The 70,992-nt window shown below is 49.3% G+C and overlaps 1 protein-coding gene across 1 annotated transcript; it reads left to right on the forward strand.

Annotated features, from left to right (window-relative positions):
* Positions 1-38,179: 38,179 nt before the first annotated feature.
* Positions 38,180-48,487, forward strand: DLX4 (distal-less homeobox 4). The gene is made up of 3 exons (XM_030541384.1): positions 38,180-38,608; positions 43,937-44,130; positions 47,383-48,487. The coding sequence occupies exons 1-3, from the start codon at positions 38,281-38,283 to the stop codon at positions 47,632-47,634; spliced, it is 774 nt and encodes a 257-aa protein (XP_030397244.1). The 5' UTR covers positions 38,180-38,280; the 3' UTR covers positions 47,635-48,487.
* Positions 48,488-70,992: the final 22,505 nt, after the last annotated feature.

Consider the following 70,992-nt stretch of genomic DNA (forward strand, 5'->3'; position numbering starts at 1 on the left):
TTTGAAAGGGGTGTGTTGTTTGTGTGACTGCCTCTGGTCCAGGCCTGGTGCCTGTGTGTAAATAAAATAAGTTCTATTACAGAAGCCATGTCACCGACTTCTCCTTCAACAGGAAAGTGACCTAAAATCTGACACCGCTGGCAGCAGGGTGACAATATCTACAAGGCGCTGGACTGCCGGCCCTAGAGACTGAAACCCTCTGTTTGTCCTGCGAACCTCGCAGCTCATCCCCACGTCCCTCATGCAAATGTGGCTTAACCCCAACCTTGAGGGATGCCCACAAGGGATCAGAGGACAATTTTGTCTCTGTAGCCCATGCAGTGCCTGGTCTGTCTGCAGAGATGGCTAACAAAAGGTGACCTGTCAGTGCCAGATGTGGTTTTAGTGACTCACTCTGCTATTTATTATGAACCGGCCTGAGACCAGAAACTCCTAAATAGGAGACTGAATGGCAGGCTGATGTCATGGACTGATGCGGGCTGGATTTGAACCAGAGGGCCTAGAAATAAAAAGGCTGCGTATCTCAGGAACACCATCCAGGCAAGCCGTAAAGAAAAGCAGGGCAGCTGTGACACCACCCGCCCAAGCGGGAGAACCCATGACTTACAGAATCCTCAGCCCTGATCCCTCTGTCTCTGATATTTCCTCTGATATTATGATTTTTCTTCCTATCCATGGCGATCCACCCCCTCCTCAGTATCCTCCCACGGACACACTGAATTTTAACACTGCGCATTTGGAAACCAGACGTTGGTTGCAAAATCACCTGCATTCCCCAAGCCACATAAACAAGATTTTTACACTGATGTCACACTCTTGTGACAGCAAGTGCTCTGCCCTCTTCCTCAAGCCTCACCCAGCCCTCCCCTCTGTTCATTTAAATAATCCTGGGTTCTGTGCTGTAACAGCCAAGGATGCACCCCACAGTGAGTGGCAAAGGCCGCTTGCACCACTGGGGCAGACCCCAGCAGCTGCCTTCACTTAGACCAGCTCCTCCACAGCTGCCTCAGGGCTGCTGTACCCAGAATGGCTGCAGCATTGAGTGCTCAGCCTTGGCACTCCCCCCATGCCAGGGCGCTGCAAGGACGGACAGCTCAGGGCTGCTTATGCTGGCCATACACCTCTGCACTGGGAGAATTCTCCCCCAGGCTATTGAGGTCCCTTATGCCACTAGGGTGCCTTATGAGGGTCAGAGTCTGACCTCTTCAATCCTTGGGGCTCCATATGGATATAGACCAGTTTGTATCACAGCACAGCAGCATCCCATCTGCACTGGGGGCTTATCTCGGTGCAGCACCTGGGCCTGGGTCACTTTTGCTGATGGGGAGCCAGTCTCCTTTCTCTGCCTCTTTTACTGCATGTGTCTCTTGCTGGGAAATCTGGGCAGCACAAATCCATTAGCGTAGGGAGCTGTGTTGACACTTCCCGGTTTTGTTCTCCAAGGCTCCTGTGGATCAGACTGGAGCTACATTCTCTGAAGTCAAAGGTCCATGTAGTATCTGCCGAGCTGCCTACTAGATTCACTCACACACATACACCCTTAGGCAAAGCCAAGAATTCCCCCTCCCCCAGGTCATAGCTTTGGTCCCATCCAAATGGGAAGGTTTCTGTCTGATGTTTTTTCGAGCTGCTTTCGCAATGGCACGGCTCTCCTCCAGCCCTACTTTCCGACTATATGATGGGGGCAGAGAGCAAATGGCGAGGAGGATGTTTTTGATTCCTGCTTCTCACCCTCCAAGAAAGGACGCATCTCAGAGTGCTAGTGGGAAAACCCAGGGTACCTGAGAGACTGGACAGAGTGTATGTCCATTGCCCACAGACTGGACTCTCTGTGTTGGAGGAAGGATGACTGTAAGCGTGCGGGACTCACCCCTGCAGCACCTCCTGCTGGTTTCCTGGGAATTAGCTCTTTTTCCAGCTCCAGAGCACCCTCTGCCGGCCAGTGTCCCACTTGCCATTGGCCCCTGTGTCCCTCCCAGACCCCAGTGCCTTTTACCCAGGGGTTCTGCCCACTGCAGCAACCCCCAGTCTGAGTTTCCCCGCTCAGGGGAACCCCCAACTCCCTATCCCCACCTCGCCTCAGTCTGGGCTACTGCCAGTCATCACCAAGTCCCCGCTCCCTGGGGCAGACTGCAGTATAAACCACTCATCATAGACAAGGGGGTTCAGACCTGCTGCTTTCCTCTACCTCCCAGTACCTCTATGAGCCTTGGACCAGGCCCTGCAGCCTCGGGAGTTGCTAGCCCGGAGCTCCCCTGCTCCTCTGGCCTTTCCCCAGCCCTGCTTCACTTCCAGTCCCCTTTCTGCAGGCAGCCAGGCCCTACTCTCTCCCAGCCTGGGGGGGGCCTTCTCCTGGGCTGTTGGCTCCCAGCCCTTTTAATACAAGCCCGCTGTGGCCTGATGGGGCGTGGCCCAGCTGCGGCCACTTTCCCAATCAGCCCAGCTTTTCCCCTACCCCAGCTCTCTGCCAGGGTTGTTTTAAGCCCTTCCAGGCAATAGTAAGGGACCACCCCACTACAACGATGTAGCGGTTAAAGGATAGGCCTGGGTGACAGGAGACAGGATTTCTCTGTTCCTGCCTCTGCCCCTACAGGCTCTATCTGCAAAGGAGGAGGAGGCAGCTTTTTAAGTTGCTAGTTCTTTGGGGCAGGGACTGTCTTTCTGCTCTGTTTTTGTACAGCACCTAGCACCGTGGGGACCTGGCCCAGGACTAGGAGCTACTACCCTGCAATAAATAATCAGAGGGCTGGAGAGGTTTACTGCCTGAAGGTAACATTGGCAGATCCCCTGCAGTGCTGTGTTTCTTTCACTCTCTTAAAAACACTAATGAGGGCCCACTTCCCGAGTAGTTCATTAGGAATAACAATCAAGCACATCAGACCCCAAGGAGCGAGAAAGGACTGGGAAAGCCAAGAGGTCCCTGCCCCCCTTGCTGCACTCCAGCTGCGCTCCCCCAGCAGACCCCGGTGCTGCAGTTTGCCCAGACAGACATTGCCCCTCCCGATTACTCATGGGGATGATGTGGGGGAGGGAGGGCGATGGAAAATTAGAGTTAGTGGAAACTGGGCACTCGCCTCCTGCCCTGTCTTCACTTCGTCACATTTGGAGCTGATCTTACGCAGATGGCCAAGATTGCCTACGCATGTCCAAGGCTCAGCAGTATGGGAAGTAACCCGAGCGTGTGTTCATGGGGGGCTGGGGGCAGAGCATGGCTTTGGGTGTGTACTCAGAGAGCGGCTGGCTTCGAATGCAAACACTAGATCTGTGGGCGGCTTGGACAGCACTCAGCCACATGCTGTGAAGCCACTTCCATAGAAGAGAATGTGTGTACATGCCCTGACATGTACCCAGGCACAGCCTTCGAGACTCATTTGGGGGCCCAGTACGTCGTATTCACTGGGTCCCAACTCCTTCCCATTTCGCTTACAGATGTTTTGGGGGAGCCCTGGAACAATTTTTCTCTTGCCCTCTCCTGTCCTCCAACCAGCACATGCACATGGCCATGCTCACTCAAACACACTCAGACGCAAGCACACACAAAGTGATGGACAAAGGCACTCTTACAAATGCACATCCCCGGGCACTCATGACGACAGCCATCCTATCTAAATGCACTTGTGCACACATGCCTGCCCTCACCCTGACACACCCAGACCTGCATCCACATGCGACACACATGGAGACGGTAGAGGATCAGGTGAAGGACAACGTGGAGGAAACATGCCAGCAGCTGTCCCTAAATGGGTCATTCCTGCTTGTATTCGTGAATGCCTTAAGGCCTTACAGGGTTCTCCTTTTTCTGAGGAATGGCCCTGCCACACAGACGCTCTCTGCTGGTCCAGCAGTCTTGCTGTCCCCAAGGATTCAAAAATCATGCTTGTTGGATTTTTTTAATGTAGGTTCTTTGCATTTCCCTTCTTATTTCTGAGCCACTAGGGGACACGTGGCCACATTTTCAAACTTTTCTCTGCCACCCCAAGGGCTATAAATTTACTAGCTTGTTTCTTTAAAGCAAAGCTGAGATTCTCAGGTAATCACATGACTCCAGGAGCTGGGGCTATTAAGAAAACAGTGACTTTTGCAAGACTCTCAATAAATGGCAAGCAGTGGCAACACTGCAGACAGGAGATGAGCTCTGCATTGGCTCCTGTTGCAGCCCCTGGCATAAAGGGCACGCTCGGGCTGGGGGGCTCATAGTGCTTTAAAGCAGCTTTGCCTGACAACACTAGGGATTTACCAGCAATGGCTGAAAGTGGTGCAAATTCCTGGTGTAGCCAAAGCCGGAATTAGTGTAACATCCCTGTTCAGAGTGAGTCTAATCCCATTTACGCTAGTTCAGATTTCCCTGCCTAGCCAATGAACTCTCCCTGGCTGGAGCTCTGAACTGGATGAGTCAGGGCCTCCCAGAGGATTCAGGGGGCCTGTGGTCTTCGGCGACGGGGGCCCCTCACCTCTGAATTGCCGCCGAAGACTCAGCACTTTGGCGGCCGGTCCCGGAGCGGAAGGACCCCCCCGCTGCTGAATTGCCGCCAAAGATCTGGAGCGGAAGAAGGTCCGGGGGCCTGGGCCCCACAAGAGTTTTCCAGGGCCTCCGAAGTGAATGAAGGACCCCGCTCCAGGGGCCCTGAAAAACTTTCATGGGGGCTCCTGCGGGGCCTGGGACAAATTGCCCCACTTGCCACCCTCTCTGGGCGGCCCTGGGATGAGTTTCCACTTTCATAGTGGGATCAGTAGCATTTGCGAACAAACGAAGCCTTGATTTTAGAGGCAGCGCTGTCTAGTGGTTAGGACACTGATTTTGAATTTGGGTGTTCCTTGTTCTACCATTGACTTCCTGCGTGACCTTTGCAAGCCGCTTAATCTCTCCATTCCTCATCTATTCTATACAACGGGGATAATAGCAGAGCCTCGCCTTACAGGTTCATGGTGAGCATATAAAACATTTTAAAGGATTGTGAGGCTCTCATATACAGTGGGGATTGGGCCATGTAAGTACCACAGAGAAAGAAATTTGCAGATATTTGTGATACTATTAATTCTGAGTAGAACTGGCCTGAACATAGGACTAGATTATTACAGTGTTTTGATTTCCCAGGGATCAAAATGAGTCCCCTTGTCCGTGTTTCTGCTATTTTTAATGGAAAATTTTGTTTATGACACTGGTTTTTAACCATGAACTACATTTTCTTATTGGTGGGGTTTTGACAAAGGAAGAACTTTTGACCAAAATGTTGACTGACAAATGCCTCAGAAAAGGGAAAGGGAAAATTTGGCGAATGTCAACAACTTTTGGCAAAAGGTTTCTTTTATTTTTTTTTAAGAGAGGCTGTTTTTTCAGTGAAAAAATGGGAAATTTCAGCCAGCTCCAATGCTGACTTCAGTTTGCACTGAGAAACCTCAGCCTTCTTGCAGGCAGCAGAGCATGTGGATGGATCTGAAAATCCAGATGGGAGCCCAGCTGTTTTACCTTTGACTCACTTTTTCACTCCATCCTCTGGGATTTTGGTCAACAAACTCTGCGAGGTGAGCTGGTTTCTCTCCTCGCTGAATGTCTTGCTCTTCTCCTCCCAGCAGGCCAGACGGGCTCAAGTGAGTGTCTGGTGCTTTTTGACACTCTGAGTTCATGGAAAGTATTTGGCAGCAGGGTAGGCAAACACAAGGAGATATAAAGCCTGCCAAGCTGTAAGAAAAAAGTAGCTGTAGCGTGGTGTTTTCCAGGAAGAATTGGATACAAAGTCAACCCCAGGAGCTGGGATGATATTTTGGTTGCTCCTGTTGTGATAATGAGGTCTACACATTTATCCTACTTGTGAACTCAACTGTGGAAAGTGAGTGATAATTCATGAAGTGTCACCATTTGCCTTTCCCAGCAAATGGTGGTGGGAAAAGATGCAAACAGGATCAGACTGAATTAGTCCAAAGAGAAATGCCTCCTGGCATAATACAAGGACAGTGCCTGGTAAATGAGAGAAGTGTGAGAGCGGAAATCAATGAACCAAAATCGGTATGTCAGAAATTAGGGCTGATTTGTGGACAAAATTATGAGGGGATGGGCTGCTCCGCCCAGCGCTCCCTTTTGAGGGGTCCTTTAAAAAACCTGGGCGGGAGGGGAGCCAGAGGGAGGAGGTTACCACAACGCTGGCTGACTGAAAGAGGAGGAAGGAGCCAGCTTCACCATCATGGCCGCCATCCCCATAATCTCCTAGGTCCCTGGATCTTCTTTGTCCTAATCCTGAGAGACGTTCTGACCAGACTGGGTGTGAGAGAGGGGCCCAGATGACATCAACATCATCACCTGGGATGTGAGACTCCATTCCCACCCCACCTCCAAATGGATCCTTTTCATTCCCTGCCTTTTTCCATCTCTAGCCTCCCCCTCTCCCTTGTCCTTCTGTTCAATAAGACTCCCTGGCTTAGCTGGCCAAGGCTACGTATTTTGCAACGCTGCCTTCGCCATGTGACCGGAAAGGCAGCTAAATGCAATGCTTTAAACAGCCCAATGTCGGTACAAGCTTGCCAGGTCTTGGAGCAGCTGATCAGACCGTTCGCTGGGCCTGTGTCTTTCCAGCAGCCAAGCTGCAAGTGAGAGTCAACACCAGAACCGGGAGCTGCATTTTCCATTTTTGTTGCTCTTTTCTTTCCCCTGCTGTGTGCGTTTGTCTTTCAGTTTTTAGAAGACAGGATTAGACTTTAACAACAACAGCAACGATGAGAATTCACAGGGGCTGGAGCTAAGTGCTCTGTCTCCCAAAAGGACAGTTATTACCATCTTTAATGCCATTGAAGAGGTGACAGCCAAGGGGTGAAGGGTGGGCTTCTAAAGACTCTCGCAGAAGGGAACAAGGGAGGTTGTTAAAATGAAACCGGTACTTAAAACCTTATCTTTCAAATGCTTTAACTGATATTGTTTCTTTCCTGTATTTTTAATAGAAAGCTAAAAGGATTTTTATTGGTGTGTTTGCCGTGGGACATAACGTAAGTATGGCCATACTGAGTAAGACCAAAGGTCCATTTAGCCCAGTGTCCTGTCTTCCAACAGTGGCCAATGCCAGGTGCCCTAGAGGGAATGAACAGAACAGGCAACCATTGAGTGATCCATCCCCTGTCGCTCATTCCCAGCTTCTGGCAAACACAGGCTAGGGACACCATCCCCGCCCACCCTGGCTAATAGCCATTGATGGACCTATCCTCCAGGAACTGATCTAGATCTTTTCTGAACCTTGTTACAGTCTTGGCCTTCACAACATCCTCTAAACATCCTTGACTAAGCCAGCTGAAGTCTCTGCCTGCCAAACCTGTTTAATTTTGGACAGTGAAAGGGTCATCTTAACACCTTGGGCTCCCCTTATTCATCTCAATTAATATAATAGCCCTCGCTTCCCCCAACACACATGCAGCTGCCTCTCCAGAGCCGCATCAGCCCCTCAGATGATACGCTCCTGTGCCTGCTTCTAATATTTACATCGTGCTCCATCTTTAAGCGGAGGGATAAGGAATAGATCCAGGCACGGGACCACATCCAGCATCGTTTAAAGACCTAATCCACTGCTTTGTCTCAGCACTAAGTGACTGCTCTGCACTCCACCTCCTCCCCGCTCTGTTCCATTAACCCTCAGTGGCTTAAAAGGTACTTTGCATGTTTTGGTAACTGATGATAAAGGCTGGAAAACACTGGAGATGGCCTTGCTCCTTTCATTGATGGGGCACTAAGGAGAAAATGGTGGGTGATTTCCCGGCCTCAGAAGGGTCCCAGACTCTACAGCTGAAGGAACTGTGGGGCAAACACACTTCTGTGAATGTATATTTCAATTCAAGGTGGGCTGTCTTTCTAAAAGACTTGCTCTATTTCAAACAAGAATTATTTGGGAGCAGGTCTCTGGCCAGTGTTCTGCAGGAAGTCAGACTAGATGATCACAATGGTCTCTTGTGGCCTTGGAATCGATGATTTCCAAAAGAAGCTTCTATTCTCTCTCGGTACCTCCATGCCACCCCCCATCTCCATTGTATGTGAGGATCTAGCATGCATGGAGGAATTTACCCACATCACAGCCTCTCCAAGCTGCACAGCAATGGCAAATGAGGCCCAAGAAATTGCATGTCCTTCGATTCATTCCTGTTGCTAATTAAAGGAATCCCATCCATCCTGAATGCCCCCATTCCGAAGAGAACAGTCGTGAAATGTCACTTTCAGCCTAATCTTGTGAGGTGTTGTTTTGGGCTGGTCGGAAGGGGGGAAGGTGGTGCGGAGAATTCTGACCAGAATGCCAATTTTTTTTTAACAAAAATGCCACAGAATCCCCCCCACACACCCAATTTTCTTTTTTTTCATATTTTTCATGGAAGAACAAAATACTTTTTGGCCCGGCTCTAGCACTGAGAGCCCTCCCATGTCATGGAGCCAGATTCTCAGCTGGTGCGAAGTGGGGAAGCTTAGATGAAGTCACTTGAGCTGTGATGCCTTCCCTCTGCTAGGGGATCTGGCACACTGACTCCAATGGAGCCATGCCAATCTGTGCTACCCGAGGCTCTGGCCCATTGACTCTAGTGGGAGTTGAGGTCACTCATCATGGTGCAGGATCAGACATTTCCATGGGGAAAGAAGAAGATGCTGAAGGTCTGTTCCTTGGAGCTGTGCTACTGTGGAGAAAACTTCAAGAGCACGACTCAGTCTTTCATGTTAACTCGAAGGCGTGTTTTCATTTGTCATGGAAACCAGAAGGCTGTATCTCATTGCAAGCAAGAAGTTTAACAATATTGTTTTCCTACTTATTTTCCTCCCCATCACTGTGTTTAGCATCCTCCCTTGGGGAGCACAGGCAGAGCTGCCCTGATGACCCCATAGGGCTGGAGGGGCATAGAAAGTCACCTGCAGTGACAGTTGCTTGCCATGGAAAGATGTCCATTTTCACTGCTGATATATCCTCACAATGACCTTCCATACTGCAGGTGAGGGGGGGGAGGGAAAGTAATGGCATAACTGTACCCACAACTCTTCCAACAGTCTGGGTTTCCTTTGTATGATTCCTCTTCAAATGCTCACACCTGCTTAACTTAAAGAAGCTGATCAGATCTCAGCTCATGATGGTCTGGCAGCTGGACTCAACAGGACTACCAGCTGGCTGCTAACACTGTGTTGCTAGCGGGAGGGACTCCTATGCAAACCAGCCAGACAAATAGTGCTTCACCACAAGTGGCTTGGAAAACACGCCAATTGACAAGCTGGGATTTTCCAAACAGAGGACGAGACAAAGGATCAGCGTTCACTTTAGAAAATCTGTTGTTGATATTGAAAGCAAAGTTACTCCCACTGCTTCCCCGCTTCCCAGACCTGTATGACCAGAAGGAGGTGAAACGTGAATGGATGGCTGATACGAGAGATGTCTTCCAGCCATTGTATTGAGTTGGATTGGGTTACATGGCTCAGGAGTTGAAAGTTCCTCTGCAGGTCACAGGTGGATTAAAGAATTCCAGTCCCCATTCAAGGCCTGGTGAACCAGAGCTAATGAGGAAGCCGTGGGCTGTTGTGGGGGTGGAGAGAAAGTGGCAGGAGAGATGGGTGTCTTCTGCAGGTGGCTTTTCCATTCAAATAGGTGGATCCTAACCAGCTGTTCCCCTGGGTTGCTGGCATCCAACAGGCAGTGAGAAAAAAGGGTGATTTGCTGTCGAGCCCAGCAATATTGTGTTTTTCTTAGCAGGAGTGGCTGGGGAAAGCCTTGGATGAAGATGGAACTTTTGAGCTACAGCCATATTGGCATCTGGTGGCAGAAATTGACGTCATCTTGACAGTTAGGACAATTTCAGTGGAAGGAAAAATATTGCCAGGTACCGCTGAATTTCTGAGCTAACTCTCAGGGAGGAGGTGTGTATGGTGGGGAATCACAGTGCAAAGGCACGTGGCGGGATCCGTCGCATGGAATGGGAGTGAACTTTTCTTCCTAGTGAGGAGGTCTGGGAAGCAGGGAAGGTGAGAAAATTGAGTTAAAGGGGGGAGAACGCAGAGACGCGGACCTAGTAGAGAGAAGGGACTAGCGCATGGAGAGAAAACCAGCAAGTGGCTGGGGAAGACCGACTTTGTAGGAGAGCGGGGTGGGATTTAGGGCTTGCTAAGAGGTGCCCATAAGATGTTAGGGTGATGGGCCTTGAGCCACGTCAATATGGACAGAGTCCCGGGGATGTACAACATGAAAGAGAAGCAGAACTCAGTAAAGAGGAAATGATCCAACTCTTCTCATACTCACAGCAGCTTCCACAGGTTCTTCCTGGTATCCGCCAGCAGACTGTATAATCTTGGTGGGCTTATGTTTCCCCCTCATGGGGGGTGGTTTGATTTTGGGAAGAGTGGGATAGGCAGAGGCTAAGAGAGTCTCTTTGGACTTTCTCCTCCTGAAGCGGGTGGGATTTGGAGGAGGGGAATTGATCCCTTTTGGGGTCCCCATGTGGATGGCTTGAGCTCGAGCAAGAAGAGTTTCTCTCAGCTGTCCCTCTGGGGTGGTTGGAGTTGGGGATCAGGCTGTGTTTCCCAGATCCCCCATGGATTGGCCCCTTCGGGGGTGGTTCCACAGCAGGGGGCAGGAGATGAGGGGGAGATGGTTACTTAAGGCCCTCCCAGAATGTCTTCTGCTAGGATGATAGGAGAGGTTTGCACCAGGCATCTAGGCTACCTCTTGTCCCTTCCAGATCCTCAAAAGTATTTAGGCACCTAATTCTCATTGATCTGGGCCTACAGTAATAAATTTGGTGTTCACCATGCTGAAAAATAACCCCAGGCATGACTGCAGCGATTTGACCTAGAATCAGCAGTTTGCTTAAAGCCTTTGAGGACCAGAGCCACTGTGCCCCAGAAGGCCAATCCTGTGGGAGGCTGAGGACTCCTATCCCCATCAGGATCTGACCCAGGAACAACAGCCCAGGAGAGATGGCTGCTGGAGCAATGACTTCATAGCTCCTGAGCCCTTTACGCTGTTGCCAGCATAAGGAGCAAAGTGCCACCTTCGCTTCAGCATGTGAGCTGTCGTCAACTCAACAGCCCTTCCAGCTGGGGCTGGAGACACCTAGGCTGTACAGAGCAGCTGATCGCTGTGCAGAGAGCTGGTTGGTAAAGCAGCAGATCTGAAATATGGCCATAGTCTGTCCGCCCTGCTTGCTAAGAGACTCCGAGGCGCCTCTTAATTGTACTTTAATTATACATCTACCATCACCTTTTTTCCCCCTCTGAAGCTCAGGCTTCCCCAGATATGTAAATATAGAGCTCAGGCTGCAGGGAGCCCAGCATCATCAGCGCCAGTTAATGACCTCCTACAAACATGCTGGCAGGCAGCTGGTTGTGGGGGGGAGAGGGAGAATTTTTAGTTGGGGTAAGGCCATGGCTGGATGAAACCGCCACTGGCTGATTTTGCGCCTGATTGAGAGAGATGTCTGTCACTTTGCCCTGGCAGCAGGGCATGACTTTGGTCACATTGGAAAGTGCAGCTGACTAGGAGGGACGGCTCTGAACTCCGAAGGGAATTCAGTCTCCATGCTCACAAAGGGTATGGCTACAAGATAACTTCATCAAGCCCTGGCACTACGTCTGAGTCCAGCTCTACAGACTCTGGCTCCCGGGGCACCCGCTTCGGTGCTTCAAGTAGCCGTGTAGACGTTCCTGTTCAACGCAGAGCTCAGGTTCTAAGACCCAGCGAGAGGGCTGGGTCTCAGAGCCAGAGGGGGAAAGTCTACTCTGCTCTTTTAAGCACTGCAGCACAAGCCTGGGTCTCTAGACACAGGTTCTAAGACCTGATGGCCTGTTCTTGCAGTGTAGATGTCCACTAAGTGCCCGGGGGCCCATGCTGCTGTTATCATAGCAGCTATGGGCCCGACTCGAGAGACTAGAGTGCCGTACGGCTAGAGCTGTGAATGCACATAGTCAGAGACCGTTCCTGCCACAAAGAGCTTGTGGTCTAAACAGACATGAGAAACAGACGCCTGGTGACTTGTCCCAGTGTGCACAGTCAAGCCAGGTCTAGGATCCCAGGCTAATGCCATGCCCATGGGAGTATATTTCTCTTAGGTTCTGCTAATGCACCTTCTTCCTTCCCCATGAGACCATCCTCTCTTGGGGAAATTCAGTCTCTGGGCTTGTTCTGTACGATGGTTGTGCATCAGAGCTACTAACTCCTGTTCATGGAAGCCAGGCATAGTGCTGGCCCCTTTGTTTCTTCAGCTCTCTTCACTAGGACTGCTGTGTGGGGTTCCCAGCTCCAAGAGGTAGGAACTGTGCCATAGGGATGGGGCTAGCCGCTACTTTCAGACGGTACTGCATCTGAGCCAGGGAAGGATGTGAAGGGCTGCAGATCAGCCTAGCAAGTGTCTCTTCTCTCGCCCTTTCCTGAAACCCATCTTGGTCTCTGTCCTATAACTTCCATGAAGCAATAGGGTCACTTTTTACAAACACCTTTATTGCTTTCAGTGCCTAGTAAGGCACTTAGCCAGGGCTGTGGGCAATTTTACAGTCTGTGAACTGTACAGGATTGAATTCAGATCATTGGCTTAATTTTGCACTTACACTACAACAGTCCCCACTGAGGGTGTAAACCAGTACACGTTTGGCTTGATCTGTTTTGAACCAGAGTCTACAATGGACCCCAATTCTGCTTTCGGATCCACTGCCCCATCTTCTACAGGGCAAGATGCCTTCATGCAGGCAAAAGTCACATTGATATCAACAAGAGTTTTGCTTGAGTCAGGACTGCAGGATTTGGTCCTAGAGGCTTAAGTAGGTTCATTTTAAAGAGGGATTGTGACATCAGCACGAACAGGGAGATGGGGGCGGAGGAGGAGAAGTGACACCAAAAAGCAACTTGCTTTTCCACTAATTGTTCGTCTGCTGCTGATAATTAGTGAAGATTTGGGCAGTCAATTGAAAGTTTTTATCCTTTCTATTTCCTAACCCCTATTTTCCTGCATGGAACATGGTAATGATGTAACAGTTCTGTATTTGTGACATTGCAGGGGTCACTGTGTGATGTCACATTTTCAACATTTATAATGTCACCAGAGGCAGAGGCCATAAGAGGAAATCTTAGCTTTAAAACACCAGTAGGACGTGTAGGGTAAAGGCCTCAAGCAGTAGTGTTAATTCCACACTGCTATTGCCTGTCTTGTGAGTAAATGGAAGATTGGGGGGGATTTTTCAAAAGTACTTGTCATTGGCCTAACTTTGCTTCCACTGAAATTTTCCAGGGACATCAACCAGGGCAGAATCAGACCAACATTAAGTACATTTGAAAGTATTGTCCTTTAACAACAACAAGAATGATTAAAGGTCTAGAGAACATGATCTATGAAGGAAGGCTGAAAGAATTGGGTTTGTTTTAATTTGGAGAAGAGAAGACTGAGAGGGGATATGATAGCAGTTTTCAGGTATCTAAAAGGGTGTCATAAGGAGGTGGGAGAAAACTTGTTAATCTTAGCCTCTAAGGATAGAACAAGAAGCAATGGGCTTAAACTGCAGCAAGGGAGGTTTAGGTTGGACACTAGGAAAAAGTTCCTAACTGTCAGGGTGGTTAAACATTGGAATAAACTGCCTAGGGAGGTTGTGGAATCTCCATCTCTGGAGATATTTAAGAGTAGGTTAGATAAATGACTATCAGGGATGGTCTAGACAGTATTTGGTCCTGCCGTGAGGGCAGGGGACTGGACTCGATGAGCTCTCGAGGTCCCTTCCAGTCCTAGAGTCTATGAATCTATGAATCTCCGGGGTTGTTAACACAGCACCTGAAATAAAATGGATCCGATCCAAAAAACCTTCCACCCGGCCCTCTAACACTTCTTTCTGGGCTGAAGGAAAGGAGTTAAGGTTCTCTCAGTCATTCCTGCTCATTCTCAGGCAATGCATCTTCTCCGGCATTATGTGCCTGTGAACTAATCACTAGGACTGGTCAAAAAATGCCCATTATTTTTCACAAGAAATTTCAATCTTTTTTTCTTTTTCTTCCCTCCCTGCCCCAAATAAAAATAATTCTTGCAATTTTTTTCCTGTTTTTCTCTCACATACATACACACAAAAAGACACTAAATTATTTTGAAAAACCATTTTGGGTCAAGATAGTTAGTTTGGGGTGAAATCTTTGGTTTGTGGATAAATATTGAAAAACATTGACCAAAATGAATTTTTTCTGCTGAAACTGATTGAAAAGATGTTTTTCATCCAAAAAAAAAAGAGCAAGTTTTGATGAGGAAATGTTGTGCTCTCCACCTACTGCTGTATCTTTATGACTAGCCACCGCTGGCTAAGCAGAAAGGCTCTCCCAAAGCCAGGAGCCGGTACTCAGCCTCAAGTCTATCTAACACATGGCTTTTGCTAAATGCACTTTCTGATGGAATATAGTTCAGGAGGGGGGATTAAATAGCTTGTCTATTTTCAGCAGAAAGGGTAGGGGTGTGTGTGTGAGTGTGAGGGGGAGGTTATTCCCCCCACCTTCCCAAGGATTCCACTTTGCCAATTAGTGTGAACTCTGCAGTTCTCCCGTCACTCATTCCTCCAGAGCCCAGGCAACAAAGCAATTTTCTGTCATCAGCAGGCAAAGTGTTCGCAAATGAGCCCTTCCTGTCGGCTCTTTAAATGCTCGGCAAATTCTTTCTCAAGCCTGCAAGCCCTGACACATCTAGCATGCTAGTCTGGGCAGTACAGATAAAAATGCGCTGAAGAGACCCAGCAGGAGTTCTGGGATGTGTTAAGCTAATTTATTCATATCCTCCCCCTACTTGGGTCCTCCTCACAACTCATCCCAGCAGTAGAGCCAGCTGTCAGGAGGCTTGGTACTGCAGATGTGCCCCTCCTGGTGCGCTGTTCGGAAATATGCTTGGAATGGGCCATTAGGCCTCAACTGGAGGCTTGCAACCACTCTTAAGTGGGAAGAGGGGTCCCAGTTAGAGAGGAGGAGGTTTCAGGGGGAAGAAGGCGGAAAAGGGTTTCCTGTTATGGAACCACTGAGGAAGGCCAAATCTAGTTGGACATCTACGCTTTGCTGCTCTCCGGTGAATGGCTAGATCCTGCTGTTGGTTTACCCCAGCATAAATCCGGATTGACACCAGTGTAAATGAGAGCAGACGCTCGCCCTTTCTCCTTTTTCTGGCACTGCTCTCCATAAGGCTGGATTCTCCGCTTTCCTGCACCAAGTGCCGTCGTTCACACCGATGCAAACTAGACCAAAACATTACCCAATCCCGCTGGCACCTAGTTCACATTCGCTGTGTGCTAGTGTAAATGAGTGTGCCAGGTGGCCGCCAACCATGAATTTAACCAGGAGTATCTAAGGGCCAGTTCATCCCTGCGCTGGTATCAGCCCAGCAATGGAGGGAAGGGCCAGTTCTATTGTGATTTGCAGGGATGCACCCCAAACCACCGATGCAGAGTAACACTAACCCCTAGGGCTCCTTTGGAGGTACTGATAGCTCTGCACTGGGGAAGGGTTTCAACACTGGGGTTATGCCAGTTCAGCAGCCCCTTTGTACCGATCTAGCTGAGACAAAGGCACCAATCAGAATCGTCAGTAAACGAGGATCAGTATTACCTGATACGATAGGCTGGGAAACTGACAGGCAAAGCCCAATGATCCTGGAACAGACTGGAACAGACCTTAGGCATATGTCTACACTGCCTCTAGGCACTTAAGCTTAGACCCACCCAACCTCCTAGTGGCTGCAACATCCACACCACTCTCTTTAGCATGCTAGCTGCAGTGTAGACATACCCATAAGAGCCTGCTGGCTAGTCCTGGGCCTCAACCACAAGCCAAAGCTCCCAGCTAGCCCCGGGGCTCTCTCTCAGGTACAACTGATACACTGCCCATTGTTCATGGTGAAAACAGAGAAGAGAAAAGTTCTCAGTAGGTTGTTCCTTCCAGTGGAGGTGACCTCAGCTGGATAGCACCTCATCCTCCTTTGATTCAGGTCTACACTTACAATTTAGGTCAGCGTAGCTACAGCATTCAGGGATGTGAGAAATCCACACCTGGGTAGATATGCTGACCTAACCCTCAGTGTGGACACAGCTAGGTCGATGGAAGAATGCAAACCAAAATTAAAAAAAAGAGAGAAAGAGAAACAATTATATTGGCTCAAACAAAACATTTCATTTCATTTTTGAGGGCTTTGTTCCTTTACTAAAATTAAAATTCAGAACAAAAAGTTTCAAATTGAAAAACTAAATGTGTAGTGAAAATGTCAATACAAAATGTTTCCTTTTTTCTATTTTTTTTTTTTTTGTGGTGGGTTGTTTTGGGAGGTGGGGTTTCTAACTGAAACAATTTAGCAAAATGGATATGGATTCATGACATGGTTTGGTCAACCCGAATGTGCATGTTTGGGCCAAAAAAATAAAAAAGGTATTGTCTGAAAAATTATGACCCGTGCTAATGCCGCAGTCTTTAGAAAATCTGATCTGTATTTAGGAGTCTAAAAGGAAGTTGAGCTCTCTGGAAAATCTGGCCCCAGTTGAGTGGGCTTAGCCTTTGAAAATCTGGCCCTGAGCTCCCTGGAAAATTTAGGCCCATGTGCTGAGCAGTGCTCTGGATCTAGATGGTCCTGTGATTATCATATACACAAATCTCCCTTTGTCCTCAGTGCCATCCTGTGCTAGGTTCTAGGTGATAATTAACCAGTAATCTGTGGGTGCCAGGGAAATATTACACGAATATCCACCTGTTCCTAACATTGGTTCATCTCCACCATTGTTAGCAACACTGGGAACCCTTTAATAGACAGCCCATCCGCTGCTGGCATTTGAAACACCCGTAGACCGACCCTAAATCATAGAAGTCAGTAGGAGCTTTGCAGCTTATTCCAATGGGACAGGATCAAGCCTGATGTCATGTAACCCTGCTCAGAGTGGGTCTGATCAATAAGGGGACAAGTTTTCAATTGTCCAGTTCAGCTTTTGGTTCTATAGGTAGTAGATCAGGGGTCGGCAGCCTTTCAGAAGTGTTGTGCCGAGTCTTCATTTATTCACTCTAATGTAAGGTTTCGCGTGCCAGTCATACATGTTAACGTTTTTAAATGGTCTCTTTCTATAAACCTATAATATAGAACTAAACTACTGTTGTATGTAAAGTAAATAAGGTTTTTAAAATGTTTAAGAAGCGTCATTTAAAATTGAATTAAAATGCAGAGCCCTCCAGATCAGTGGCCAGGACCTGGGCAGTGTGAGTGCCACTGAAAATCGGCTCGTGTGCCGCCTTCAGCATGTGGGCCATGGGTTGCCTACCCCTGTAGTAGATGATTTAAGGATTCACATGAAACTCATTGGTAAACTCTTGTTCACGACATCTTGGGACCTAGGTGAGCCCATGCTTACATGCTGTCCCGAATAGGGGCGGACTTAATTGTTGAAGTTTCCGATCCTCATAGGCATTTAGGTGCCTAACTCCCATTGATTCCAATGGATGTTAGGTACCTAAATACTTTTGAGGATCTGCGCCAAAGGGCTTTCCTGAACTAGGGCTGTAGAGAGCCCACGGAAAGAATCTCAGAGCATAGCCTAGCGCTAAATCCAGCATAGATCTCTAAAAATGTCATATTAAAATCCTGCCCAAACCACGACTGGCTACCAGGGAGAGCACATCATCCCATGAATTGTTGTTCTTAGCACAGGGGCACGTAAAACCAACTGTTGCCGATCTCCTCGTTCTTAAAGCAAGAAAACAGCTACATATACCTGTAGGAAATTATTCTGAAAGAAACTTATCAGTCATTTTTTGGATCAAACTCGCTGCTCAGAGGCCAGCATGCTCAATTATCATTAAAAAAAATTCTGCTTCTAGTTTTTACCAACTGCCTTGTTATGTTGTTAAAGTTACAATCCCCGAATGGATCCCACTGAAGGGGGAAACAATAGCTTCTCAAATGAAAAAGTCAGTCTGCTAGGAAGTAGAGCGAGGATACAATCCCTTGGAAATATAGCAAAAAAATTGGACTGGATATTAATTTAGCTTATTTTAAAGTTCACTCTAGGGGGATAAATCAGCATCTGTGCCCAGTGATCTATAAGAAGCTGAGACAGTATTTTTCACTATTTAAGGGCCCTGCGTACTACACAATAAATATGAGGTATTCTTTTCATTTGCTCCATCCAATGAGATTCATTGTGCTCCAGGAATGTAACTGAGGCAGGGACAGGAAAATAATGGCATAGCATCAAATTAGAAAGGAAGGGTGAGAGCTTGGCCTCTGAGAAGACAATGGCAAAATTCTTATTGGCTACAGCAGGGGTAGGCAACCTATGACACGCGTGCTGAAGGTGGCATCTGAGCTGATTTTCAGTGGCACTCACACACACTGCCCATGTCCGGGGGGCTCTGCATTTTAATTCAATTTTAAATGAAGCTTCTTAAACATTTTAAAAACCTTATTTACTTTCCAAACAACAATAGTTTAGTTCTATATTATAGACTTATAGAAAGAGACCTTCTAAAAATGTTAAAATGTATGACTGACACGTGAAACCTTAAATCAGAGTGAATAAATGAAGATTCTGCACACCGCTTCTGAAAGGTTGCCGATCCCTGGGCTACAGTGAGGTCAACCTGAGCCCAAGCCCATTGAAGTCAATGAAAAAGCTCCCATTGGTTTGGGACTGGACTTATTTTGCATAAATGTGCCTCTGTGTAAAAAGCAATCAATTATCCACTTGGGTAACAGGGTGATAAATATGGCCCTGAGCCAGGGGCTACTATCACCCATTCACCTGGAACCCCACCTGTGCAGTGGATCAGCCCATACTGATCCAGTTGCAGGACCCAGTCCTAACTCTTACAGCAGTGATAGGTTGCTTTGAAATGTCATGTAAGTGAAACTGACATGAAAAGATTCCCTCCCTCCAGCGCTGGAAATGGTTAGGTGATCTTAGAGTCTGATCCTGGAAAACTTTCCCCGTATGCTCATCTTTACTCACAAGAGGTAGTTTCTTCAGTGGTATTACACAATGTTAAACAGATGTCTAAGGAGTAGTGGGATCAGGGCCCTGAGCAGTCTTTAGGTCTGTCCTAGGGATGTTTTAAAAATTGAATGAGAAGGAGGTAAATTTAAACCAGCTTTGTTTCCTTAACATTTAAACAGGTGATTAATACAGGCAACTAACAGGGCTACCGCAGGTTTTTCCATTAGCAAATCAGGTGTTTGTTACACGTTCATTGAAGTTAGCTCTACATGTGCAAAGTTTTATTAGTAGCATTATTTAAATGTAAGGCAGGGACTTACTCCTCTGTTACCCTGAATTGTGTGTTGTTAATTACACCATGAGCAGAGTTCAAAAAAGCTGTAAAATGTGATCAACTTAGAGCTTCAGGTAATGTGTAAAAGAGAGAGAGACAGAGCTGAAAGAGAAAATAGATCTACACATTTTATACATACAGTGTAAGTTCAGTTTGGTGCTTTTTATCTCTCTCTGTCAATGGCACCATGAAATAAACCAAGGTTTAAAAGCCCCTTTAACTAGCTCTCTTGTCAAATTAATAGGGTAAGGCATTGAGGCTGGGGCTAATGAATGGAATAATTGATTAAATATGTCACATTTTTCACTAACAGGTTCACACCTTCCCCAAAGGTTTCCAGATGGGGCATAATTAGCTTCCAAACTGGCTTCACATGTCAGGGCAAAAGGGGAATAACAGTGACACTGAGAATTTAGCCAGCAGAAAATTGCTACCACAATTAGTTCCAGGCACTTAATAAAAGCGAGAAAGAACAGCAGGAAAAGAGGGAAAACCCTGCATGCATTCACAGTGGCCTGATTCAGCTCTCCTGCTCGCACCTGTAAATTGGGGGTAACTCCTTCAAAGCTGGCTGAGTTACACTTGTGTAAACCTGGTGTGAGTGAGAAAAGAATCAGGTCCTGTGTATTTTATAGCAGCCATTCTCAATCAGGAGTGCATGTACCCCGAGAAGTATGCAAAGGTCTTCCAGGGGGCACATCAACTCAGCTAGAAATTTGCTTCATTTTGCAACAAGCTATATAAAAAGCACTAGCAAAGTCAGTATTAACTAAAATTTCATACAATGACTTATTTATACAGCTCTGTACACTGAAATGTAAGGACAGTATTTATATTCTAACTGATATGATAATTATATAGTAAAAATGAGAAAGTTAGCAATTGTTCAGTAACTGTGTGCTGTGACACTTTTGTATTGTTGTGTCTGATTTTTGTAAGCAAGTAGTTTTTAAGTGAGATGAAACTTGGGGCATGCAAGACCAATCAGACTCCTGAAAGGGGGTCCGGTCGTCTGGGAAGGTTGAGAGCCCCGTGTTTATAGGACAGTAAAAGCTGGAGCAGTTAAAATAGAAAAGAGTGTTTCCCACTAAATGTAATATCTGAAGGTGGAACTGTTTTTCTGTTGTTCTTACCCTTAAATCCAGATCAGCGCATGGGCCTAGTGTAAATCAGTGGAGCTGCACTAAGTCACTGCTGATTTACACAAGCGGTGGATCTGGTCCATTGACTTCAGTTAACACTAGTGGAAAATCTAGCGCTTGTATTCTGATGATTTTCAGTTGACAGTCATCCCTGCGAAAAATGGAACTCACGCTGGATTGAGATTCTAGACAAGATTTTCAGTTAACAAATCAACGTTTGCTTGATTTTTTTAAGCACAAAAAAAGAAAAAAGATTAAATGATTTTTATTGAAAAAAATAGAAATTAATAACCACTGATGGATCCAGTAACGGGTAAACAAAATTAGGGGGCATCTTAGCCCCGTTGAAGTCAATTGACTTTACCTGAGAAACACAAAATAGCAACTGAAACGTGTATCTGTTCAGACAAACTGCAGGTGTATGGATGTAAGTACTGGGGTCAAAGGAGCTATTCTGCTTTACGCTATCTGGGGGATCTAGCCCATTAACTTCAATCGAGTTAAGTTGATTTATACCAGCTGGGGATCGGCACATGAAGAGAAGGAGTGATCTGACAAACAGGGAATTAGTGAAGCTTATGAAAGGTAAGTTATAGAAGTGACTTGGTAAAACCCCAAGTTGATGCCTTCTGCTAATGGAAATTGGTCTATTGTCAGAAAAGGCAGCTTTCATGAAAAATTGTAAAAATCTTTGGAGGTTTTGTGAAGCTTTTTCATTATTTCTTTTTTGCTTGAAATGGTTCTAGGCACTTTTTACCTGCTAAAAATGAATAATATTGATACTTCTTGTTAACATGGTTATCACAACAATTTTACAAAAAAAATACTTGAACCCTGAGAGTTTTCCCCCCAGAATTCATTTGCGATCTGCTATAGCAATCAATATCTCTAGATAAACTCTGCCATACATATTATATATGAAATCTCTGCATTTACATATACAGTCCGCATATCAGTATACCTATGGAATCTATGTGTGACCCCAGATCCTGTTCTGCAAGTGCTTACATTAACACAGATGAGTAATCTTCAGTAGGAAGACTTGAGGGGGGTAAAGTGAAGTATGGGTCTGCTCTTGCTCCTATTGAAGTGAATGGCTAAACTCACAATGGCTTCAGTGATGCACAATCAAGCCCTATATGCATAACTCTTCACAGGATCAGGACCTATATTTGTTTAGCTAGCTAGCTATTTTCTCTTGTATATGTATTGGGTAATGAACTGCATATATATGTATAAACTGTGTACATGTCATATATACTCAATCTGTGTAGCTAATTATAAAATCTAAGCCCCGTTTATATACCACTGTCTATTCAAAATGTTTCTAGACAGACATATTTATAAGTATGATGGGGCAGATCCACAGCTGATGTGAACTGTTAGAGCTGCAATGGCTTCCGTGGAGTGATGAGAGTTGACATCAGGTGAGCAGCTACCGCTCGGAATCTCTTGCCGACATTTCATACAACTTGAACACCTGTTATGGCTGATGGCAGAAACACATTGTTTAAACTCCTTCTGTGCTTTTGCCCTGTGTATATTTCCAAACTATATCCAGAAAATGGTTCTGCTCCCCCAACCTCACACTCCCCCTCCACTGAGGTCGGTTTTATAGCTACTCTCTTTCTCCTTTTGTGCAATACGAAAGCAACTTTAAAATAAATTTAAAAAAGGAACATGCTCCCTATTTGCAAATGCACCCTGGATTCTTCTCCCAGCCCCTATTTATTATTCATGTATCTCAGCACACGGTTGCTCGATAGTATTACTGTTCAGTTAACATGGCTGTGGTAGAGCGTGGGAGGGCAGACGCCAGGTTGTCTGCTAACAGTTCGCTAGTCTTGTTATTAACTTCTCCTTGAGCTTCCATTAATCCAGAGTTTCTGCACTTGGCTTCAGGCTTTCCCCAGGCTGTCCCACCTCTAATGCATAATTACAACTGTCGGGACCTTCCTTTATCTTAGAGGGGCTGTAGGTTTGTTACCTGGCACATGCTCCTTCTTTCCCTTCCCTTAACCCTTCCTACTTTCCTCTGACCTATAGGACCCCTCCTCCCGTTTGCACGGCTGTAACTCAAGAGTAACTCCATTGAATGCAGCTGAGTTACCCTGGGGTGAATGGAGAATCTGGCATATTGTCTGCTTACAGGCCCTAAACTTACAAGTAGGCTACCTGCTGCCTTCCTATTAAACAAAGCTCCTTCTACAAGATCATTCACCTGTTAATATTTGGATCTCAAACTGAATTAGCTTCTCCAAGGCTCAGCCCTTTACTTGGCTTCAGATATTTCTCCGTATTCTTTATCTCTTTTTTCATAAAGCCACCCAACCTTCTGCCTTGGGCTGGGAGCTTGTCCTCTTCCGATCTAAAAGGCCAGTGGGGTGCAGGAATATTGAGACGCGGTATTCTTTATTAAGCGCCAACGTGCCCTGCCATGTGTAAGATGCACAATTGAGATGGTCCTGGGCCAGAGGAGCATTTGACCTAGAAGGCAGAATGTACTAAAGATGGTGAAATTCTCCTCCGTGCAAAGGGCAAACAAAGGGCCAATGAACTACTTAAATTCCGCACAAGCCCTCAAAAGGGAAGTTAAGGAGGAGTGGAAAACAGAGGATGGATCACTTGACGATGACCTGTTCTGTTCATTCCCTCTGAAGCCCCTGGCATTGGCCACTGTCAGAAGACAAGACACAGGGCTAGACAGACCATTGGTCTGACTTAGTACAGCCGTTCTTATGGTCAGAATTTTTCCAAAGCTCTCTTCTCCCAGTTAGGGGCATGAATAAGTGGACAGATTTTTCCTGGGTGCTGAGCTCTTTTGGAGAATCCACCCATTGGTGACAGAAGGGGCGTGGTTGAGTGCTGAGCCCTTGAAAATCGGTTCCTGAGCAGTGCCTAGCCCTTGTGCTGGGTCAATGTCATCGTGAAAAGCACAGGATGATTTTATTCCCCTTTCAACAGTGCCAGGGACCAGTGGATGTGCCTACATGTACTACTTGGACCTGAATCCCTGCTGAAGTGTGTGGGCCATGCATCTTTATTCCCTGAAGGATTCACTGCCTCTTTTTTACTATGTGCCTGTATAACAACAAATACCCAGACAAACCCAGCCCCTGCAGGGCCCCTGCAGCTCCACGACTGATGAGCAACACAGAAGCTGCGTAGCAAGAGTCTTGTTCTGTGCCCCCCTACTCGTGTGTACATGGCATCTGTGAGTCACATGAGTGAAGGACGCAGAATGGGTCCCTAAATCTGTCATGTTGTCTCCACCAGTGGCCCATACCTGATGTTTTGGAAGGTGAACTCCTCCCTGCCCAGTGCCCAAACCTAGTAACTGGGCTGGGTGCCAGGCAGGATGGAGGGTTGAAAGTGCAGTAAGGAATCCTTCCCCTCCACTTCCAACCCTTGTCCAGCTCCCAAAGGCTCTAGTAGCCACCTCTGGCCTGATGGAATCCTTAGGCGGGTGGGGAGCTGGGTATCAGCTGATCCTGGCCCTCCTATGGCCTGCCCGCGCATGCTGTCATGCCAGGTGCCTTGCATGGGACTGGGCTCCAGCCCACTTGCGGGTGAATGTATTTTTCACCATCTTCATTTGCTCCCTACAATCTCCTGCTTAGGAATGCTCTGGGACCAAATCCTCAGCTGGTGTAAACCAGGATGGCTCTGTTGAACTGAACAGAATTGTGGCTATTTACACCAGAAGAGGATCCTCTCCAAAAGAGCCTTTCCACTAGAAAACTGACACTCCTAGCACTGGGACCCCCTCTGTCTCCAAACCCCAACACAGAGACCCCCCAGATCTAAACCCCAACACTCACACTCCCTCCTGTCTCCAAACCCCTACCAAAAAAAAGGAGAGGAAATTAACAAAATCTTAAGAACCCTCCTCCAAGTAGAGTTTTGACCCTGAAAAGGGAGAGGTAGCAGAGACACCATGAAGTCCACCAGGGATTTGACATAGAAGGTGTCTGGATATTAGAGTGATGAGCAGCAGGATAAAGCCCTAAGACAGGTAGATTTCTGGACAGGAAAATGATTGTGATCTATCTGTGCAAACTCTCTGCGTGAGAGAGTCCTGGTTCTGCCCAGTTCTCCACTGTAATCCAGAACAGCTCTGCTGTTGGTCCCAGTAACTGGAGAACAATGTACGAGTGAACGATAGCACCGACCTCTCAGATCCCTCAGGTAGAATGAAGCTCTCTGGGCTGGGCTATGTGCCACACTTGGGTTTTGGTATAAACTGAGCTGCCTGGGCTCATAATAAATTACAGGCACTTCCCCACAGTGTGCCCAGCCTAGCTAGCTATCTATGTATATGGCCTTAATTGCCCCAGTACGTGAAGATCTCCCAATTATTCATGGCCTGTATCCTAATAAGCCCTTGTAAAGTATTCTCCACAGTTTACAGATGGGGGCAGTAGGGGTTTGTCTCTGGAAAATTCCTCTGAATTAACTGTTAAAGTGGTTTAGCTAAACCCCTTAAATCCCAGTGTGGACACTCCTATGCAGAATTAAAGTGACCTTCATTCGATTTGGCTTGTGGTTTTTGTTTTGTTTTGGTAGTGAATTATTTCCAATGTGACATAAGCTAAATCAAATGAAACCACGTTCATTCAGAATAAGAATGTCCACACAGGGTTTTAATGTGGTTTAACCAGTCCATTTGAACAATTAATTTGGATGAATATGCCTGAGTATTCCAGTGTAAACAAGATGTTAGGTGACTTATCCAACTGGGTCACATAAGAAGCCTGCAGCTGAGTCAGGAGTTAAATTCCTGAGTCGTGGTGCAGTCCTCTAGCGAATCGTTCCTTCGTTATCTCCCACTTCCTTTCAGATACCAGTTAAAGGGCTTTGCCATTCTCAGCTGGATGGATTGTGTCTTGCCGCATTTCCCCCACCTGTGTCCTGGCTCTACCTTTCTGGAAAGACCCCTTCATAAGCAGGATGAGTTGGGATGCATTGGGGAACAGGCTCACTGGTGGCTGATTGTGGCATTCTGGGTCCTGTTCCCTAGGGCTAGAAACAGCTGAATCATGGAAGTACAGCAAGTGAAGAAGTGGGATAAATACGTGTCTGTTTAAGCTTTCTCTTAACAGTCAGAGCGACTGAGTTTTACATATGGTTGTAGACAAACTAGGGGGTTCTGAAGTGATCCAGTCGGGCCTGTAACTGTGTCTACACTAGAGGCTGGGTGTTCTGTTACCCAGTATCTTGCACAGGCATTTCCACTCATGCAAAGTGGACGTAAAACATCATGATGGTGACTTTTTACACCTACTTTGCACTGAGTATATAACTGCATAAGGTACAGGGCAACAGATAGCCCAGTGCCCTATCTGCCAGCCCCTGCCGTCTAGTGGGACAGGCTAAGGAACCTGGGTTCTATTCTTGAGGCAGCATGGTTTAGTGGGTAGAGCATTGGATGGGGACTCAGCGGATAGCGCTTCTGTTCCCTATTTATTCTGCCAGTGACCTGTTGGGTGACCTTGAGCAAGTCCCTTCATCTCTGTTTTCCCCCTCTCTGCCTTTTTCTGCTTTTAATGGTAAGCTCTTTTGGGGCAGGTGCTTCCTGGCTGTGTGTCTGGACAGTGCCTAGCCCAGTGGGAGGTGGGGTCCAAATCTCTAGACGCTATGGCTCGGAAGTGCTCAACACCCAGAGCTCCAGCTCAAGTCAATTGGAGCTGTGGGTGCTCAGCAGCTCTGAAAATCAGACTCTTAGGGATAAACAGAGGAAGAGTCTATTTTTGGAAAGTATTTGAAGAAAGCAAAAAAAGGATTGAAGTCATGTTTGTGTCCCGTCCCCCCCAAAGTACATTCAGAAAGGACTTTCATTAGCAGAACAGGGTGAATGGCTCTAAAAACATGGATTGAGAGAACTTGGGTAGGTCAGACATGAGAAACTTTCTAACTCTAAATATAGGTAAGCACAGGAATAGCTTACCAGAGGTGGGATGGGGGGGCGTATGGATTCCCTGTTGTCGAAGGTTTTTAAGATCAGGTTGGCCAAACACCTAGACCACCCCGGAGAGGGGTGCTTAATCCTGGGGGTGAAGGTGTGTGGGGGGGTGGACTAGATGACCTCACAAGGTCGCTTCCAGCCCTACAGTTCTATGGTCCTACTGTTGCAAAGACAAAACAAAAACAGTGAATTCGATGTGTTGTGATGTAGGGCGTTGTATTTATTTGCAAGCATCTGGACAATGGTGGAGTGTTTGCAAAATCATTTTCAAACCCCAAATGTCTCTTGGACCATAACAAAGATGATCAAATTCTGGCCGCGAGTGTATCACTCATTGCTCTCCTGTTCAGTGTTTTGCTCATCCAATCAGGGAGCAACTACAATACCACGTGACTTGGGCGGCCAACCACACAAATGACGTACAGTGAATGGTCAAAGAGAACAATCTGCAGACAACCCATAATCCGACAATTATTCAACTGAACCAATGATTCTTAACCAGAGCATTGTAAACTGGTGTTGGGAGATGAAGACCATCTGCCCTTCTCATATTATTGAGCCATGGGAGGGGTCCTTCAGTTAGATCCTGGGTAGATGGAAGTAGAATTCAATGGGGAAGCCTCCGGGTCATGGGAAGCAAGAGGAAAGTTGCCAAGATAGAAGAGTCAGAACAGACAGATCCAGGAAATTGAGGGATAGCAACAGTGGACTCCCCAGACACTAAGTTGAAACTCATGTTGCCAGGCATGTCCTTAGTAAAAGATAGCCAGGGTTGGTGGTATGTTACATTGGCATGCGGGCTTGTACCCAGAGTTCTGAGTGAGCCTGCCAGCCCATGTTTTGAGGGGGTAACGGTGCTTGTCAGGGAGCTTTGTGTGCGGACTGTAAGGGGGGATGTAGGTGGGTTTAAACATATGTCAGAGCTCACATATATTATGTAGTGTAGACACACCCTGTATTCAAAGCATGGAAAAAGCTGCGAACCATTGTTCCACACTGTCTGGCGAATACTTGGGAATCCGTTCAATGAATACCAGAGTGCTTCATGATTGACTTAGTAGTCAAAAAAAGGGACTCTTAAGGAATATTATTCATAGGGTGAAATTCACCCATATGCCGATGCCTAGTGCTGGGCCTTACATCCCACCTAACTGCTAGTTTAAGGGCATAAGTGGGATTTGGACCTTGTGTTGGGGTGAATTTTGCCCATAAAGAATAGTTCCACCAGCTCTGGAACATAAGAACGGCCATACAGGGTCTGATCAAAGGTCCTGTATCCTGTCTTCTGACAGTGGCCAATGCCAGATGCCTCAGAGGGAATGAACAGAACAGGTCATCACCAAATGATCCATCCCCTGTCACCCATTCCCAGCTTCTGGCAAACAGAGGCTAGGGACACTCTATGACTGGACATAACTACTTCTTGCTGAGCTCAGCTTGACCGGAAAGGGTATGTACTGTGGAGCACAGCTGTGCATGGCGCTGAGTGAAATAGTGTCTACGGTGAAGCATAATGTTGCTTTTGGAAAGTCTGTGAAGTCATAGGAAAAACCTCGAGCAGAGATGCTGATTTGTCGATCTTGCCATGTTGAAAATCCTCATTGGGCAGCTCCTTCTTGGCCAATGAAGATCTGCATCCAAATACGGTGGGGAGTGGATTTCGAAAGTACTTTTTACAAATCAACCCCAAATGGGTCAATATATACTGTGTAGAAGAAGGTTGGGTTTTTATTGTTTGTTTGTTAGTTGGATAGGAAAAATTACCCACTGTGGTCCAAGGCTGCAGGGTTAGCAGGATTTTCATTGCTATTTATATCAGGGCATTTAGTCCGTGTTCAGGAATGACTCAGACTCTTTCCAAGTGATGTCGAGATGGAAACATGTTTGGAAGATGTTCTAATCTGGGGGCGTACGTGCTTCCAGCCAACATCTTCTGCAGAATGTCCCTTTGCTGGTGACAGGATCGGCTCCTCCTGAACAAACACAACCCCAGGAGGTGAAAAATGAGACCTGACTGGCCCTTGGGGTGGAATTCAAGCCCCTGGGGTCAGCGAGTGCAGCTCCATTGACATCAATGGAATTCACACCCTTTTACACCTGGGCTGAATTTAGACTTGGCTTAGAAGTAGCTCACCAAGGTTTGGATTGTGCAGCCCTTCGGTTGGTGGACACTTCCACAAGTAGTTCCACAACTTTCAGCAGGGATACTGGTGCAAATAGGTGCCTTCCAATGGGATGAAATGTTGCAACAATCTACTCTTCCAGCTTCTGAACCATTCTGAGAAAACTGGGGAAGAAAAACAAGACCCACAGTTAGATCCTTCACTGGTGCAAAATGACAGCATCAGTGGAGCTATGCTGAGGTGCTCTAGCTGGTAGATTGGGCCCATTGACTTCAGTGGAGCAATGCTGACCCCAAGAACTCTCACTGAAGTCACTGGGAATGCACCTCCAAAAAACAGGCCCCAGTTTCTATTCTAGATATTGTCTTTGATGTTACTTCCTGTACAGAGCTCATTGTGGTAGTTTGAGTGCCTTCCAGCAGTGCATTAATCAACAGGACTAACCTCTATCTTGAGTTGGACACCAACAAACAGAGGCACCCCCAAAATCGGACACCACTTGGCCTTTCTGGTATTTCTGACTTGTCATGCAGGAGCCCCTGCAAGCCTCAATCTGGAAGCTCTTGGAGGCAGAGACTGAGTAGAACTGTCTGTGCCTCCATTTCCATTTCTGTAGAATAGGGGTAATAATTCTCCATCTCTCCTGAGTGCTCTGAGTTGGGAAGAGTATCGGATAGAAAATTACGTGCTAGAGAAATGCAAAGCAGGAGTCAGAGCAACGTGTTTGTTGCTAGATGTAAGTTGCAAAATCGCTTGGCTTGAAGTCTTCTGAGTTCTCCAGTGGAATGCATTTTGTCATGAACCATAAACCATGTATTTTGCTTCAAGGGCAGGTGCAGTTTCTTCTCCCAGGGAGGGCTGATGACAAGCCACTGCTTGGATTTTTCTTTGCAAGCTAGTTTTGGGAGCGATTATCACACATAGCTGTCACTCCCTGTTTACCTTTGGTGAACTGATGGCTGAGATTCCAGTGAAATATAATACCATCATATAGTTAATAGTTGTGGCAATTGCAGTCCCAACCAAACTTTTTTTTTTTCATGGAAAGTGTATCCTATTTGTATACTGTATGTTTAAGTTAATTGCCTGATTATGCAGTAGAGATGCAATAATCTAGCATACCTGTCTACATGCCCTCTGTAATCTTCCGAGCAATAAATGCACATCCAAATACGCAGAGCCAAATTTAAATAACTGTCCAAAGATTTAATCTCCACAGTCTCTTATGATCAAAACTTTTCATTAAACTCTGGGCTCTAGAATTAAGCCATCAGGTGTCCTGGTGGTCAGAGCAGGGTGGCAGGATGCCTGGGTTCTAGGCTCTCTGCTGCTGACCCCCTAACTTGAAATCATTCCAGACGAACTGGTGCTGAAGCCCAGGGCTCCACTTCAGCCTCTCATCAACTCAGATGTTAAAATGAAGGCCAGCTTCTCAGCAGGGTATAAATCAGCAGAGCAGTGAGGCTAAGCCAATGCATACTTAGCTGGCCCTTAACTTCTCCAGCAAGTGTCATGAACCTCCTCGTCCCTACCCTAGAAACGAAGGGCCCAACGCCTGACGTTGTTAGTCTGGTGAAGCGCCCAGTCAGTGGATATTTTGCCTGAGTAAAGACTAGGCCCAGCTCCACAAAGGGACCTAGATGTTGCAAAGCCGAGCATCACAGCGCCTGGGAAAATCACAGGAGCCACTGTGCCTGAGTCTGATGCTTAGGCACCTCTATAGTGAATGGGGAAAGATAGGGGGCCTTGCAATCCCGTCCACCAAACCCAGCAGGGGGGAGGGATAGCTCAGTGGTTTGAGCATTAGCCTGCTAAACCCAGGGTTGTGAGTTCAATCCTTGAGGGGGCCATTTAGAGATTTTGGGATTGGTCCTGCTTTGAGCAGGGGGTTGGACTGGCTGACCTCCTGAGGTCCCTTCCAACCATGACATTCTACAAGCAATGCTAAGCAGGGAGCTGCCTAAGCTAGCTAATGGGAGAAGCCAGCAGCAGGGGGCTATGTTAAGCCCCCTCCACCCCCCAGAGATAGGTACCTAGATCTGGGCATCAGGAAGACATCAGCTTTGCTAACCGATCCATGAATGGAAAAGGCCAGGCAGCTTAGGCATCCCACCTAACTGCACATGACTGGGGTGCCTACATGGCTCCCCAGCAGATGGGAGGAGGAGGTGGTGGTGGGGTTGTCACCTTGTAACTTTTATCCTAGTGGTTACAGCACTCAGCAGGGATGTGAGAAACCCAGGTTCAATCCCCCCCACCCCCGTTAGACGGGGAGACAGGATTTGAACAGTGCTCTCCAGCCGTTCCATGGAGTGCGCTAACCACTAGACTATGGGATAGTCTGATGTGGGGAGTCCCGCAGTCTCTCCTGCTCCAGCTGTGTGGATAAATAATGAAAGAGCGGCTGGAGCTGGGCGACTAGGCCCTGGGTCTCCCATCTGGTTGCCCCAACCACCAGACTACCGAGCCCAGTGACTACTGAAGTCATTTATTCTCAGTGGAACAGAGTCAGAGAGAGAGAACAAAGGGGGCGGGGATAGGGCTGGATATGCATCATCCCTCCGCCGGCTCTCTAGTGGCTGAGAAGGTCAAGGGGAATTCTCCATATGGTGGAATTTGCTTCCCCATCTGCCCTCCTGGGGCAGTGGGATTTCTTCCCAGGGGATGGCTGTTGGGCCAGGACACCAGAGTCAATGCAGGGGGCCTGATCTACCTTTGCCTGGCATCCTCCTCCATGCCTGGGCAAAGTGGGTGCAAAACACTCCCAAATGCAGACTCCCCATTCCCTGCCCCCCGCCTTGTGCTGGCACAAATGACCATGCAACGGTCAAAGGCAGCCTTGGGGAATCAGTCTCAGGACCTCAGCCCAGGTGGTTCTGATCCTCCTCCACTGGCATGGATCTCAGGGGATCTATGGGCTCTGAGGGCTGAGTTTCCCCTCCCCCAGCTCATCTGTGGCAAGAGGGGGGAAGGGCAGCTGTGAAGAAAATCATTAGGGGTGGGGGCAGGAAACTTCAATGTGTTTTCCATTGTCCGGGCTTTCCACTTCTGTTTTCCTTCCCCCCACAGGCCTGGACAGTTCAGGCCCCTGAGGAAGGACTTTAGGATCCGGTGGCTTGTTGTGGGAGGGCAAAATGAATTAGTCCCAATTAATTGGGGGGATGAACTGGGAGAAAACTCTGGGTGGGAGTTTTCCCCAAGTTTTCTCTTCTTCCTACTCCCAGGATGTCAGGAAGTATGTGTGAAATTACAGTTAGACTACAACCATCAGGGCATGTTCTGGGAAAACTTGGTTATGTCCCAAAGGCAGAAATCAAGATGAAGGCAAAAGGTCATCGTCCCGATTCAGAACCAAATGTGGTGCAATCATTGCCCGATTCCAAGACATTGCTGCACCTCAAAAGAAGCTCATCTTCTGCCAGCAGTAAATTACCACCCAGGCAATTTGGAGCATGTTCAACTTCCAGGCAAAGATTGCAACGGGCACTGGAGTCTTCCAGTCCTGAGATCATTCATCCAGGAGGCCAGCCCCACACAGTAACTGCAGGCCGGATCCTTGGCTGGTAATTTGGCATAGCCAGGGTGGAAAATAAATTTCTTTACCCTCTATGCAGGGGAAATGGCATCTCCGGGTTTGAACTGTAGCCTTTTGCGATTGCAAAGCACTGTCTATTTGCATTGCAAAAGGCCTTGCTTTCATAATGCTATCGCGTATTTTGGCAGATTTCGCTGCTTGTAGCTGAAATTGCCTGGAATCTACCGCAGAGCCCCAATTGTTTGATTCTGTCATCTCTTTATAAATAGGTTTGTCAGGTTGTGTTAAGTGTTTTATAAGCTACCTGCCGGTCATGGTATTCAGTATACAGGAGGCACAGCGTTCTCCGTGTAGAACTGCCAAACTCCTTTTGGGAAATTATATCTCGTCTAGGAAAGCAACAGTTTTGGCTTTATTAGAGTTTTATATTAATGCTGGAGGGGAAGAGGAATTGTCTATACAATAGTTGCCTTGTTTTTTCATATGTATAAGAAATGAAAAAAAAAAACACCAGATCATTTTCCCCTTAAAAAATGGGTTGGTCTGAAATACACACACTCCCTTTCACCAGTTGAATCAGTGGGACTTTGTCTTTGCTAATAATAGGCTAAATTGTGTTTTTTCCCATGAGCCCCCCAGCACTGTCTGTCTGTCAGAGTCTGGCTACTACCAGATAAAAAGGGTGTTCTTAACCCAGGTGAGCTAATTCAGGTTAAAATAGCAGTGAAAACTGCGAAGCAGCTTTTAGCTCATCTTGGCAACTCAAATTTAATCGCAGGCAGCCTGGTACAAAAATTGATTTCACGCCATATAGAGGAAGAATTTTTAGAATGTTTGTTTCTATTCCAGGATTCAGTTTGGTTACATGTGAAACTGCGATTTCATATCTGAGCAACATAACAAATACATAGGCCCTGATGCTGCAAAAATTAGCCCACATGCTTAACTTTATGCACCATGTCCCTTCAGCAGTCTGTCCCTGTTAGGCAAATCACTTGAACATAGGCCTAATTTTAGGCATGCGCTTAAGTCAATAGGACCTAAGCACATGCTTGGCTGCACTGCCCTGCTGGATGACCCTGGACAAGTGATGTCACTGGCCCATACCTCAGTTTTCCTGTCTGTAAAATGGGGTTAATGATGCTGATCTCTTTTATAAAGTGCTTGGAGATCTACTGATGGAAAACATAAGAGCTAGATACTATTATTAAGCGTATGCTTAAATGCTTTGCTGTATCTGAGGCCTGGGAGTAGTTCCACTGAAGTCTATGGGGCTACTTAGCTACTCTGTGCTAAAGATTAGCATGCAGCATGTGAATCTTTCCAGGTTTAAGGTCATCTTCTGAATTTTCACACTGAAAATGCTGCTTAGCACTGGCAGCAGATTTTTTTTCTTTATATTAAAATGGCCATTTTGGTTTTGTCTTTTCATGGGAATATGAAATGTAAGATAAACATTCCCTTGTTTGTTTGCCTGCTGCTAAAATGTCATCTTCCTCTTTAAAAAATTGTGTAGATTTTCTATTTCAATAAAAATACACTCCTCCTTAATGACCACATGTGCATATTAATTTATTCGGTCCCTCTCGGGGGTGAAAATGCCCATTCTTTGGGGGAGGGAGAGGGGAGATTAGGACAATAGATTTGATCACAAGATAGGGCCCAGCTATACAGCGAATCAGATCTTCCCGCTCTGTAAATGCAGCCCCCCTCACTTTGCCAACTCTCATCCTTTTTACTCCTTGTTATGCATCATTTCAGGCATCTGTCACCCATGTATCTATAGACAAAAAATAAAATTCTAGGATATTAAAAAAAAAAATTCAAATGACCTCCATCCCCTTCTCCTTTCACCAGTGTTATGGCATTGATTTCAGTACCTCAGATGCCCCCTAGAATGAAATTTTTGCCCTGTCCTAGCAAAGTATTGTTCCCCGCACTCCTCCCACCTTACTAATAATAGGTGACTCAACCACTACTGAATTAATGATATAAATCCAATTCAAATAGAACCCCGGGCATTCTCGCCACCCAGGGCCTGCTTTTTATGTTTGGGTGAGTAAAAGACCGGGGGTCAACAACAGAAATGAGGAGGAAGTGAGTGTGCGGGAGGAATTGTGGCAGGGCTTTTATTATTATTTGTGTCACCAGGGCAGCTATTAACCCCGGACATGGCAGGAGGTGCTGTGGGAACACAGAACTGACCCCAAAGAGCTGGGGCTGGTGGGATGGGCCAGACACTTTGCTTGGTTGTTGATATTTCTCTCCCTTTGCCAAGTGGAAGCTATTCCCCAGTGAAAGGAGGGGTGGGTGTATCTCTTGAAAGGAAAACAATGAAGCTGACCTGATGGGACAACAGGCCTGCAAATGAAATTAACCTAGTTCACAGACTACACAGGGCCCGATCCTGCCTGCACTGGGTGGGGGAGACAACCAGCCACGTGACTTTGATGGAAGCTGGATGGGGACCCTGAAAAGCACCTCTCTGTGCCTTAAATCTTTGTCCCTCCTGCAATGAGCAGAAGTGGAAGTAACTGTCCTAGATTACCACTGATCTCACAGGGAGGGAACAGGGAACACAGGCTCAAGACACCCCCCCTCCAGGGCCAAACTCCACTTCCCCTCCTCAGAAAAAAATGTACTTCCGTCCTCTTCATTTGGGGTTGAATTCCGCTGCGTGCCAGAGCCGGGATGGGACAGAGGAGAACCCGGTCCCTGGGTGAATGGGATTTTATGCTGCTAGCGCCCGGTGTCTTGTCCTATCGGCCAAGGTGGAAAGAGTCGGGGGGGTCTTTTTGTCCCTAGTTTAGACGGCGCGTAGCGACAGGACTGGGTTACTAGAAGGGGTCCTGTGTGTGTGTCTGTGCAGAAGTCTCGTGTATAAACAGCGCGTGAGTGTCTACATAGCCGTCTCTGCGCGTTTCCTATGAATCCCCCCCTCCTGGAGTTTCTGCCCCTTAGAGGTGCAAGGGGGGGGGGAATCTTTGTTTCAAACTGGGGGGGGGGCATTTGGAAAGGATGAAAACCTGTAATTTAAAACCCTGCTAAAAAAAGCGAAGGACTCGACATGCCTGGCAAACTGGGGGCCCGTCACCAAACAAACCACTCGTGCTCGTGGTTCATGGTAACAAGGGGCGCGGTTTTGCACCGACTTAAAGGGGTGGGGTGCAGAGAAATCCACATCGATGCCTGGTGGCAAGGGCCAGCGGGCATCTCAGGACTGAATTTGCGTGTCATTAGCCTGGAGAGAGGTGTCTCTACGTCACTAAACTCCGTATTTAAGACACCGCGGACGTTTCACTTCCGGGATGCCAAGAGGGAAGCGATCAAACAAAATAGACCTGGAGGGGGGTGTCAAGCACTAATAACCCAGTGCAGTCCAATTAATTAAATTAGGCAAAAGAATCCACAAAGCCGCTGCGGGGCACTGAATGCCACAGGAGAATTCTTAGAGAGGCAGCTTGGAAGCAATCCAGCTCGGGCGAATTCGGATGAGCTCCGTTTAGACAGGGGAGAGAGAAAAAAGGAAGACCGCTCGCTGCTGACTAGACCTTATCCCGCTCTTCTTGGGTGTCTGTTCTGGCCCGTGGCTTGTTCGGTCCAGGTGACCCAGGCCCGCAGCCTCTGACCTATGGGAGATTCGTCTGACTTGGAGGATACAGGTAAACCCTGCCAGGCACCGAAGTGAGGCTCCGGTCCTAGCAGGGCTCCAGAGGGGCCGCTTGTGTTTTCCTCTCGCCCCATAGATTGCAAAAGAGGAAGTATTTGAAGCTCAATGATCTAGCTCTCTGGGCCACATTCCCTTTCTCCCGCCTCAGCCTAAAGGCTGAAGCTTCCCTGACAGGAGACTCTGCGCTGCCCAAGAAGGAAATCCTGCGCGGGGCTTGGTCTGGGGGTAAGGACCACCCTGGAGGGTTATAATGCAGGCCCAGCTACCGCTGGGGAAGCGGAAGGGTTCAAAGAGGCCTGAGTCCCATCTCCATCCTTGGATGCCTGTCAAAGAGCTTGTCTCCCCCATGCAATGCAGGGTGCTGGTAGGGAAGCCTGGAGGACTTAAGGTTCCGCACAGAACCTGTCACAGCGGGGTCTGATCCCGGACTGGGTCGCCCAGTCCCCAGCGCCAGGCCAATAATCAAGAGGAGCGATGTAGCGCAGCCCTTAATAATGCCATTAATACACCTTCGTTAAGTCCCACCCAAGGGCCTTATACCCGAAAGGCGCAAGAGCTCCACTTTTCTCTGGTCGGTTTTGGAGACAATTTGCTGGGACGTGGTTTTGTTACATTGAAAGTGGACGGTTCGATACCCTCCCAAGGAAAAAGTCTCGCCATGTGTTTTCTTTGTATCTACACATGAAACCTACCAACGGAGCATCCCCAAAGCCTTCCTCGGGGGGTGATGGGCGTGTGCCAAGCGCTGCCCTGGATGGGTTGACAGGATGCAGAATCTCGCTTCAAACCAGCTTCAGCCGTGCCTGGAGTTGGAAGGTGCGGGCTCACCTGGGCCATGTAATCGTGGTAGGAGCAGCTCCCTCTACGTCTCGTCTGCCCTACAAATCCCCTCCTTAAACACTAGCGCAGGGGAGCTGGACATACTATGAGCGGGGAATCCTGTTTGCATCAACCTCCGTTCCTGCTTGCCAAGCGGAGTGTAAACCCGGAGAAAGAAAACCGAATCCTCTCTGGCTCTCCTGTAGCACCGCACGTGAGGGGAGGAGGGGTGTGTGTGTGGGGGGATTGTTCTTTTGAAGGAAACTTCTTCCAAAAACGAAAGCCCGAAAGAAAAGGGGGGGAAAGGCTTTTGCAAGAACCAGCTTGGAAGCTCCAGGATTAAACAGCTGATTCGCAATCCACGTTCATTTCAGCGGCGGATGGGGCGGCATCTCTGCCAGTTTCGCTGGGGCTTTTTGGCTCTGAAGGGAGGGAACGGGTCCCACTTTGCAGATGTCAGCAAACGCCCTTTGCGCCGGCCTGAGCCCCTGCAGAGACAGGGCCCGACTCCTCATTGCTGTACGCGCCGCCTGGGCACTCACACCTGTTGAGTGGTTTCTGCCAGAGTGAAGCCTGATTCTCAGAGCAGGTGTTCTCCGGTGATCACTAACCAACAGTGTCCCCTCCTTTCCTTGTACCCCGTAGTCATCTCTTGTCTTTGTGAGGCCGGCCTGTGCTTTGTACAGCTCCTAGCAGCTTGGGTCCTGCTCCATGATTGGGGCTCCTCCGTGCTATACGTAGGAACAGATTCACAATGTTTTATTAAAGCTAATGTTAAAATTCTCTAATGCGCAGATTAAGGAAGGAGTGTCTGTGCATCTACAGCTCCAGCCACTTTTTCTATAAAGGTTTGTTGGACAGTTCTGATGAACTGATCCATGCCAGGCATCTAGGGGCCCGGTCTCCTTCTTCTGCCTCGTTTGGGTCAAGGCGGTGCTGGGGGGAGGATGTCCTACCCCCGCCCCCTCCACCGCTCCCTTTTGATTTGCTGTTTTGGTTTTCGTGGGAGCTGGCTGAGATTTTTTTTTTCAAATATTTGGACTTTTTAAACCTCTTTTTTTAAAAAAAAAAATCTCAGCTGAACACCTGTTCACCAAAATTCTTGCTCCGCCAATGACCTCATGGGGCTCAGTCCGGCGTCACTTGCCCCGGTGTAAATCCGTGGGGGTTGGGGGGGGACAGGGGTGGAAAGCCAGCATGAGCTCCGGAGGGTGCCCCAGGGGATTCCCTGAGCCCTGCCCCCTGCGCGCTCTCCTACGGGGGATCACGGTTTCTTCACCCTGCCTTGCTCTCTCTGCCCCCCGGGGAGCTTTCTGTTCTCCTGTTGACAAACATTTATGCTAAACTCCCCCCATGGCCCAAACCTGTTGCTCCAGTGCCTCCCCTCCCCCCAGTCCCAGGGCCTGGCTGGCAGGAAGGCAGCTGCCATTAGCCCGCCTGCATGTTAATTACCCCCGTGATGAGGGGCTGCCCTCGGGCTCCGTGACGTCCCTGGCCGCCTGGGCCAATCGGGGAGGCCCGGGGCGGGGCGGGGAGGGAGCAGAGGGAACCCCCGGGGCGGGCTCTAGGCAGGAGGTTGGGCTGCGGGGGCGGGGGGTCTGCGCGGAGCGGTTCCCGGCAGCCTGGGCCGGGGCAGGAGAGGAGCAAAGCGCTAGGGACCGGCAGGCAGCAGCCTGGCCCCAGCCCCAGCCATGGCTCGCCCCAGCAGCCACCGCCACCCGTCTGGTTGCTAGCCCCGTCCCGGTCGGGTTGCGCGCCCGGGCCTGGGCTCTGCGCTCCATGATGACTATGAGCTCCCTGGCCGAGAGCCTGCTGGGGCCGGACCCCTCCAAATCCGCTTTCCTGGAGTTCGGGCACAACCACCCCCCCTCGCCCCAGGCGCCGCCGCCCTCCCCCAGCCTGGCTCCTGGCCACTACCCCCTCTCCGGCTTGCACGGCTCTGGCCACGACGGGGGCCCCTTTGCACCCTACGGACGGTCCGTGGCTTACCCTTACCCCGGCTCTGCTGGCGGCACCCACCACCCGCACCATCTCCACGGCAGCCCGTACCTGGCCTACCAGCAGCCGGCCAGCGTCCTGGGGCACCGGGGCAGACTGGAGGAGACAGGTAAGGGGGTGCCCGGCTGTGCCTGTGTGTCAGACATCCGCTATCCCAGCCCAGTCCCTCTTTGTGTCTGTGTGTCTGTGTGTGTGTGTGTGTGTGTGTGTGTGTGTGTGTGTGTGTGTGTGTGGAGGGGGGTCCTGCTAGCCTTCCGCGCCCAGCCACTAGCCACCTCTGCGTGCCCCTAGCCCCTTGCGAGTGCCCGCCCGCTGTCCACCCGCAGGCCCGAGCGCCGGTTCTCTCTGGCCCGGTCTAGAATCCAGCCCTTTGCCGGAAGAGGTCTGTTCCCACTATTGCAAACAACCCCCCCCCAAAGTCTCCGGCAAGTCCTCCGACCCAAGCATCGGACCGAGAGGCGAATCTCAGCTCAGAGTCTGGAGTTGAAAGTAGCCTTCCCCTGGCTTCTGACCTCCCTCTGGGCTTGGATCAGAGCTCCTAGATTAGTTCTCTCTTTAACTAGTGCTCCAGACCTACCATAGCTTCCTTTTGCGATTTTTAACCCCCCCCCAGTTAAGGGAATATTTTTAAGGGAACAAAATAATAATTTTAACAAAACCGAGATGCTTCCTCCCCCCTCAAAGAAACAAACAAAAAAATGACAAGCTCAGTGAAAAGCCTTTACTAGGAAACTGTCTCGTTTGGTTTCTTCATTTATGAAGGACGTCATGATGTGTTCACTTGATACATTTGCAATGCAAACAAGAAGTTTTAGGACAACTGTATGACCCCCCCCGCCCCCGAATGCATTTAGCAACGTGTCTCTCTGCAGCAAGGGAACACTGCTTTGCATTGCAAGGGGCTTTGGCATCTCTCCTGAGATTCTGGGTTGCCGAAGATTTGTGTATTTTGTTTTTGTTTGTTTACTTTGGGACATGCAAACATTTTCTTTAAAAAAAAATAAGCGCTGGCTAAAATATCCCCAAAACCTCTCTTCGCTGTTAGATTGGAAACACATGCAACTTTAACAGAAAACATCTCCTATTTGTTTCTGCATTTTATTCTAGATCTGCCATGGACGTGATTTTTTTTTTTTTTTTTTTTTTTGGAAAATAATATCCCTCACTTTTAGGAAGGAAGAACAGTCATCTCGGTTTTTCTGCGCTCCAGGGGTAAAATTCTGGCCCCATTGAACGTCAGTGGATGCCATTGACTTTAATGGGGCCGGGATTTCACTCCAGAACTTTACACACACCCAGACTAACCTGTCATTTACCCTGGTGTATCTGTCAGATTCATCTACAGTGGCCCAGAATTGGAGGCTGACGTACAGTACGAAGAAGAATGCAATTGTTTAGATTGTAACAATTAGCCTGCATGCCACCTTGTTAATATCTTTCATCGCCTGGCTGCAGAGGCGAGGCCTGCATCAGCCATAAAATACATGTAGCGATGTTTAATTTTCATACAACTCTCGCTGGGTGTTTGGAAAAGGCCTGCGCAACCGAGCATGTCCCATTTCATGTATTTATATGATTTAATTCCAATAGCCTTTAATTGGCACCTGTCAAGATTCCAGGGAAGATACACACCGTGTTAATGGCAGATCAACCACATTAGGAAGCTTGCCATAAAGAATCCACTTAAGCACGCCATTGTTCTTCGGTCACATCACTTTTAAAACCTAAGATGTTTACACAGCCTGGTTGGAGCTATTTTAGGCGAGCAGCGAAGTTCTGGGAACTTCAGGGAAGTCGTTTAAAAAACTAATTACATATTTATTACAGGAGGGTAAATGCCGAAATATTTAATCATGGGTAATAGGTTATAAGCAAAGGATTTAAGAGATGCAAAGAGTTGGCAATGGGATATTCCTAATTTTTTTTAAAGTCCTATTTGTAAAAATAAAACAAAAGATTTTAGAGGGACTGTCAGGACGGATTGTTTTTGTAAAGGAAAAACGTGGCGAATTGCATTAAGGATTTTTCCTGTCCCTGTAAGAACGTCTGTAACAAAAAGTTAGTCATGAAAATCATCCGTGCACCAGGAAAAAACCAACCCCAACCAGGAATAACATTCTCAAATGGACGGGCTTTCGCGCGCCTTGCAAAAAGGGGGCACCTCACGGTTCAGCTGCAGACTGTTCCTTCACAGCAGGATACGGTCCTAAGTGTCTGCAGCGCCTAGAGACAGAGCAGCACAAATTCTGCTCCCCCTTTCTGGAGTGACTCCGGATTTACACCAGTTTCACTCGGAGCAGAATTTGGGCCAATGTGTTCACGGTACATTCAGAACTGAGCTTTTGGCTACTCAGAGCCAGCCAGGACAGCAGAGAAGAATCTCCCTGTGGAACAGAACGATGGAGGTTTTTAATGATGAACAGCGTTGATTATTAATTAGTAGTAGTCGTGTTTTCCCGCGGTGGATTAAAATGAAAGCTCTCTTCTCCTGGAGCCTTCGGATCTAAAACTAAAGTGACTCTGACCCTTTCTACCTTCTTCGAAAACTCCCAGAAACCAAGGAAGGACCAAGGCGTGGGTTTGCGCTGCACAATAGAAGCAAATTTAGATGAATCAATTGCCCATAAATTTCGGGGAGAGGCATAAGACGCTAACTTTGATTCACAAAAACTTTTCCCCCTCTCTTTCTAACCGTGCCCGGGAGCGGGGGGAGTGGCGGCTTGTGGGCTGCTGACTGATGAGATATTTCATGATTCTCTCTGCAAAGAAGAGACGCTGGATTTGCCAGTGTTATGCTAAGTATCAGAGGGGCAGCCCTGTTATTCTGTACCCACAAAAACAAGGAGTCCGGCGGCACCTTAAAGACTAAAAATTATTTGGGCATAAACTTTCCTGGCTTAAAAAAAAAACCCACTTCGTCAAATACATATTATTTCTGATACACCTAATAAAGGAAATCTCAGGCTCTGCGCTATTCAAATTCTGCGTCTACTTGGATCCAAATTTCCTCGCATCTCCTGGGTTTCCACTTAAGTTTCTTTTAAATGTTCAGCTGATTTCCCAGAATCCTAGCTCGGTACTCAGAACGTGTCACAGGTCGATAACAGGTTAGGAACGTGTGTAGATATATATACACCCGCCCAGTTAATGTATTTAACGAGGGATTATTAAACGGACACCTATTAAAAATATTGAATCTATTTTAAAAGGTTAGGCTTCCTGTGGTGGGGAAACAAGAATCTGAACTTTACATTCAGATCCATTGGTCCAAAGAGAGTCAGAAGACAAATCGATTGGCTAAATGTCTTCTGGATCTACATTATTCTAGTGCAAATCCGGATTCACTCCATTGCAGCCTGGGTGACTCCACCTGAATTACTCCGGGTTTAGATCGGTATCATTTAGACCAGAATCTGGCACTTTCACAATAGCACGATTTTAAAGTCCTGCTCGCTTTTGATTTCTACCCTGCAAGCGATTTATTCACGGAAAGAAAAACTAGTAAACGAATTGTCCAAGCAACTCCCCGGCTTTAAAATTAATTTGTACAGGACATTAACAAAACCACTGGCTCAAGGGAAAACGGGCTAACAGGAATTTGCTAATTAGCGTTAAGATTTTGTTAGATTTTACGGCAAACTCTTTTGTTTTGAAATTAAATGATTCCTTAAGGGTGTTTTTTTAAATTGTACTTTACTCTTCTATCGACTCAACGCGCCTTTTCACTTTCCAGTTGCACGTACAGATCTCATCGATTGAAAAAAACAATTGCCAGCAAAATTAATGACAGCGTGTAGCAGCGTTTCGAAGCTCACCGGAGAATGAGAAGTAAATAAGTAGCTCGTTATGTTACAACAAAGTCTTACCCGGCTTTGATGTTCCCCACATACATTTAACAGAGCAAACGGCCCTGCTCTGAATTCTTTCTCTTCAAGCTTCCCAGGGGCTTCAATTTTGCGTGGATAAAAGCTGCCTTCACATTTTGCAAGTTTATATAATCTAACACCACCGCGCAGTTAAAAGCCCGACGTGACGTTTGCAGGGGTGTCTCCAGAACCTGATGATAAAGTAGAAACTGCCCAACCTGAGCGGTGAAACCGAATTAACAAAAGGAAGCGACACAGATCTAGACTGAGCTCCCTGGGGACCGCTCCCGGGATATGTAGCTGGTGCGAATGGTCAGACCGCGGCAGGGTGTAATTAACCGAGCAGATGCTGCTGATAAAGTTAAGCAGGGGCTTAAATCTGTGCAGGCTCGGGGCCTCCCTTGAAGACTCCAAATCGGAAAGAAACCCCAGTTGAAGCGCGATAGGGACTTGGGATATTCTCCGCCACGGCCCCACCCGCTCAACGGGGAATTGGGCGGATAAAGACACCTGAAAATGTCAAGGACGGAGTGGCCGCTCTAGTCTGTGCAGAACGGCTACTGCTTTCATCGTAGAAATCATAATCCGCAGATTGTGATAGGGGGCAGGGGCTTCTACTCTGCAGAAATCATAAATGTCTCCGCATCATTACTGCTAATGAACAGTGGAGGACGGCCTGCTCCGTTGCAGGGGAAAAAAATCGGTTTCTGACTAGGATGTAGGGCTAACAAGTGGCTCAGATTTAGCCTAGAATACTTGCTATCTTTATAGCTTTTGCCTGGGGGTGGGGGGCGTTTCCACGGTCCTGTTTTTTTCCCCTTCCGTTTCCCTGCCCTGCCCGATCGATTTGGATTTTTCACTACAAATTGTGGTGAGAATTTAACCGGTATTTTACATACCCCCTACCCCCAGAGGAGCAGCCTTTGGCTGGAGGATCTTCCTTGGGAACCTGTTCGCAGCCTTCGGCTGGGCTCTGCCCCCTTGGCCCCCCAGCCAGCCGCGGAGGTTCTCCAGGGGGAAGGGGCGCCTCGAACCGTTGAAAGTGAGAGACTTTGTCCAATGCGAGCAGGGGGGCAGCGCAACGCTCCCCCGGCTGAAACTCCCAGTAGCTGTAAAACAATAACAACCACCTTGGCTTCTCTTAGGCCCGATTCCGCTGCACTCCGCGGGCAAAGCGGAGTAAGGGCCGGTTCGGAGCTGTGTAGCAGACTTGGTCCAGTTCTCCGCTGCGTAACAAATAGACCAGAGAGAAACAGACACGAAACCTCTTTTCGTTGTTCTGAGGTCGTTTTGCTGTGTTTAGAAGGGTGATTAGAGGACCCGATCCTGGGCCCAGAGCGTCTTTTGGAGTCAACGAGGGAATCAACCTCTGGCATTTAAATAACGTCCCGTCCCTTATGGGGGTGGCTCATCCCTCGGGTGCTTCCCCTTGGATGGGGCGGGGGTGTTGGCTCTCCTTATCCCCCCCTTTCTCGCCTCTCTGCGCCAGCCTCCCCCCAGCCCCATTCCAGCCCCCCCCAGCCGCTCTCCCTTTATCGAGGCTTTTCATCCACCTGTGGATTTTTTTACAGAGCACGAGAAAACCACCGTGATCGAGAACGGGGAGATCCGCATCAACGGCAAAGGAAAGAAAATCCGCAAGCCCCGCACCATCTACTCCAGCCTGCAGCTCCAGGCGCTCAACCAGCGCTTCCAGCAGACCCAGTACCTCGCCCTCCCGGAACGAGCGGAACTGGCCGCGCAGCTGGGACTGACCCAGACGCAGGTACAGGCTGGGGGGAACCAGGGATGTCGGCTGAGATCCAATCCAACCCCCACTAAGCCCCTGGCAACAGCTGGACTTTCGCCACAGGGCCAGATTCTGCTCTACACCGGAGCGAATCCAGATTGACTTTGAATTTGCAGGGGTGTGACTGGAAGCAGGATCCGGGCCTGTCTCTCTAACATATAACAAAATAGTACGCAGAGTTGCGTTTGCTTTCATTAAGCCACATCTTGTTCTCTGTTCCAGCCATGAACATTCAGAGCGAATCCGGATTTAAGCCTGTGTAGAGCAGAATCTGGCTCCAACTCTCCAATGTATAAGAAATAACAACACACGCAGTTCCTTTCGTTCGCTTTCATTGGGCCACATCCTGCCTCTGTTCTATCCCTGTAAATCAACAGTTAATTCGGATTCATACTTGTTTAGACCAGAATCCGGCCCTGCCTTCTCTCACACATCTCCACATCTGTGTAAATAGATAATTCCAGTATACACAGCTTCACCTGCTTTAGCTAGGCCAAATTCTGCTCTAGACAGGAGTAAATCCGTATTTACTCCGCAGTTGTAGGCGCCTCTCTGAGAGCAGGATCTGGATCGAGGAAAGCCCTGGGAGCCCTGTGGTCTGTTTTGTTACACATCAGAGAACAAGGCCAAATCAGTGACAAGGGTCAGAATCGCTCCTTATTCCGGATTGAGAGCTGGGTGCAGCAGAATCGGGCTCCCCTTCGTCTTTATTGTTTTACAGCTACTGAAAGGAGGAAGTTTAAACCTGACCCGTGCAAATGTGCGTCTGGAGCACTGAGATTTCCCTGTAGGCATTATCTGGGCTCGGGCGCCGGGGGCGGCTCTGTAATCCGTCCAGCCCCGACACGAACGGGGCCGCATCTGTCTCCGTGGGGCTGCACCCTGTGGCACATGGCCGCTGATATCCAGGAGGGCAGGGGGCGAAGCCCCCTTGATCTGCTTTCCAGTTCGGATGGAAAGATCCCGGGATAGATCGAGCTCTGTTCTGCCCCGCTCTCCCTCTGGCTTCCCTGGGGTAAATCGGGGCTGGATTTGGTCTCTTTCTGTGTGTCTGTGTCGATTTGTCCCTAACTCCGGAGCCTTCCCCCCGGCCCCCTTCTGCCGCATGTGGTTCCCATTCGCCCTATTCCTCTGTCTTCAAAGCCCTGCGGAATTGCTCCCGAGCTGAGAGGCATTTCCTTTAATTGTTCTGTTATTTCTCAGCAAGGATGAGCCATGGGGGATGTTTGTCTATTTGAAGTTGACAAACTCTTCTGCGGGGTGGGCGGGGGAGACCCTGCCTGCGAGGGAGCAACAGCCCCCTGTGGAGTGTCTTCTCAGCTCTGTCCCCCAGGACACCCAGCGCTCGGTTGGTTTCGTTTCAAATTCATTTACGTGCGGAAGGAACAAATCAGAGTAGCGTGAAGCCTCGCTTGCCAAGCCCAGTGGTCCCCGGTGCACGTAAACAACAACAAAGAGAAACTAGCACCCCCCCCCATGAGATCGGACCGAATTCTGGCTCTCGGCTGCATGAATTCGGACTCACTCCTTTGCAGCGGAGTGATTCCGGATTTACAGGGATGGAATTTGAGAGCAGAATCTTGGCCGCCTGGCTTAAAAACTAGTTGAGTCGGAAACCGTGGGGAAATTAGCCAATAGGGGCTAGGGGGAGACAGTCGGAAGATTGGATACGGCCTGTCCCCGTCCCTGGGCCCGATCCTCCGCTGGTCCGTGGTTCTGCACGGATGGATGGGAGCGCGGGCAGCGCCTTGCGGGAGCAGAGAGAGACGGGTGACTGGCTTTGAAGAGATAGATGCAGACAGGCAGGCGCGAGGGATCACTCCACAGCCACAGGCAACGAGATTTAATACTACTAATAATAATTAAAAAAAGGAGACAAGTGAGGACCTGCAGAGCCGCGCCGTGTAAAAGGGCTCAGCCATCTGTGCGCTGAGCTGCGTTACGAAATGGGGCTCCCCCCCAGTCAGCTCCCTCTGCTACCGGCCCCCGTGTCTGGCCTAGGCGCAGTGCTCTCACAGTCAAAGCAGAAGCCCTCCCCCCGGGGGGGGGGAAATCCTGCCCCCCCGTGGAGTTTTGCCACTGACTTCAGTGGGGCCCGGATATTTGAAGGCACTTTCCCAAGCATCGCCCCCGACACAGAATCTGGCTCCGGGAGCAGAGCAGGCCGAGGCCCTGGGCAGAGACGCCGCCTAAGATGCGCCTGCAGCGCAGAGTCACCTGTTCATGACGATGGGCCCGATCCTGCTCCTATTTCCCTCCAAGGCCAGAGCCCCCCCCCCGGGGTTTCCGAGCCAGCTGGAGCAGAGTCTTCACCCCCCGGCAAAGGGGGCGTGAGCTTCCCTCACGTCGGGCGGGCTGCCTGGGGGCTGGGGAGCACCCCGAGGTGGGTCGCTCGGTAGCCCGGGTAGCTGGGAGCTCGGGAGAACAGTGTCCGAGGCAGACTCCACGCCGGGCTCCTGCTTTGTACGCCAGAAACCTCACAACCAGGGTGCGCCACGGGGCCCGATCCTCACCCGTCGCAAGTAGCCCCCGCCCCAGGCACTGCAATCAGCTAATACAGCCCCCCCCCCCCAGTCTTTATCTCTCTCTAGCTACTGGGAACCTGCGCTTTAAAATAAAGCGGCGAACTCCCTGGGGCGCGCAGGTACCCTCCTTTTGGAAGCGGAAATCGATTACAAAGCGATAGCGGGGGTGATCTCTCTTCAGACCAGTCTGACCCTGGTCCCCCCCCCACTCCAGTCCCCCCCCGGAGGGTCCAGCTGGAGATCAGAATGTTGAAACCTGGGAGCCTGGGCGCGTTCTACGTGAACACGATGGTGCCGGGGCGCTGGGGGGAGGTCGAAGGGGCTGACTGGGTGGGGAGGGGGTCATTCCCCACAGTGCATTCAGCAGCACGCCTGCAGGCAGAGGCAGGCCGGCAAATGGGCTGCCAACCCATCTCCCCACCCAAGGTAGGCCCCAACTCAGGCGACTCAGGGCTTTGGGGCTCGGTTGTAAGACCAGACGGGGGCAGGGTGTATTTATTTTGGCCTTACAATGGGTGTATATTTCTCTCTCGTATTTGGGGGGTGAGGGGAGACAAGCCGGAGAGATATTGGCAGGGAATCCACACACCTCAGCTCCCCTCCCATTCCAGCTGCTAAATGAGTATACAACGCCCCCCCCACAATACCCTACACTGCCCCCACCCCTTTGTAGATCGGTGACTCTTTCCTCTCCCTTTCGTAGGTCAAGATCTGGTTTCAGAACAAACGCTCCAAGTACAAGAAGATCATGAAACAGGGCTCCAGCGTTCAGGAAGGGGAGCACCTCCACAACCCTGCATCCTTGTCCCCCTGCTCACCCAACTTACCCCCTCTCTGGGACGTTTCCATGGCTGGCAAAGGAGCCCCGATCCCTCCCAGCAGCTACATCAACAGCTTTGGACCTTGGTATCAACCACACCAGCAAGACGCCATGCCGAGACCACAGATGATGTGACAGTGGGGGCTGCCTTGAGCTCTCCTCCCCTCCCACCCCCAGAACAAGGAACGCGAGCCCTCAGCTCCCTGAGGAATTTATGAACCCATCAAGTCTCCGGGAGTTCCGCCGGCCACATGGGAAAATTCTCTAGGCCTTCTCCTGGCAACATGGAACCGCTGTGAGGAGTTGATTCTGACATTTGCATAGAGCAGAGGAGAGCAAAGGAAATGAGGTTATCCCCGCCAGTAAGAAAGAAAACCTACAACTGAAATTGTTCGTGAGTCTGGGGCCATGTTCAGAGACTGACTTTTTTCCCTCCTCTGCTCCTCAGAAATGTAAAGACGGAGGAGGTGATCCTCAATGGGCGTGAATTGGTGGCAAGTCAATGGAACTAGGACAATTTCCATCATCTGACAATCTACCCCCCTCCCCAAATCTCTCCCTCTCTTGGATAAAGACTTTATCGACTGTCCAGTTTTACCCTCCTCCCTTCTGTGTGATGTAGGTAGCTCATTTTATACACCTCGACAGATTTCTATTTGGAAAAGTATATATATATATATATATATGTGTGTGTGTGTGTGTATAAATATCTATATAAACTCTTCCATTCTGCAAAGCCAATGTTCCCTCCATAGTTGAGTGTCTCGCTGTTAATATTTTTCAAGTGCTTTAATACCAGGATTATGTTTACAGACAGTGATTCAGAAGAGTTTGAGGAATGTCACTTCCCTCCAGGCCTTTTATAAAGCATTAATGTTTTTCTTCTTTTCTCATTGAAAGGCAGAAAGAGAACTGGTTCCTGTGCAGTTTCAACCCCCAAACAGGGGGGATTTCTTTCTGGAAGAATTTGTGATTTTGTTTGATACACGTTCTCCACAGTCATGTCATCCTTAATCCCCTCTCGTCGCCCGCGTAAAGCCATATGTTCTCCCCTCCTGGTCTGCAAAGATTTATTTATAAATAACATTTTGTTAAGATGTTGTTTCTCTTTATCGATAGGATGTAGAACTGCAGAGAAATTCCTTTCCTCAAAATTTCTTGTGTATCCCCCCCCCACCTATTTGATAATAGCCATTTCTAATGCCATTTTTTCAACTCTGGTCTAATGAGGGAACAAAATCGGTTTTCGTCTTGTCCCAGTAGGAAAACGGTGAGTAGAAATGTTTTTTTATAACAAAAATTGCTTACAAAAGCCATTGGCAAAGTGGTGCTTAAGGTTGAGAATGTGCTTTAAAGAACAATCGATTGGATTTTTGGTCCGGTCGCTTGGAACAAGGGCCTGCGCGCTGAGAACCTTTGCGCGGGTGCTTAACTTTACTACTGGTCGTTAAATGTAGGCAGGAAGGGGCCGAGATCTGCACAGCCGAACTGGGACGCTCCGAGGCCCATGCTGAAGAACCGGAGGCGCAGATTTAGCGTTTTAATTCCCTTAGGGGGCGGACCCAAAACTTTTTGAGGGACCCCGGGCAGGGTTCGAACTTCCCACGCAAACAATGAAAGAAAATTGCATTTGCCTTTCATGCCATTAGAAAACCGGCTAGTGGAGGATTTCTGGGGTTATTATTTAGCTCGTCACCTGGAGCCGAGGGGTTCAAGGCAACGTAAAACCTTTATCCCAGGGCAGCTTTCCCCTGCAAACTCCTCCTACCCATCAAACAGGCAACCTGGATCCCAGGCCCCGAGCTTGCTCCCAGGCTAGGCTAGTCAATGGCAAAAACTCCCTTTGGTGTCGAGGGGACAGGAGCGGCGGTTAAAAAATAATCTGTTAAGGGAAGTGGATCCCTTTCAGAGAGAGGCCAACCCTAATGACATTGATTCATACTAAGACGGATCGCACCTACCGCTAGCGGCTCTTCAGAACGCCAGGAGCCGGATCCTGCCGCGTTATTAGGCGGGACCAGATTTCGCTCTGAGGTGTTAATCCGGAGTAACCACACCGCACTGGCTCCGGATTTACCGCGGTGGCACTCGGAGCAGCTGCGGCCCCCGGGCGCCCTTTCCGCTGGGAGAAGAGCCGGGGGAGGGAGTTTGTCTCCGCGCCGAGGGTCCTGGCGTGGAAAGGGGAGCGGTGGCGGCTGAAGCTGTCGGCGCGACCCCGCATCCCCTAGGAGGGAACCTTCCAGCAGAATAAGGGAGCAGAGGTGGAGCTGGGGGGAAGGGCGCGAATTTACCAGCTGTCCTTTAAGGGGGAGGCTGACCTAGGTCTCTGCTCCCTTCCCCATTCAGGGGTCGGTGTAAACACGCCCAAATTATCGCCCGGGTGTAATTAGCGCCCATTAAATCGCGCCCTGGTCATTAGGACCCCCCCCCCCTCTTTGTTATAGTCTCCGGGAATAAAAAGAACCTTTCTCCACCCGGCTCGGTTTGGATTTCCCTTTCATTCCCCTCGCCCTCTGCAATTACCAAGCCGGTCCCATTAACAAGGGCTCCAAGGATTTATATTAAAGGAGCAGCTTTGACTCGAGCAGCTCATGGACACACACAAAGACACTGTCCATTTTATACATACTTTGAAGCTATTATCTGTACTTTAGATAGATATGAGAGAGAGTGAGTGGATGTATGGGGGTGGATACATCGATAGATAGATAGAGGGATGTTTTTGGAGATGGATAGATAGAGGGGTGTGTATGGGGACAGATAGATACAGGGGGGTGGCTGGAGATAGATAGGCAGGCAGGCAGGGCTGTATGGGGATAGATAGATAGATAGATTAGATAGTGGGGTGTGTATGGAGATGGATAGATAGAGTGGGTGTATGGGGATAGATGTATCGATAGATAGATGTGTAAGGGATGGTTAGATAGATGTGTAAGGGGATGGATAGATAATGCCTTCACGACGCAGACAGATGCCAGGGAAAGGGGAGCTTCGGGGACCCCTCTTTTTTACTTTCACATGCTCATGGAAAACTTCCTTGTTTTCAAACAGCCCAGACCACCGACTCGTTGTCAGCCCCCTGTACAGCCCTTGGAGACAAGCTGAGAACCAAAAGCGCAGGTTAGAAATAGCGATGTCTCTACCTGTGTTGCTGAGACCTTCTTAGGGAAAAGGAGAACCCGGTAAAAGGCCGGGGGCCTGGTTCTCGTTGGTTCTGCACCTGGCGGGGTCGCGGATACAGTTTCACCAGAGGAGATCATTGAATCTGGCCTCTCGCACGTGTACACTCCAGTTCAAAACGGAGGTAAAATGCGACCCACGCCCACTAGGTAGCTTTTAAACAGCTCTGCAGAGGTGTAAATAACGGAGAATCCGACCCCTGTAGAACCGGTCGCTATTATGTATTATTATTACCATAGCGACTAGAAGCCCGGGTCGTGGACCAGGGCCCCATGGTGCTCGGTGCTGTACCAACCCGCACAGATTTTCATTCCTCACAGCGCGAACAGACGAGTCAATTTCACTGGACTCGGGAGTCATTCCTGGTCAGTTTCACCCTGTAGTGCCCAGGCGCAGTTCGGGATGCAAAGAGGGCAGGTGCGAGCTGGTTTTAACGCTGAAGTCACTGACCTTTTTAATTGACCCATTTTATTGATTCTAAAATTTGCAAAATGCCTGGCCCTCTCCTCACCCCGCTACATTTTGAGGGTCTACTTAGAAGAATCCCTCTTAAACCAACGGAAGGAATTTGATTGTCACCTGAATTCTAGCTTCTGTCAAGGCCCGGTAGTTTAGACAACTTCAACGTCCGGATAGGTGCCAGCGGAGACAGGCTAGCGCTGGATTGTCCATTGGGTCCCTGGGGGCAGGGGGGATGAAACACTGTAGTAAAAGCAGCCCTCCTCCCCCAGTGGCACTGATTTCTTTGTTCCTGTGCTGGGGAAGCCGCACAAGGATCCTGGAAGCCTCCGGCGACCGGTGGGTCCTCAGATTTGACTGCAAATGATCATGCAAAAATAGAAAGAGGGAATGCATTCATGAGTCGGGGTGCTAAGCGGTTAGAGCAAGAATTAGCTGCGTGGGGCGGGGCAGGAGAGATTTCACTGGTTCTTCCACCCCGAAAAATAAAAACTAAGTTCCCTAAACTCGCGCCCAGCGCAGCGCCCGCAACAAAGAAGAGTCGCACAGATGTAATATTGGAAGCCTGGGCCGATCTGCAGCGGGGTGCTTGGCAAAGCTAGCCGGTGGGGAAAGGCTGCCTGGAGGAAATGCGTGACAGGAACAATGCTCCATCCCCCAGACCCTGTAGAGACCGGGGCAAATAGGGTCCAGCATATAGATACATTTTATTAACAGCCAAAAATCTACCTATCCCAGCCCAGCGTCCTTGACAGGCCCACCTGCGTGTACTTCCAGTGATTCCCCCTTTTCTCACATGTCAAAGCCTTTGCACCAGAACATCATTTACTCTTGGGAGAAAAAAAAACCCGCAGGTAAAGACAGAGCTGTGCACATGGGGAGATGCAATCTAGGCTCGGAACGGCTCCGGAGCGGAGATTAATCAGACGTCGGAGCGCTAGTCAGTTCATTTAAACAACAGAGCGAGTTGTAAAGTTAAATAGAAAGTCGATTGCAACTTCTCGGGTCGGGCTGGGTGTTTTTTTTTTCCCCATGTGGCGAAGTGGGTTTGTTAGGACAAGTTGATGGGTTTTTAGGATTTGATTCAAGAGATCTTCTTGCCCGCGTTCGCTTAATGGGAAAGCCGAGAGATTAGCCAATGTTGTTTGTTTAAAGCGGTGTCTGCTTCTGTAGAAACTTTGATCCGTATCCCCTAGCCCCGGAAAAATCGGGTTCTGAAGCCACTTTCTGTCTTTCGCATTAGGAAGGGCGAGGACGTGAAAACAGGTTCGTTTGGTCGCACATTGTTTGAGAAGCAGCAAAATCTAGACGCGACTTCCTCGCGATCCAACGATCGGCTGCAGGGAGAGGGAAATACACCGCGGCGCATTGCAACCTTGCGTAACTAAAGAGCAGCAAAATACTCCGCGGCGCATTACATCCTTGCGTAACTAAAGAGCAGCAAAATACTCCGCGGCGCATTACATCCTTGCATAACCAAAGAGCATCAAAATACACCGCTGCGCATTCGCACCTTTGCGTAACTAAAGAGCAGCAAAATACACCGCAAAATACACCGCGGCGCATTCGCACCCTCGGGTAACTAAAGAGCAATAAAATAAACCGCTGCGCATTTGCACTCTTGCGTAACTAAAGAGCAGCAAAAACAGCGTGTTACCAGGACCCAACAACGTGAACACCCAGATTTTATTTGTAGTTTGTTTTTTTTTGGTTCAGGAGAAACGTGGGGAGAAGGGGTTTAAATGTCCCAACCCCCTTAACATCTGCACAAACAAACCTCGCGGCTGTTTTAAGATACTCGACTGTTCGTATGAAATGGAGGAGCAATTATAGTAATTTTGGACAGAGGCTGCTAAATTAAGGCTCCCCCCCCCACCTTCAATTGGAGTAATTGCGAGCAATTTGCAGCCGTTGAAAATGTCTCGGTTAATAAGCGAAGAAAAAAGGGGGGTGGGGGTTAAAGAGGAGGGAGACGGAGGAGGGGAAAATCCAGCGGAGGGGCAGATGTTTCCACTGGAGAACTGGAGCTGTAACCCGCCTGGCCATTTCGGTAAATGATTCGCAGGTAGCAGAAGAGTCCTCCAGTGGGGAAAGCCAACGGCTGGGCTCAGAGATCGCGGAAATTGGGTGAGGGGGATGACATAAAAATACCACCCCGTCCCGGGGGGCTCTGCTCCCAAGGCAGGGGAGAAACTCTCGGAGCCCAGCGAGGCGCCGGTAGAGGAGGCAGATTGTCTAAAGCGCTCAGCGCCCGTTGAGACAAGCAACCCGCGCAGTTCTTTGGCAAATCCGGCTTCCTTTCGGTGCCTCCGTGGGAACTGAGCTCCCGTGTAAACCGAATCCCGAGGCCAGGTGCCGAGGATTTGAAATCCGGCCCCTGGAAAGGGAGGGAACTGGCTCTTTCTAAGCAGTGATCTTTAAGAAGGGTTCAGCGCTTAGATCGGTTCCCTTCTCCCCCAGCTTCATGCGGGTAGCAGCTCAACACATGAAAACAGTTTAAAAGCTTTTTTTATTTTTATGTTATTTTTTGCACTGACAAGGGCGCTTTAAAACCCCGGGGGTCTTTGTCACGATTTTGCTGTGATGTCTAATAGCGTCTCCGCTCCTTCTTCTGACCTGCTCCGCACTAAAGAGACGAATCGAGGGCCTGGACTGGATGTCTCCAAATAGACATCGCTTCGGAATCTCTCATTTAAAAAACGGATCGTACGCCCCCACTTCTCAAGCCGGGGAGTTACTGGGGAACAAAGAGGATACGGCGTAGAAGAAAGACTTCTTGGCTCGAGTGGCTGCAAAGGACCCGTTTAAAATAGTGGCCGCAGACTCAAAATTAGGAGAGGGGCATTTGGTTGAGCCCGAGGGATAGAACTTACAGCGCAGAGCTAAAGCGGGTTCCTCCTGCCCTCCCCCCCCCAGGAGTTCAAACCAGGCCAACTTAATCGGCTTTTCTTTTGAAGATGACGTGGGACTTTTTAAATATTACAGCGGCTTGGCTCGGATCACCAGATCCGAGACGGCGGCTGGCGAGTATAAACGCGAATCGATCCTTTCCAACCAGACATCACAGCCCTCGCCCGCGCCCCGGCCCGTGGCGGTGTCCTGCGCCAGAGGGACCTTCCCCAGAGCTCGTCCTAAGAGCGTAGAAATGGAGCAACGCGTCGCTTTAGGTCGGCGCTCTGCTCTCAAGCGGACAAAGTTTAACCCTCAAACTCCCGGCCCTTGCGCAAAGCGGTTCCACTCTCCGTTTACATGCTAAAAGCCCGAGCCAGCTGGCAGAAGAACCTGACATGCCCCCCCACCGCCCCTTCAAGGAAGCAGCTCGCCTGTAAACATCCACACTCTCCCCAAAAGGGGCAAAGGTTCCCCCTTCCCTGCCCCCAGGCTGGCAGATCGCCTCCTGCCATCTTGCAAGAGATATTTTAAAACCCAGCGCAGGGCAAATAATCAGTTTATAAAATGGGCTCCGGTCCTCCGGATTAGTAGCTACTAAGCATCAGGAGGCGGCCCTGTTAGTCTGTATCCACAACAACAACAACCAGGAGGCGGTATCACCTTAAAGACTAACAGATTTATTTGGGCATAAGCCTTCGTGGGTAAAAAACCTCATTTCTTCTGCATCTGAAGAAGTGAGGTTTTTTTTTACCCATGAAAGCTTAAGGCCGAATAAATCTGTTCATCTTCAAGGTGCCATCGGACTCCTTGTTGTTTTTATCTCTCTCTCTAACACACGCACACGACACGACACGCCTGGCTTTTTAGAGTGTCTCCTTCTGTCCGGCGACCGAAGGGTTAACAGGCCCAGGCGGCCCTGCCCAGCTAGGAAAGGGTTAAGGGAGAGGTTCTGCCTTCACTTACCTCCGGCAGCTTGGAGGCGTCGGAAGAGAGAGAGAGCAGGGGAAGGGGAACCTGCTTGAGCTGGCGGCGTGTTTAGGTAGGGCCGCAGGAAAACAGAAGCGTGGCTGCGGGGCCGGCGCGTCTCCCACGAGGCGGCCCCAGCTCCGTGCCGCCGCCCGGGTTCACACGCGGCGTTTGGCTAGAGAATGAGCTTGTCCTTAAGTAAACGGCGCGTAGTTTCGCAGCGCGGAGAAAGCTGCTAATACTAATAGCCACCCAATCTGGGCAGGCGACGTCCCTGTCGCCTAACGGCGTAATTACTTGCGGGGGGGGGGCATTTTAAAATCGTGGGATCAGTTCCAAGCGGGGCTGTTTGTTCTAAGGCGCCCGCCCCAATCTCCGAGTAGGAATCCCTCCTTCTTCCCCCCCCCCCATGTCTGTCTCTCCCTCCTCAGCGGGGGCGAGATGTGGGGGGGTGGAAATCCGACCCAGAGACAAGAGGTCCCTGCGCTGGTCCCTTCCGCTCCTTTGTTCGGGTATTAAGCGACATCTCAAGGGGGTGGGGGGTGAAGGTGACGCTGGGCAGAGCAGGGCGCGGGAGCTCCCCGGAAAACGCCCCCGCAGCGTTAAGTTTCCTCGCCTCTGCCAAGCTTTAGGCAGGTGCCGAATTCTCCCTGGGAGCGACTGATCCGACTGACGTTTAAAAACGTGTCAGTTCTCACGTGCCAGGTGAGAAACTTGCCTCGTGGCCCTAGTCTGGACAGGGTCGGCTGGAAAACAGAAAAACGTGCTTCTGGCTAAACGGGTACATCGGTCTTTGCCGGATCAGCGACTCCCTGAGAAAATCCACGTGTGTCTTTTGGAATCATTCCTCAGGGGTTTTTCCTTATTTCCCCTTGGAAATGCCCAGAGCTTTGATCTCTCGGGGACTGGCCAACAGAGCTGCTAAGAATAAAATAAAATACAAACGGTTAAAACAAAGTCTATTTAAAATATTGCTTAACCTTTGGAATTGCCAAAAACTATTTCAACGTGAACAGTGCTCGCTAGTTTTCCCTTAAGAGCAGGAGCCACTGGCTCGCTTTACAAACCATTAACCTGGGTTCCTCCCCTCCCCCTTTGACTCAGCATGTTATCTGCTGACTATTTGTCTGAGAGGTTTAGAGGAGGGAGGGGAAATTTCTCAGTTAATTAATTTGATATCTCTTTCCCCTCCTCCCACCTTGCTTGCTGGAAATTAATTTTCTCCCTGAGAAGGGGTTGGGGGAATTGTTTACTGGGCCCCATCCTGAGATTAATTGGAAGTAAATCCCCAGGGTTTCTCTTTAACGTGGCAATTAAAAAGCCAACTTCAAGCACAACCCCGGGTTTTTACTGTGAGGAGAAAAGTGAGACCCTACATTTTCCTTCCCTTGGATTCCCCCACCCCCCTTTTTAAACCTTTCAAACTACCCTGATCCCAGGACATGTTGATCTGCCAGTGGTTTTCTCAACCCGTCAAACCATCTCTCTATTTTGCCTTCTACATCCAGAAATCCCTGCAGTGGTCCCTGGCTGGAGTTCTTTGCCAGTCAGAGGCTCCCCCTGCATAGATCCCAACAACAATGTGGGAGCCTAAAACCGGGATCAAATTTCTTTTTTCATGATCCCCCAGATTCTTTCATAGCCCCTTGTACATTTCCCACAAACACTTCCCTAAGGCCTGGCCTGTACCCAGTTTCTGTACTGGTATAACCACTTCAATTAGGGGTGTGAGGTTTTTAAAGTGAAAATAGCTGTACCCACATAATCTCAATTGGGGATGCACTTAACCCTGTATAAAGGTGCTTTAAGGCTTATTTACTTTTGAAAGTTAAGTTGGATTAAGGGAAGGGGTGAATGTAAAGTGCAGCACTAGTCCTGAAAAACTCCATGCGTAGATCCTCTTACTACAGGAAGACAAATACCTTGTTCCAGATTGCATTAAGGCCTGGTTTACTGGCATTGCTGAATCAACCAGGGGGTTGAAACCCCCCCCCCCCAGTGGCATAGTTAGTCTGAAAGAAAACCCAGTGTAGACACAGCTATGTGGATGGAAGAGTGCTTCTGTCATTCCCAGGGGTTGAATCCTTACACCAACAAACACGTGCGTTGCTGCAGGGTATGTCTATACTAGCAGACAATGCCAGCTTAGGCCCTGTAGGCCTGCTCTATACTTATACAATGGCTACGTTGCAGAGGGCAGTGAAAACAATCACATCCTGGGCAATGGAGTTAGATGGACCTAAACAGAAGAATTCTTCCATCATAAGAACCTAAGAACGGCTATACGGGGTCAGATCAAAGGTCTATCTAGCCCAGTATCCTGTCTTCTGACAGCAGGCAATGCCAGGTGCCCCAGAGGGAATGAACAGAACAGGTAACCATCAAGTGATCATTGACCTAAGCACCACCTTTCTGAGAGGTGGATTAACTATCTTGATGAAAAAGCCCCGTGTGTCCATGGAGGAAGTGTCTGTGCTACGGACTACACTGGCGCAGCTGTGCGGCTGTCATGTAGACATAGCTAAACTGGAACAAGGCACTCTTCTGGAATAAAAGTGTCCACACATGGCGTGGTTCAGGAACAGCGCAGTGCTGTAAATTGGGGCCAGATCCTGAAATCATAATCCTCCTCTGAGTAAGATTAATCGCTAGTCTAAATGTCTGTAAAATACAGGCCTCTGTTTCTGTGGGTCTTTCACCGGGCAACAGGGGAGAGGCAAACGGGAGCTTTTAAAACAGGAAAATGTAAAACCATAAATACTGGCAGAGGCACCGGGGGCAGCTGTCAAAACAAGAAACTACATTTAACTTAAATTTAAAAACAAAAACCAACCTGACTAAATAGTTGTTCCTAGAATGCTCCTAGTGTTAAGGGGATCCAGCAGATTCCTAGGGGTGAAAAAAAATAAGGATCTCCTCTCTCAGGTTCACCCCTCGCATTGTGTTTTCACAGCCAGAACCCTTCTGCAATTTGGCATCAGATTTTTCTTCTGTCTACAGGAGATACGGATCCGGCTCTAGATGTGTGTTACTGAGGCACATTCTCTCGCACACAAAGATGGATCTAATCATGGAATTGAATATGATCTTATTTAAATGATGAGATAGTGTTGTAAATGTCCAGCACAAGATTTAGGCCCATGCCTTCAGTAGGACCCGTGGCAAATGTAAGCAGATATCTCAGCCTGAATCTTTGTGGGATCAGAGTCATGGAGGAAGACTCATTTCCTGCCCCTGCTAAAAGCCTGGCTGAGGAAGAAAGCCAAAATCTGCCCTCTTACACCTAGGTATATCCAGAATATTTCTGCTAAGGGCAATGGCGTTACTGCAGATTTACACTGGTGCAAATAAGAATTGTTCTACAGAGTCTCTAGCATAGAGCTTGGTAAGAATTTCTCCTCATCCCTGTGCAGAGGGCTTTTGAGGTTGTAAGTAGGGCTTCCCATCATGCCAACTCTCCACATTATTTGGTGTTTGTCTTAAAGCCCCAGCTCCTGGAGTCCTGGGATTACATTGTTCATTTAAAAAATAAAGTCAGTTTCTCACCCTCGTGGGTTCAGAGAAAAGCTTGAAAAGGTGACTTGAGTGCACCCTAAAGGATCAAGAATCCAGAAGACAAAGAAAAAGACCCTACAGTGTATTTTTAAAAACCTCATTCTTTTTAAGATAATCTCATGTTTTTTTGGATGGGGTGGGAGGAATGGGGTCATAATTTTTGAACACTCGGCAACCCTCACTTCAGTACTGCATAGACCTCACACTGCCTCTGTGTGCACAGAGGTGAATTTTCTCCTCCTCGCTGTAAGGCTGCTAGTTTTCCTCCAGTTTCTGCTCTTCAGGAACATCATGCCTGAAAGCAGAGAAAAAGGACATGGCCCAGGAAGCATCTGTCTTGGCTTTAGGGATGAATCTGACGCTAGGCGCCAGGGATCTGGTGCCAAGGTGCTAGCTGCCCGGTTGAAGGTCCCATCTTGCAGCCAGAGGAAGAAGTTATTTGTCCAAGGAGCTTGGATTCTGCACCGGCGGAAGTTCAATGTAAGAAATCCTTCAATCTGGGGTGGGGCAAGGCGGGTTGGCTATTGAATTATATTTATGCAAAACACTTCCTGTCTTCGTCTTCCTGTCTCTTCCTCTGGCTTTGCAGAGTTTGGCAAATGGCTTTTGCGCACAGAAATCCTCAAATAAATTTCTGTTTAAATAGAGACCGGACCAAACTGAAACCCATTTGGATTCCAGTTTCGGGCACCCCAATATTCAGATCTGTCTAGATCCAGGGTTCTGGTTTGGTCCCTATCTAGGATACACATTAATGGGTGTCTTGTATTTATAAGAGATTCTAAAACCCTGTCTAGGGCCCTGATCCCAAACCCACTGAATGCAGTCTGAGGCCGCCCATTGAACTCAATGGGCTTGAGAATCAGGCCCCAGAGCCCATAACCTCAATGGCAGGGCTTAATTTGTGCCAGAGTTTGCCAGTGCTGAGTCCAGGCACCTCTGGGCTTGGCAATTCATAGCCCCAGCACCTCTGGGTTTGCTGCCTCAGTTTTTAATGTAAAAAAAAAAAATTGCTTGAGTCCTGGCACCTTTTTCATTCCAAATTAAGCCCTGCTCAGAGATGCCTAAATACCTGTGAGGATTTGGGCCCAAGTCTCTAAACTCCTCTTGGAAAATAACCCCACGCAGCGCCCCAGGAAGCTGTTTTGATTAGTGGTCTAATATCTTTGCTATCCACCCTCCCCGAGTGCCCTTGGGTGTATGAATTTAGTACATGCAGAAGATGATGCCTGGATGCCTATAGAGACTCTCAGACCAGACCCAGCATGGTCAGTGATTGGGCCAGCTTATGCCTGGAAAATGCCGCTTCTCATGCTGGGGATGGACCATCTCAGAGTGTCCATCTCTATGTCCCAGTTAGCCTTTGAGCTCTGTTGTGATTACCAGTAAGCTGTGCCGTTGGTTAGCTGCATTCATATGAGTAGATGCCAAGTGCTGATTCGTATTATGGTAGCGCCCGAAGGCTGCAGTCAGGGTTGGGGCTTCTGTACAAAAGTGCAGCCAGACACAGAAATCTCACCCCCGCCCGCACGCCCCGCCTCACGGGGGTGCTTCAACTCTGGCGCCGATGGCGCATAAGTAGGGCTGTCTGGAAAACGCTACATTTTGTTTTGCAAAAACCAGTGTTGGAGTTTGGTTTTTGTTCCTTCTTGGAACAGAATAGCCTTGTGGAAGTAAAGAAAGAACTGACAGGAATTTGTAGCTCCTCCAAGGGATTTAGGCACCTACCTACATGTATCAAATCTAAATGATTTCAGTGGGTTAAGCCAAGGAATTTAGGTGCCTAAGTGATTCACCCAGGGCCTCTGTGGCATTGCAGGGACTTGAAATGAGGCCTCCCAGTTTAGCCCCAGAACCACTGCCACAGCCTCCCTCTCCGGTGCAGTCGGGATTCCAAATGTCACTTGCTGCTCACTGAGGTTGAACTTTCCCACCCCACAAGGGGATTTAAACCCATCACTCCCCCACACTGTAATGGGAACTGTCTGTCTCAATCCCCCTCCACGGCTTTGGGAAAGCTCTGCCTTCAAGCCACAGCTTCGCTTTAACTTGCTAAACCCATGAATCTTCCCCCTAGCGACTTGCCTACACGTTGTTCCCATTTCAATGAAATGCTGTGGTTTGAGGCCTGTAATGTTGTCCCCGGCTCTGAACTCTGTAAGGCATGAAGTGCTGCTCCAGACGAGGCTGGCGCTCCGGGCCGGCTGCGATGCTCTGCAGGTTCAGGTCGCTCCGGAGGATTTGAGACGCTCCATTGCTTGTTCAGTTTGGTTGAACCCTGATGCTCCTCGGCCTGGAGCTGCCTGGGGCGCCTTACGGGATCCCTTCCAGGGGCTGGGCTACGGGTGCCTTGCAGAATCTTTGGTTCCTTGGTGCAACACAGATGAGTTTTCCCTGAAGGCGTGGGATCTATCTGCAGGGTTCCCCTTTATCTTCTGAAAACCTATCCAGCCGTACGGAGCATGTTCCAAAGGGTTCGGCCTTGATGCTCCCCTCTGACTGGAAGAACCCAGGGGAGGGGGAAACCAAGTTGGAGGAAGGCTGAAGATCGCCTTCTGGGGTTCTTGACTCATGTCTCCTCTCCCTTCTCCCCCCACGGCAGAAGGGTCTGTGGCCACAGTGAAGGGGCCACGGCCTGGTAAATCTGCAGAGGCCAAGGAGTTACAGATGTATTGGTTTGCAGCTTAAAGGATCACAGGGGGCCCATCCATAATGCCTTCCCATCCAGCCCTCTCAGCATGCCTCCCTCTGGGACTGGGGTATCTGTCTGTCTGTCTCTCTCTCCATCTCAGTGCCAGGGGATCACTGCGGTCCATGCAGAGCAGATAGGATCTTGGGGGCGTGAGCTCATCTGCCAGAGGTGCAGAGAGCTGAATGGCCCCGGTGTTCTGTTAGTTGCCTTGAAAAGATGCACCGGGGTGCTGACCCGAGCTGGGATCTGAATCGGGGGTGGGTGGGAGGCTGAGAGCTCTGGGATCGTTTAGGATACATGTCCTCAGCCCGTTTGATCTTGCCGGGAGCATGTCTTTGTGGACACTGGTTCCACATTCATCCCATTACTCTTAGCTGTCTCCACTCAGCCCTGTGCGATTCCTTTCATGCTGCAAACCCCCCTGGGGTGGGGTAACTTCCATGCTCCGAAGCTGTCCCTGGATTTCCAGCATGGCGAGCAGCTGGGTCCCCGACAACCGTAGTAAACAGCTTGTTAGGCTGATTGAGACATTGCAATTAACTAGGAAAACACAGGGGAAGGGCAGGGGATGGGTAGCCCACACACATTGCCCCTGGCAGCATGACACAAGCAGCTGGCTTTGGCGTGATCCAATGGTGCAGGAAATGCACGGTCTCCTAGCAAAGTCACTCCTCAGAGGAATGTCGTCTGATGTGACACACACGGGGCAACTGCTTCACTCCTCAGCTCCAAACAAACTGGAGCTTCTCCGCTTCTGTGGCTTTGGCCAGGCGTCACCTGCCTCCTGGTAACAGCAGGACCTCTGTCAATGGTAGGAGAGGGGCTCAGCTTCTCCCCTCTCTGGGTATGGGGGCATTGACCCAGCTCGTGTCCAACCAGGGCTCTGTGATGTATTGGAAGCAGCACAGGGAGCCGGAAGACCCAGGTTCTAGTCCTGGTCCTACCACTGAGCTCGGGCAAGTCACTTCCCCTCTGTGCCTCTTTTCCCTCCCTGGGTCTGTCTGGACAATATGCTCTGTGGGGGCTGGGCTGTCTCCAGCAGCGAGCACAATAGGGCTCTGAGCCCGGCAAGAGCGCCCAGCAGCTATTCGAACACAAATTGGAATGAACACCTATCTCGTCTAATGAAAAGCGACCGAGTCGCTCTCAAAGGACTTTACAAGGAGATCCCTATTGCCCTTGTACAGATGGGGAAACTGAGGCATGGGATGTGCTGTGACTTGTCCAAAGTCACCCAGCAGAGCAGGAAATTGAACTCAGGTCTCCTGAGTCCCAGCTCAGTGCCCCACCCACTAGACCATGCTGCCTACAAGAAAGAACAGGCAAGAGACCAAAGGCTACCTTTAACCGGTATGACCTAGCGATCTTTATTTCTGAGCTGGGGTCCCTTGAGACAGCAGGGTAAGCAGCCCCAAAATACGGGGCTCCAATAGGCTGGTGGCGATTGCTGATGGAATAGTTATGGGGCAGTGCATGTCTTGCTGGCTGGAAGTGGGGTGAAGCGAGGGACACAGAAAAGCCCCATCTCCTCCCAATACCACAAAGAGTCTGTTCTGCTATCAATGGGTTAGAAGAGGTGGAATCCAGGGTGGGCCCTATCTTGTCCCTGGTGCTAGAGATAACGAGTATCTCTCGCTGATGAATAGCTTGGCTCAGATAAGGGGGGAGTGGTTTGTCCTGTCTTCTAAGTGTCTCTCTTGGGTTAAGAATGAAATAGCCTGGTGGCTGCAGGGCAGGTGTGAGGGGCCTGGGCAGAGCGGTGGTGGGGAGCCCAGGGCTGGAATAGCAGGGGGCTGCAGGGCAGGCATGATGGGCTGGGCAGAGATGTGGTGGCGAGTCCAGGACTAGAACCGGATCCATTGTGGATCAGGATTGCAGTGGATCATCTGGTTGGGAAATCTCATGCAGGCCCTGTCCGTACAGTCCGGTTTCTAGCCTTGCTGCTTTGCGTGGCTCCTTGCACAATAGCTGACGCTCGCCTGGTCTGTTCATATCTGTCACCATCCCTGGGATGTGCCCAAACTGCAATCATGATGCCCTAGGAAGAGCTGAGAACTCAGCCCTCCCGGTCAGCGGAGGTGCAGGCTGTGTCCATCCGTCCTCCGCTCTCCCGCTTGTGTTAGGGGCCATGTTGCCATGCATGGCACCTGGGTTTTTCTCCTCCTCTTCTGGCTTCTGTGTGGGGAGCCCTCAGAGCCTTAGACACTCCCCGCCCCTCGTTGTGGCCCACCTGCGAAGGGGGGTGAACACAGAGCAGGGGTGGGGAAAGTAAGAAGCCAGGGGTGAGAGGCTGGAGGATCTGGAGGGAGAAGGCATTGGGTTGTGGTAGCAGATGGATGGGCTCCCACTTCTAGGCTTGAGGGAGCAGATCAGGCATTGGCAAGCTGGGCCTTGGAGAGGCCTGAGATGAGAGCAGGGCAGGGCTGAGTAGGGGGCGGCGCTGACAGACCCTGGGGGACGTGGCTGGCGGCAGAGGCGAATGTGAGCTGGAGAAGGTGATGGCCGTGTAGGCCGAATGGGCTTTCCAACCAATTCAAGGGCTTGTCAGATGACATCGTGTCCACACGGGGATAGGGGGCGGGGAGAGAAAGGGGTGCAGCAGGTCTGAGAAGGGAGGAACCGTCCTGAAGAGCTGCTGGCCCCACCCTCTGGCTTGGGGACTCCAGGATCGCAGCCACCACCCTCTGCGGGACAGGCCCTGTGTCTGTCCTAGGCAGTGGAACCAGTTGGGGAGCTTTTCTTGACACGTGGCTGAGCTGAGCAACCAGCCAGGTTAGCTGGGGCTCATTAGTGGCCCAGATACCCCGGAACAATCCCCAGCCCTGGGCTTGGCCAGAGCAGCAGGGGGTTGTGCACTAACCAAGTGGGCGGGTGGGTGGCAGGAGTAGCTTCGGACCCATTCCGTTCAGGTTCTTATCCCGTGCCCATCCCCGTGTCGTCTGGGCCTGTGGGCTAAGGCAGGAGGAGTGCGCCAAGAAGGGAAGCTGCAGAACCCCGGCTGCTCTGCAGAACTGTCAGCTAAGCAGGTCTGTGGCAGGAGCAGCCCTGCCCTTTCCACACGCAGCCCTGCACCCAGGGTTGTGGGGTTTTGCTGCTGTTGTGCACTTACGACATGCTTTTCACTTCAGGCAATGCTGCCTGGGCTCTCTCCTCGCTCACCCCTCCCTCCCTGCCTCTCTCTCTCTCTCTCTTTCGCTGGCAGCCGAGCCCTAATAAAACGCAGTGTCTCCACTCTGTCTGCCCGCCTGCCAGTGCACAGTTCCCATTTGCACGCAGCCCTCAAACCATGCTACTCCAGAGAACCCAAGGGGCTAGCGTCTCGGCTTAACTCTTTGTAGCCTGCACCTTTCTGGGCCAGGGCAGGTGCTGGGCCTCTGCAGAAAGGCGGGATGTTTGTTGGTTTTGGCACTGGAAAGACAGATCTAAGCTCATGTGGCTCTGCCATGAGAGGGCCAGGGATTTTTTTTTGTGTTTTTTAAAGAAGTGGCTATTGTAGTGTCTGCATGTCCCATGTGCTTCTGATTTTCTTACTCCTAGAATAGGCACCTTCTCTAGGTCAGATTGGCCTCTTTGCAGTAATGAAAGACGGCCTGGGAAATAGATGCGAGGCAGACACAACATCTGAATGTCCCATCTCTCTGATCAGCCACTAGTGGGTGTGGTTTTGAGTGGGGGTTGGCCCCTTTATTAAGGAAGTGGTGAGGCTTGTCCCAAATGCTGGGGAAATCCCCTTCTTTATAATTCCAACATTCACCAGGTTACTCATCGTCGTCTTCGCCATAATTTTGGATGGCAAATCTGGGTAAGGCAGCTGATGATATCACGTGCGCAAACAGTACGAGCTTGAGTGAGCCCTAAACCCCATTAGAGGGACTTGGTGAGGGGCTACAGGCCGCGGACTTGGGCAGACAAGTGTGTGTCAAAGCTGTGCGACTGCATGTATTGCAAACAGATCCTTGCTTATAAAGTCTGCAGCACTCCAGTGGGGCTTGTCCACCTGGCAGGGGTTCCCTCCTGGTTGTGTTTCCAGCTCCGGTGCAAGTCAGAGTCAGCAATGCAGCGGCTGCAAGAGACACCCAGCTTGCTGGGGAGAGATGGAGCAGTCCTGGACGCAGCACTCACCAGCAGAGGAGAGGTGCTCTGACTCAGACAGGTTCTCGGCAGATGCAGGTGGCTTGGGGGATGCACGAGGATCTTCAGAAGAGCTGAGAATTTCCAGAAATGCCAAGGAAATGGGGAACTGGCCTAAAACAAATGTGCCAGGGAGCAGTAATGCAGCAAAGCAAATGGTGCACTTATTCAAGCAAAGCAACGTGTCAGTCAGGAAGGGGCAAAAGCAGAGGGGTTGGCTCTGTCAGGGCCGGAAGGCTGGGCCAAGTGAGCAGGAAAGTGCAAAGGCAGCGCGGCTTAGTGGGTTGGGAGGTGGGTTGGGAGGTGGACTGGGACCGAAGAGCCCTTGACCAAGTCACTCCTCGTCTCTGTCCCCCAGCTTCCGTTCCCCCCCCCCAACCCTAGCGAGCTTGCAAGCTCCCTGCTTCCCAGCACGAAGGGGCCCCGAGCTATGTCCGGCCGCTGAACGATGAACAGGGAGGAGGTGACTGACACCCTAACCACCGTGGTCGCCTGGCTATCTCTGTGTCTCTCTCATTTTACGAGGCGTCTCCCCCCCGGCTGTGCCCCTCTCGTTGGTCTTCCCCTTCCTGAGCTGCCCCAGGGCCTGACTCTCTGCCAGGAGTGGCGGCAGGCGGGGGGGAGCGGTGATCAGTCCCATGGGGCGCGGTGCTTGCCCCAGCCGTGAGTCATGGCCCCAGCCCTCCTCCAGCTTGGAGGACAAACGCCAGGCCAGGTCCACCTCTAGACATTATGTAGCTTGTTTGTGTCACGTAAATCACACGGCCGTCAAGCTGCCTTGGCCTGGTGCGGCCTCAGAGGCAGAGGGGCCTGATCCTGCTCACAGGTGCTGGGCAAGCTCCCGCTGGCTTGAGCTGGAGCAGGCTGGGGCCTGAAATGGGCCCATAACTCAGCATTGCCGCTAAAGCAACGCGTGTGGCAATCTGGGGACAAGGGAGGGAGGAGGCGGGGTCTGTCTTCCATACAATTTAAAGAAAAAAGAAAAAAAAAGCTTAATCGTATGCTCCAGGCACAATCAGCAGCTCATCATGGGGATTTTGGAGCTTCTTGGCATGCTGGTCCATAGCTGTACCATGGGCAAGTTCATTTAATGTCTGCAGTGTACTAGCTCCTGCTTGAGGTCTGCTGCTTTAAGAGGGGGTTGGAGTACACCAGGAAACCAGTGGGAGTGGGGATAGAGGGAGCCAGCATCAAGGATGCCTGCGCCATCTGGGTGGATGAGGGGGTTAGAGCAGCACCTACTCGGAAATCAAGCCCCATGGTAGGAGGCTCTGTGCAAACATGCAACAAAACACCTGGGTGTTCTTCAAAGCAGTGGGGCCGACTGGTTCAAGGGCTGGACTGGGACTCTGGGGACCTGGGTTCTGTTCCAGGCCGGCTGGATGATGTTGCACAAGTGAGTTCACTGCTCTGTGCCTCAGTTTCCCCATTTGCAAAAGGCCTTTGGAAAGTGCTTTGTGATCCGCTGGTGAAAAGTGCTAGATTATAATGCTAACTATAAAGAGCTTGGTTGTTTCAAACACCTTAGAGGGGTAGGGCGATGCATCACGGCTTTCCGCTCTGCAAATGGCTCAGGCCACCTCTCGGTGGGACTCGTAGCGTCTAATTTCAGGCACACCCACCTCGGGAGATGAAACCCTCTTTGATCAGCAGAGCTCCAGCCTCCTGCCCTGCACGCCAGCAACTCATGCACCAGGCTAACGTCCAGAGCTGCTGGAGGTTTTGGCAGTACCCTAGCGTGGCCCTAAAGGGACACATCACAACAAGACTCCAAGCCACAAAATATGGCCAGTATGTGACACATGGGTTTGAGGGAAGAGACGCAAGCAAAACAGAATCTCTGCATTATGGCTGATTTCCCATCCCCCAGGGAAGCTGGAGCCTTAGTCAAACCCAGACGTAACATTTTAATCAAGGAATATAACTTTTAAAATGTCTTTCGTTAGTTAAAAGGTGGCAGTGGAGGGAATAAAAACCCTTCTGATTGGCCAGAATGGCTGTGCATGTTCTCAAGGCCTCAGGCAAACTCAAGATGTCCAGATCTCTCTTGGTAGAAGGACACCAATTAACCCCGCTCGTGTCCCGTATGGATCAGCATTAGTTTTAACTCCCCAACACAATTACTCTTAGCAATGCAGCCAGCTGGGAAAAGAAATCAAATAATGAAGCTGTACTGCCAACTGCAAACATTCAGAAATCATGAGTTAGGTGCCCCAAATATCATGAGATTTTAAAATGAATGCAGGGGTGTGTGTTGTGTTTTCCTTTATTGGCCATCTGCTGTGGGAGTCTTCAGGGATCAAGGGGTCCCGGTTTTTCTCTGCCGCCATAAGGGCTAGAAACGTTGCCATTGTTATTTCATGAAAGTCAAGATTGTCACATCATCACATGAATCTGGCAGCTGGGGCTTTAAGAAAAACACTGAACAGTGTGCTAAAAATCACACGATTTGGTAACACGTTGCAGAAGGCTCTGGCCTTTCCAGATAGGCTGAGCAAAGCAGCTGGAGCGCTCACTGACGTCAAGGTTGCTCAGCACCTCTGAGAATCAGGCTGTAGGTGGCTTGAGGTGGGGATGTGAAAAATGGAGTGCTTCCAAAACCGAAAACTGCTTTTGAATATTTGGGCCACCACCTCTGCAAATCGGAGATCATCTCTTGCAAAGCGCTTCAGTGTCTTTGGCTGCAAGGCATTGTAGGTACAGCGGCGTAATAGTGAAAGCACAATGATGAAGTGTTATTTACTCCTTCTCATAACACAAGAACTAGGGGGCACCCAATGAAATTAATAAGCAGCAGGTTTAAAACAAACAAAAAGGAAGTATTTCTTCACCCAACACACAGTTAACCTGTGGAACTCCTTGCCAGAGGATGTTGTGAAGGCCAAGACTATAACAGGGTTGAAAAAAGGACTAGATAAGTTCCCGGAGGATAGGTCCATTAGTAGCTGTTAGCCATGATGGGTAGGGATGGTGTCCCTAGCCTGTGTTTGCCAGAAGCTGAGAATGGGCGACAGGGGATGGATCACTTGATGGTTACCTGTTCTGTTGATTCCCTCTGGGGCACCTGGTATTGGCCACTATCGGAAAACAGGATACTGGGCTAGATGGACCTTTGGTCTGACCCAGTGTGGCCGTTCTTATGAAGCCCTTTTTTTGCCTTTTGCTGAGGCTCTGCAGCTCGGTGCCGCTGAAGGTATTATTAAATTGTTGGGGGCCTTTTTGAAATGCAGCACTCCCTGCACGATACCATTCCAGGCCAGTTAACCACTCTTTGCGGGCTTTACACCCTAAAGCCTTGATTCTGCAAACACTTCTGTGCCATTAAACACATGAGCATCCCCACTGAACTCGTGGGACTTCTGACACGTCTGACTTTATGCACACATGCAGGGTCCCAGTCGAATGTTCCCCGGTGTCGCCCATCTGTCCATTTTACAGATGTGAGGACTGATGCGCAGAGAGGTGTAATGCCTTACCCAAAGTCATAGCAAGTCGATGTCAGAGTGGTGATTCCCAGACTCCTTGTCTAACCACTAGAACCACAGCTCCCTCCAAAGTTGTTGCTTGCCAGCCACAGATATTATCTACAACTTCTTTTAATGTGGCAGGATTTCTCCCTGCATGATTCCAGCCGTATGCACTGCTGCCATTTAGGATCTACTGTCTCTCCTGGCTGGAATTAGTGAGAAGGAAATACAGGGCGAACCAGGCAATTCCAAGCACACGTGAATGTAGCTGCCTTTTACTGATTCTCTATTGAATGGAATCTGCTTTGGATTACTTTACAGGCACCTCTGACCTCCCTCACCCTCCAAAAAAAAAATGGTTTGAGAGAAACTTATGGTCGCCAAGGAGTTTCTGCCAGGACACAATGGGCCAAACTTTCAGAAGAGCTCAGGGCCACGTTTTCAAGGGCTCCTTCCCCACCGCTGGAGCCAGACTTTTAGAAGGGCTCAGCTCCCATTGGGACTCGTATATGCCAGTTTCCCAAAGAGTCCAGCACGTTGGGGTACTGAGGGCATGGGAAATCATGGGCATGAGCAGCAGAAGGTTCCAAATCACCTCGAGTTCATTTAGCAACCAATCGATCCTTCCCTGGGCCAAACGAGGCCTTGAGCTCCTCAGCCAAGAAGCAACTGAATTCAGGTTGGCTTGGAACAATCTGTGTAAGAAGTTCACCAAGGAAACACTCGTCTTCGGCCTAGGGAGAGTGGGTTCTGGGCCTGATCCTTCACTGGTTTGCATCTTGTGCAGTCACGTACACCTGTGCGACGTGGGAGCTCGAATAACACAAGTTGCAAGGCCAGGGAGTATCAGGTTCATTGTCAACCAGGCCAAATTCAGGCCTGGTGCAGCTCCATCAACCTACTCTCAGTTTGTTTACGTATGATTATTCAGGCCTGGCTTTCACCCACTGTTACCAATGGGTGCTCAGATCTGCCTGCAGGGAGGTCCTATAGGGATAGTGTGTGTGTGTGTGTGTGTGTGTGTGTGTGTGTGTGTGTGTGTGTGTGTGTGTGTGTGTGTGTGTGTGTGTGTGTGTTCAATGACCATTCACTCCTCAACACTTTCCCGTTCTTGCTGACTTTTTGACTGACTGCATCCGTGCCCTGAAGAGGTCACCTTCTCCAGGAGAGGGGCAGAGAGGGGAAATCAGCTTCAGTTTTTTAGAACCCTGCTCCAACTTTGTTAAAGGTCCCGATCCGGCACAGATGCTTCGCTTTAAACACAGGAGAAGCTCATTAAAGTCAATGAGGGGACCATGCACACGTGTAAAGTTAAGCACATATTTCTGTGTTTGCAGGATCGGGGCCAAATTCAATAGATTTATAAGTTTTAAAAGCCAGAAGGGGACCATTAAATCAGCTGGTCTGACCTCCTGTGTAACATGGGCCGAAGACGTTGCTCCTGTATTGAGCTTAAGAACTGGTGATAGATTTTCAGCAGCACATGGGTTGGCCTCCCGACCTCATCCTCTTCCAAACCAAATTATATTACGGGTCCCCTAAGGAGGGTGTTATCCAAATCTATACTTTCCAGCTATGAGAGGTCTTTCTAGAGCCCAGAACTTTGTGTTTTTCTAGCTCCTTTTGACGGAAATTAAAAAAACCAAATCGGACCATCTTAAATTCAAAGTATTTTTATTAACACGATATATACAGTTTTGTCCACTAACAAAGCAGAAAGGATGTTGGAACAAAGCCCTGACTCTAGAGGGAGCTCTTTCTCCTCCCCACCTCCCCAGCCAGGTTAAAGAAAACTCTTGTTTTGGTCAGCTTTATACATATGAACCTTCTGTACATGTTCTTTTCCCCTCATCTGCCCTTATATGAACAAGGCAACATACATAGAAATCCTGGGACTGTACAACACATGAGAACACTTCTTAAAACGGCAGCTTTTTAAAAAAAAATATGATTATTTTTTTAAAAAATATCCAAGAATTTTTTTTTTCTTTTTGGTGGTGGTTTTTGTCAAAAAAATAGGCATTCTACTTTGACATTAGCTTAACTGACACGTGAAGAGCACTGTTAGAAAACTTAAACAGTTAACAGGCTCAGTTTCTGTTTCAAAAATAACTTAAATCATTCATGAAACACTTTAAATATTTTTTTTAA

The sequence above is a fragment of the Gopherus evgoodei genome, chromosome 23, assembly GCF_007399415.2.
Source record: "Gopherus evgoodei ecotype Sinaloan lineage chromosome 23, rGopEvg1_v1.p, whole genome shotgun sequence".
Lineage (NCBI taxonomy): Eukaryota > Metazoa > Chordata > Testudines > Testudinidae > Gopherus > Gopherus evgoodei.

Coding starts and splice junctions, on each gene's coding strand:
- DLX4 (XM_030541384.1), top strand. CDS start 38,281: ATGATGACTATGAGCTCCCTGGCCGAGAGCCTGCTGGGGCCGGACCCC. Junction 38,609..43,936: donor GGGCAGACTGGAGGAGACAG/GTAAGGGGGTGC, acceptor ATTTTTTTACAG/AGCACGAGAAAACCACCGTG. Junction 44,131..47,382: donor TGGGACTGACCCAGACGCAG/GTACAGGCTGGG, acceptor TCCCTTTCGTAG/GTCAAGATCTGGTTTCAGAA.